This window comes from Chenopodium album, chromosome 1 (genome assembly GCF_948465745.1).
Source record: "Chenopodium album chromosome 1, dcCheAlbu1.1, whole genome shotgun sequence".
NCBI lineage: Eukaryota > Viridiplantae > Streptophyta > Magnoliopsida > Caryophyllales > Amaranthaceae > Chenopodium > Chenopodium album.
The window spans coordinates 17,351,254-17,423,342 of NC_137834.1; the positions used below are offsets into that span (position 1 = coordinate 17,351,254).

General features: G+C 36.1%; 1 protein-coding gene and 1 non-coding gene across 2 annotated transcripts; both read left to right on the top strand.

The window, feature by feature from the left end:
• Positions 1 to 15,518: 15,518 nt before the first annotated feature.
• On the top strand, positions 15,519 to 15,625 carry LOC145564535 (small nucleolar RNA R71). The gene has a single exon (XR_014094852.1). It is a non-coding gene; the product is annotated as a small nucleolar RNA R71 (small nucleolar RNA).
• Positions 15,626 to 29,214: 13,589 nt separating this feature from the next.
• On the top strand, positions 29,215 to 35,534 carry LOC145568717 (uncharacterized). Its single transcript, XM_081628163.1, has 4 exons — positions 29,215 to 29,329; positions 33,669 to 33,968; positions 34,148 to 34,261; positions 34,870 to 35,534. The coding sequence occupies exons 2-3, from the start codon at positions 33,771 to 33,773 to the stop codon at positions 34,253 to 34,255; spliced, it is 306 nt and encodes a 101-aa protein (XP_081484289.1). The 5' UTR covers positions 29,215 to 29,329; positions 33,669 to 33,770; the 3' UTR covers positions 34,256 to 34,261; positions 34,870 to 35,534.
• Positions 35,535 to 72,089: the final 36,555 nt, after the last annotated feature.

Genomic DNA, 72,089 nt, shown 5'->3' on the forward strand with positions numbered 1-72,089 from the left:
AAATTGATTTTCTAGGTTTGTAAAAATCTTTATTAGCTACCTAGTTTCCCCTCTCCTCACTCTCTCTTCTAGGGTTTTCTTTAATTTAATTCAATTTTTTCTTTGTTTTGCCTTTAGTTTAGTTTTGTTTTGCTTTGTTTTCTCCATTTGTGAAAGTCTGTCCTAATTTTATGGATTTTTCTTAATTTATTGGGATTATGATTCTCATTTATGGATGATAATTTTTATAGGGTTCTAATCTGAATTGATAAGGTAATTTGAATTCATACGAGATTAGGGTTTATCATCAAATCTTTGATCAACACTTCTGTGCAGATTGCGAAGGTCAATCATTGCTTGTGTCAAGTTTGAAGTGGTGGCATGTGAGCTATGTCAAAAGTGCAAAACAGTTAAGGTTGTGATTGTAAAAATTTATGTTATTTTCTCTAGATATGTGGTTTACAAAATTTTATTATTATTATTATTATTGCAGATGTCGTATGAATATTCATTCATGCTATTGTTCTTTTCGCAATGAAAATTTAAACAAGCCTATTACTTGATTAATGTCGTCGTAACTTGATGAATACTCCCTTTGTTTTTTAAAATGCTAGACATGAGATTTTGCACTACTTATATGTTACATCATTTGACTTAATTTTTTTTTACTAATATAAAATTTATAAATATGATCATGTAAGTTGGATTAGGACCTGTTCACATTTACTAAACTGAGCTGAACTAACTTAACTGAAATTATTGGAACTGAACTGAACTGAACTGAGATGAAATGAATATTTTATGAGAGAAGGAAATTAAGAGCTGAACTGAACTAAACTGATTAAAGCTGAACTTAACTAAACTAAAATTAAAGGGCGCCCCCAATTTCTCTTTTTGAGAAACAAGTTGCGTTTCTCTAGTGGCAAAGTTGTAATAAAATAGCCTAAGAAAATGTAAACAAATGTTTTATAAGCCTAGATACATGCTGACTGTGACTTCCACTCAAGCAGGTCACGTGGACCTGGGAAGACGGAGTTAGATAGAGAAGTTAACGAAGTTCTTGAACAATTTTCCAAGTTATAGTTGACTCCAAAGTAACTCCAAAAGTTACCACACAATATAAATTTCAAAATCATAGTAACTCCAAAAGCATTTGTCGCTGCGTCACCGGAGCGAATCTTCAATCTTCAAATCTTATCGAAGGAATTTTTTTTTTCCGGTTGTATTGCTGTATGTAGTGTCCAGATCTAAGCCTGTGTTGTACAGATCTGAGCGAGCTGGAGTTGTATCCTTAATCTGAGGTGGGGTTGATTCCAGATCTGAAAGGGGGCTTGTATCCAGATCTGAGGTGGTGAACCGGTACAATGGAAGGTTAGTCTCGCATGATCTAGATTTATGAGAATGCATTGTAGTCTTTAATTGTTATGCTTTGTGATGTATTTATGAATTAGTGTAACTGGATTATAGTAGTTGATTAATTGTTGGTATAAACATGCATAAAAGGTGTGATCAAGCAATAACAATATATATATATATATATATATATATATATATATATATATATATATATCAAGCAACATAATGATCATAATAATAATCATAATCATGTTAAAGCATAATGTATAATAGCAAGATCCTAGGCATGATACTAACAAGATTAATAACAAACCCTAGCATGTCACTAAACAATAAAAATCAAAGCTTTAACCCTAACATGATACTAACATGAATATTAGGAAGAGAATAGGAAGCATCGCAGGAAACACAATTGTCATACTTGATATTAGAAAGTATAGTTGTTACCCTAAACATGATACTAGGAAGATCAAAACGCCCTATCATGACACTAGGAATCATAATAACAACCTGTAGGGAATAATTTCAAGCTTTAATCCCACTAGCTTGAACCTCGCTGTGATCATACACTAAAGTACGGTGGCGTCCAAAAGGGAAGAAGATAGAGCAAAAGAGTCGCCAACAAGTTTTTTAGGAACTTGTAAACCGTTCACGAGGTGAAGGTTACACCCCTTAACGATCCAAGAGATCGTCAACTCCATAAGGTCTAGAACCAAATAAGGGTTCGGGGATGAAGGTACAAATCCAACCTAAAAGAGATTGAACCTGCCCTAATAATAGGCCTCTATTTTATTCTGATCGTATTCATGTGCGCTTCTTGATTAACATGCAATCAATAGGATTAACCCTAAACCTGTTTATCTATGTTGGTTGAATATAAATGCACAAATAAATCTATTATTGGCGATCACTTGAATTATAATCCTAATTAACCCTAACAAGATTATTAATTATCTTATTAAGCGTGATTACAAGTACAAATTCCCTTTAAACATGCATAAAAAGGCGTGATCAAGCAATAAATATAAATATCAAGCAACATAATAATCATAATAATAATCATGTTCATGTTAATATTAAAGCATAATAAAAATAGCAAGATCCTAGGCATGATACTAACAAGATTAATAACAAACCCTAGCATGTCACTAAGTAATAAAAATCAAATCTTTAACTCTAACATGATACTAACAATCATAAATATTTGGAAGAATATAGGAAGCATCGTAACAATCATATTTAATATTAAAATTACCCTAGACTTGATACTAGGAATATCATAATAACAATATAAACATGATTTCTACATCATAACATCAATTAAAACCATTAAAGCACTTACTTTGATGCTTCGTACCTCTTTCTAATAACAAAATACACACGTTAGTAAATTCAAGGAAAATAATAATCAAAACAAGTAAATTAAATAATTGAAAGAGAGATTTGGGACCAAACCCTCATAAATTAAACCTTTCACGTCTAGGGCGAAGGCAACTTCGAATATGGCTAGGTGTATCTAAGTCTTGCGAATGCGGAATTTTGTATTTGAGAAAAGGCTAATTTAAAAAAAGAGAGAGAGAGAGAGAATAATCAAGAAAATCTTGATGAGAGTTGGTGAAAATTGGTGAATGAAAACGGAGTTTTCAATACGTTATTTATAGAGAAAATCAGCCAAAAAGATAAAATATCAAAATAGAGCACTTGGCGCACGTAAAAAAAGTTTGGCGCACCTAAAACAGAGCTGGCGCCAGCACCAGCTTATTGGCGCTAGGCGCCAATGGCTAGCACCAGGCGCCAATGGCTGGCGCCAGGCCTGGTTCCAGGCGCTGATTTCAGAAATTCACACGTTTTTGTTTTTATCATATCTTTTGATTCGGAAGTCCAAATAAGGCATATAATATGTCGTTGGAAAGCTCTTAAAGTCTACTTTCCAACACAATTAGAATCAGATTAAAATATTTTGTAGATAAAAAGATATGGCCAAAATAGTGGAAGGGTGTCAGTTTTGGATAGAGTTTCATGTCTCATTCATATCTTTTTCGTTATAACTTGGATTTAATATTATAATATATCATTGGAAATATAATTTCAAGATCTATCCAACCATATAAAATTTGGATAAATATTATGAGGCACGAAAATAAAATCTGAATATATTCCACTTCGTACAAAACATGGATTCTTAAAAGGAGTAGTTTTATTCAATTTCAAACTCATTAAAACATAATTATCAATCCTAACTCCATTAAGATTTAAAAGAACCTTCTAGAGTATTCTAAAAGACTATAATCAATCCTAATAGCTTTAGGAATGATAATTAATAATAGGCCCTCCTCTAGATCATTTGGCCGCATTTAAAAACCAAATCGGGCCTAGTTTAGTATTTTGGCCATAACTTCCTCGATATTCATCGGAATTGGGCTTATAATATATCGTTGGAAAGGTCTTTTCAAACCCCATTTAACTACACCATTATTGGATCCTTATCATGGACCAACCAAACTGGATTGACTATTTTCTTAAAATAAGTTTTCAAAAACAGAGAGAAGAGAAAAGAATTAAAACTATCCGCAACACTAAACTTTCCACACTTTCACTTCATTCGATTATGATTCGACGTGAAAGGTACTCATCACTAGGTTTGGTTTTGGGGAGACACAAATGGGTGTCTACACAACCTAAACATGATTTCTATATCATAATAACAATGTAAACAATTAAAGCACTTACTTGGATGCCTCATATCTCTTTCTAATAAAAAAATACACACATTAGTAACTTCAAGGAAGATAATAAAAAAGAATTAAATTAAATAATTGAAATAGGGATCTGGGACCAAACCCTCAGAAATTAAAACCTTTCACGTCTAGGGCGAAGACAACTTCGAACTTGGCTAGGTGCTTCTAGGTCTTGTGAATGCGGAATTTTGTAGAGAAAGCTAGAGAGAGAGAAGAATTCTTAAAAGCTAGAGAGAATAAGAAAAATAATGCTTAATTCACTTTGTTTGTCAAATTCCGCCATGATAGACTTCTGCAAGCTAGAGAATCCCATCGAAGATTGCTTCGCTTGAAACGACCTTCTAGCGCTTTGTGATCATCTTCCGCAAGCCAGGGAACACGATCAAAGATAATTTCGCTTGAAATCACCTCCAGGTGTTTGTGAAAACTCTCTGCAAGCTAGGGAACGCTTTCGAAGATATCCTCGCCTAAAGCTATCCTCATTTGTTGCGATAATATTCCGAGGAAAATTATCGAAGACCCACGCTTGTCGATCTTTAAAGCACGCTTGAACTTTGCTTCCGCTATGCCAGTACGTCAGCGCTTTTGCTGCTTTTGAATTGTGAACCAGTATGTCGGTGCCTTCTGAATTGTGAACCAGTATGTCGGTGCTTTTGCTGTATGAACCATTATGTTGGTGCCCTTGCTGCATGAACCATTATGTCGGTGCCTTTGTTATATGAACCATTATGTCGGTGCTTTTTTTATATGAACCATTATGTCGGTGCTTTTTGATGAGCCAATGCTTAGGCGCTTTAAGGTAAGTGAGATGATCATTCATCAGGTCGATCACTTTATGCAATTGTAATCAAGCCGATTACTAAATCATGTCAAATTGCTTAGAGGGGATAACTGGCGTACCAAGGAACCCAAAATGTTGTAAGAGGTCAAAGTAACCGTTCTGAGTGGCTGAGCATTCTGTCGCCGATGAAATTCTACTGGCGCCACAACTTAGCTCTAGCGCCAGACGCTGGAACTAGCGCAAGGCGCTAAACCTTATCGTCTGGCACCAAGTCTTGTCGCTTGGCGCTAGAGTCGGGATTTCCGTATATATCCCTTTCTTCGTCATTTCCGCTGCTGCTGCTCGTTTTTTTGTTTGAAAATCGCCGCTGAGCTCAATTCACTCTTTCTTGCTTGTTTCTCAACCGAATTCGCTCAAGTTTGTTGCAAATCGAAGCTTTTTTCATCTACTTTCCCGATCTATGTAAGTTTTCTCCAAACTCACTCCGGTTTTGATGGATTTTGCACATGTTTGTTCACGAATTTCTTGAAAATTCGAAATTTATAATGCTTAATTCACTTTGTTTGTCAAATTTTATGCCATGAAATTGCTTGATTATGTTTATATATTGCCTTGGGAGTAATTTGAGACTTGTTTGACTCAATTTGGTCAAGAAACGAACAAATCACCAAAATTGAAGAAAGTTGGGATTATTTTTTCTAATTTTTCCAAAAATTAATCAGAAATAAAAATAAAACCGTCTCTCCGGCAACGACGCCAAATTTTGACAGGCTAAAGTCGTATCACCTAATCAAAAGTAATTCCTAAAACCACTAACTAAAATAGATAGGGAAGTAGGGTCGAATCCACAGGGAACGAGTCTTTTTATTCCTAATTAATTAATATAATCTAAATTATAGAGTAACAAATTATTATTATCGAAGGGAAATTAAACTACTAAGAGTAAAAGTGGAAAAGAATAAAAGTAGGAGAAGAAACAATGAATAAAAGACCTAGGGCATAGGTTCACCAATAAATAATATTCCAGGGTAAAACATAATAATCAATCATCAATGCATCAATTAATCAAATCATAAAGGGCTTTCGCTACGTATTACAATCACATAATTAATCTACCGGTATTAAATCTCATCTCTCGAATCTCGACTTAACCATTTATAAATTAACCTGCCTATTGAAACTAGACCTAAACATCAATTCTCATCTCTCGAATCTCGAATCAATATTGTCAAACTCATGCATAAAAGATCAGGCCTAATCTAGTCATAGAGCATTAAATCAATCAATAGGAAATTAATCTAACATTGACAATCAACAACAATAAATTACCTCTTCATATTATTTATGGATCCCCACAACCCTAGAATAAACTACCCGTGCATAATTAAAACTAAACTAAACAAAGCAATTAAAACAAACATACTCAAAACAATAATAATAAAACTAGTATGAAAGAAACAAAAGCAATAATAATTAAGTTTAAATAAAAACATTCAACGAGCAACTTGAAGGAACGTAATAACTAATAAGAACGTAATAATCTTAATTCCCTACACAAAACTTTAGAGCTAATAATCAAAGCTTAAAAATAAGAAAGAAAAAGAAAAGAGAGCTGCGTGAACTTATTCCAAAGTCAACTAATACTCAAGAAAACAATTACAAGTTTTTCTCCTAAAACTATCCTAAAAGCTCCGTAAAAGAAAACAAAGAAAAAATCTAAAAAACTCTCCCTGGTTGTTTCAAACTTCGGTTTATATAGCAAACCGCCAAACCGACTTAATGCAACAAACACTCGCCCGATCGGGCCATTAGTCCATCCGATCGGGCCCGTCAATTTCGCCTAAGTTGGCAGCAACAAGTATGCTTCTTGGGTTATAAATTGGGCTTCATACGAATTGACCCAATATCCTTTGTCTTGATATCCGGTATTGGACTTGTAATAAAGTTAGTACTCTGACGAACTGAGCCCTTAATCCTCGAATCAAATTAGTTAGCTCGACTTTAAGCTTCAAATATACGGTTATAAAATACGATCCGACTCTAATGTCTTCGTAGTGGCTTAATAAGTTCAGGAATTATCATAAATCTGCAAATTCCTGCAAAATAATACCAAATCTACAAAAATACTAGAAAACGTATATTAGTAATAAAAATAGCTCCACAGAGCTAAATTAAGCACAAATATGACCGTGGGACGGGGAATAAAAAAATATATATAATAGACTCATCAAACTCCCCCAAGCCAAACCTTTGCTTGTCCTTAAGAAAAGCAATGAATAAATAAATTAATACTTCACCCCAATTACAGTTAAAATCAATAAATATAATTCAAGGTAAATACGACAAATATGTATCAAAGTCAATCAATAAAATTCATCCAACTACCAATCTTCCCTAACAATTGTCAAATAGAGCAAACCACAAGAGCATATAGAATTCAAGACTAGTGCTCACACACTCGACTCTCATTTATGTGGCGAGTAAAAGATGTACTCGATCGCTCTCCAACCAACCCCTTTAATGTGAACAATGCCCTCCCAAACTCACAACACTCGTGTGTTTAATGAGATAAGCACTCAACCTAAATAGTCGACTCGGAATATGTCAAGTCATAACTTGCATTGATAAACAACACTTTCACATCTACACAACTCTATGCCCAAGGTCGGAAGGTCTTTAAAGCTTGTAATGTAAGGCTAGGGTAGAGGGTAGGATATATTTGGGAATATGTGAGAGAAAAACTATGCTTTAAGGGAGCCAAATCCTAATAAAACCCATGATATGATAAAAAATAAATGATGATCATACATCTCCAACATACCAACTCCAGCAAAAATCCACCAAATACAACTCCAAAAATTATAAACAATCCCAACTCTTACAATTTCACTCATAAAAATATAATAATGTAGAACTAGAGTGAATAAACAAACTCTAAACTATCAAACTTGAAATATTTTCATTGAAACTCAATTTTTTTTCTTTCTTTTCTTTTGATCAACCTTCACTTAGAACACTTGAACATTAAACATTTTTTTTCCTTTTTGCTCTTTCCTTTTTTTTTTTCTTTTGAAGTTCACTTTTTTCATTTTTTTTTCTATTTTTTTTTCGAACTTCTTTTTTTTCATATCATCATACTTTATTTTTTCAAGACAATTCAACTTTCAAACTCATCAAAAATAAAATACGATCAAGAACAAATAACTTCTCGAAACCAACCCAAATTGTGCAAATAATAAGCACACTACAAACTCCCTCACCTCACTCACTAATAGCTCCCCCAAGCCAAGCTTGGGACTAGTAACCAATGGGGCAAAAATGGCTTGTAATGTGGTTAATAAACAATCAAAGGGCACAAGCAACAACATGGGTAGCAAGAGGGGAACAAATGTATCTAAATTATCTGAAGGCTACCTAAAAGAATGAACACCTTCGTCATCCACATGTGCATAATAATGAGCCATGAAACACTACTCATAGTTGCAAACCAATACTCAAATTCATTGACATACCAGGAACTAACACACATTCCTAACCAAATCAAGTAGTCAAGCACTATATTCACAAGCAGTTGGGCAAAATTGACACAAGTTAAGGTTCCAAGGCAATCAAACATCAAATCATGATCAACTAATCCTCAATATTAATCATCAATAACCAAGAATCAAAATAATTTCGAAAATTTTCATCAAGGGGCACAGGGAAGCATGATTCATCATTCATTGGAATGTATTTTTGGTTTTTTTTTTTCAATTTTTTTTTTGTATTTTTGCATTTAGGAAAGCAGTAAAACTATACTAGAAAGAAATAAATCTATAATAAGAAATCATTAAAAACTAAACTAAGCAAACCAAAGAAAAATAAAAAAGAAAAGGAAAAGAAAGAGTACCTATATATACAAGAAATTCCCCCCAAGCTAAATCAGACAATGTCCTCATTGGCTCAAAGGGAAGCTAGTAATCCAAGTGACTACCCCTCATCATCAAACTCGTATCTACCACCTTACCAAACATTGCAATGCATCAACTTGGTACAATTTTGGACAAAACAGAAACAAAGTGTTAGTAAGAGAAGAGGCAAAAATAAGTCAGGTTCATTATTTTGCTCATACCGTTTTTTCTACAAATTATAATGAAGTGATTCTAATTGCATTGGAAAGTAGATTTGAAGATCTTTCCAATGATAGGTCACACGCAAAATTTCGTCAAGAAACGCAAAAGTTATAGCATTTTGAAGTTGGCCAGTTTTGCTGTCGCGGTCTCGCGCCTGATCGGGCGAGCTTAGCCCGATCGGGCCCGACTCCAAGGTACGGTCAGGTGGTTTTTCACCACTTGATGCACGAAATTTCTTCCTAAACTCGATTTTCTTCGTTTTTGCCCTTGATTGAGCAAATATCACTCGATCGAGTGGAACTTTTACCACGGGCTCAAACTCTACAACTTGTTTCTCAATCTCCACTTGTTCATCTTCAAACCCGAGCCCTACACAATTTAGATCTATTTATATAGAATCCACTTCATCTTTCCAAGTACTAGTTTTTCCTGCGGAAGATGCAACACAAAATACCGCCTCCAAGGGATCTCTAACGAGAGCTTGGGGCTTATTAGAAAAATTATTTACATCAACCACACCAACACTACAACACTTTTCCTCTAACATGGGACTTTTATAGATATTATTTAAATTAAAAGTGATATTATCTTTTTTTTTTTTTTTTACAGCCGTGAAACAAGGCGTTTAGGCCCTAGGGAAATTAGATAACATAATACTAAAACAATGAAAACTAGGAAGTAGCTCCTTAAATTTGGAAAACTCTTCTATGCAATGTAAAGCTCCTGTTATATCACCCTGCAGCCAATTGGCAACTCTAGTGCTGGTGGTGCTAATCTGAAGATGCCACACCTTCTGATCCAGAGCAGCTCTAGTGCCTGCAAGGATGGCACCAATACAGCTTCTTGATGTTCCTCCCTGATCCCAGTCCACGCCCTACAAGTTCCTGCCATTAGAGGTTATCAGCTCCCACTTCCAAATTGGCTTGCTCCTGCACTTATCCCTTTTCAACACCATGCTAGCTTGGACACATTCATTGTTTCCTGCAATCAGCTCAATTCTTCCTTTGCCTTGGTCATAATCCCTGACAGTGGCCCTTGCCTCAAACCCAGGTGGGCAATCCTCATCTTGCTCGTTATTGTTTTTACTCCTGTCACAAGAGTTGATGCTGCTGTTGGATCTAACCCTGTACTCCATCTATTTTATTGTACCCCACGCATGTTGTTGTTTGTTTCTGAAAACCACACTATTCCTTGCCTCCCAGATACATTCAAGCCCTGCAAGAAACATAGCATAACTCTCCTGTAAACTCCTAGCCTTGTCACATAAAATTCGTTGCCAATTGTGGATCCAACTTGCGATGGGAATGTTTATTTGGTGGTCAAAATTAATGCCCAAGCTGCAGCCCCTCCAAACATGGCTGGCAAAGGATCAGTCCCTGAAGAGATGCTCTAGCGTTTCCAAGCAACCCTATTCGTTCTCATTCCCCGTAGAACAAAGCAGACATAAGTGAGCTGTTCCTAGACCCCTTTTCCTTCTTTCACTTCCTACTGAAAGGGCACCCTTGAGAATTTTCCAAAGCAGAATTTTCTGTCTTGGACTTCCTTCGAATTTCCAGAAATTCCTCCAGTTTATGTTGCTGGGATTAAGCTGTTGACCGAGCCTATCATTTGCTTGGTGAGACTCGTTAAAGATGAACTTGTAGCCACTTTTAACTGAGTATGTACCTTTCCTATCCCTATCCCAGATTAACAAGTCCTCAAAACCAGCTGCCATAGGAGTGATTTCAGCAACCTTAAGTACAGTGGACTTATAAAAAATCGCATTACAATAATCCATATTCCACCCACCATTTGTAGAGAGCAAAGAGGCTACACTATCATTATTTGGAACAAAAAAACTGTTCCATACTAGCACCTTCCCGATGACCCAGGGGTGGTGAATTTTCGCAGTGCACCCATCCCTTATAGACCACGAGCAGCCCTTCTTAAGAACTTGTAAGCCCCATTCAATCCCTTTCCATCCCCAAGAACCCGAGTTCTTACCCATCCACCTATTACCAAAGAGAGATCCTTTGTTAATACCATACTTATTGCTGAAAACCTTGCTAATAAGGGAATATGTTTCCATGATGATACGCCACCCTTGCTTTGCCAACAACGCTTGGTTGAAGTATCTTGCATCTAGAATGCCAAGGCCCCCATCCTCTTTTGCAGCAGTGAGATGCTTCCAATTCTTCCAGTATACCCCTTTACAGCCTCTCCTACCAATCCACCAAAATTTAGCAATGATGCTATTAATTTTCCTTAAAATTCCAACTGGACATTTAAAGACCGAGAGGACATAGGTTCCCAAGCTAGAGAGGACTCATTTAATAAGAGCAAGTCTACCAGCCGAGTAGAGAAATAAAGAGTTCCAAGCGTTTAACCTTTCTTTCAACCTTTCCACCAAGAAGCCAAAGATTTCTTTTTTGGTAGTACCAAAATCAGTAGGAATGCCTAAGTAAACACCAAAACTGTTGCTCCTGCTAATCCCCAAGATCTCACAAAATTTTTTAACATCCTCCTCCTTTGAACTCGGGCTAGCAAGGAGGACCGACTTGCTTTGGCTAATAATCTGTCCCGAGGCCTTGCAATATGTGTCCAGGGTCTTTTTAAGAGCAACAATATTAACCTCCGAGCCTTGGATAAAAAAAGCAGAGTCGTCCGCAAAAAAGAGGTGGCTAATTTTTGGAGCTTTCTGGGCTACACTAAGACCAACAATCCTCCCTGCTTCTTCTTCTTTACGAATCAACCCAGATAGACCTTCCATACATAGAATAAAAAGGTATGGAGACAAAGGATCCCCTTGTCGAAGTCCACACCTTGGAGCAAAGGCCTTGTGAGTACTGCCATTGATGATCACCGAAAAGGAGACAGATCTTACACAATTCATGATAGTTTTAATCATAAGATCTGGAAACCCAAACTTATGGAGTACACTTTCCAAGAAGTCCCACTTGATCCCGTCGTAAGCTTTGCTCATGTCCGTTTTAATGGAGATTTTACCTCTAACCCCCTTCTTTGACTTCCTGATATTTTCTAAAAGCTCATGAGCAATCAAAATGTTATCAGAGATTACTCTTCCTGGAATAAAGGCATTCTGGAAATCACCAACCAAATCATTGATCACTCTCCTAAGTCTATTGGTTATGCACTTTGAAATAATTTTATAAATAACATTGCATAACCCGATAGGTCGTAATTTATCCATTGAGTCTGGGTTGTCACATTTAGGAATAAGAGCAATGTTGGTAAAATTAAATTCTCTCAGAATATTACCTGAGGAGAGTGCTGATTGAACTGCACCAATGACATCGTCTTGTATCCAATTCCAATTTTTTTGGTAGAACCCGGCCGGAATCCCATCAGGCTCCGGAGCTTTCCAAGGCTTCATAGCGAACAGGGCATTTTTAATTTCCCTTGATGTATACGGTCTGGATAGCCAATCCTTTTTATCCTCCGCAAGAGTGGCTGAGATCCCCCTGATGCCCTGAATAATGTCCAAACCTCTATTAGCAGGGGGAGGAAGATCATCATTGCCGTAGAGCGATTTAAAATAGGAGTCCGCAATATCAGCAATTTTCCCTTTGTCTGTGATCCAGACTCCATCCCCATCCTTGATCGCATCTAGCTTGTTCCTAGCCTTCCGACCTTTGACAAAATTGAAGAAATATTTGGAGCACGTATCCCCTGCATAATTCCAATTTAATTTTGCGCGTTGCCTCCAGTAGAACGCCATATTTTTTGAGTACTCAGATAATTACTTGCTAACACGATTGAAATCATTCGAGTTTCCATCGTTCTTCAAAATTAATTGCGCCTCCAAAAGGTCCTTCTCGAATTTATCCCATTCGCCGTGCCATTCACTACGCTTGTCGAGAGTCCATCGCTTAATCCCCAATTCTGTTTGGTGAATTTTCCTTGCCAATCTAAACATCGGGGATCCCCTCTGATTTTTTTCCCAGGCTTCACGAGCCACATCCAAGCAATCCGCATAGATAAGGCACCAACTCTCCAACTTATACACACTCCTCTTTTTATTTGGTGGTTGATGCGTTTGGAAAATAATAGGAGCGTGATCAGAAATTTGGATAGGTTGATGAGTGATGATGGAGTGGGGAAAAAGGTTTAACCATTTGACATTAGCATATCCTTTGTCAAGTCTTTCAAGAACTAGATCATCTCCCTCCCTCCCATTTGACCACGTGAATCTAGGACCTTGAAAGGTCAAGTCGTGAAAATTGTTATGTTCCTTCCATTCATTAAAAAGACTTGCACCCCTAATGTTAGAATTGATTCCTGTTTTGTCCAAGTGTGAGTCCACTTGATTAAAATCCCCAACTATTGCAATAGGAAGATCAAGGTTGGGGCTAGTCCATTGATTAAGGCAATCCCAAACACTACCTCGTTGGGTCGTACAAGGTTCACCATACACCAAAATCAATCTCCATTTTCCATTAATAACATCGTTGACATTTACTACAAGGAAATTGACACAAGCAAAAACAACTTCAAAAAGGGATTTATTCTTCCATCCCAACCAAAGACCACCACTAAGGCCCCTAGAGTCAATACCTTTGAAAAAGTTAAAACCTAAATTTCTTAAACGGTTAAAAACTAAGTCCGAGCTACTTTTAGTTTCTGCTATGAAAATAAAATCCGGACCAAAAGTCCCAACAAGCCTTCTAAGTCTTGGAATTGTCGGTGTTGTTGGGCTTTTAATACCCCGACAATTCCAAAGGAGCCCAATCACTGAGCTAGAGGTGGTTGAGAAGGGTCAACCACCGCAAGCCCATCACCTGTGTAAGTAATAGAAATGCAAGCTTCAAAATCAAATGAGAGTACAGGCCCAAACCCATTTTTGGAAGAAGACGGCCCATCCTGTGAAAGTCCATCAGATTGAATGCCCTTCCCCTTCTTCTTTTTCCTAGCAAGAGCAGAATCAGCATCATCATCCAATTCTTCTATAAATTGGATAAAAACAAGATCCAAAAGTGATATTATCATCCCCTACACATAATGTAAGTTTACCACTTTTGACATCTATTATTGCTCCTACAGTATGAAGGAATGGTCTACCCAAAATAATCGGAATTTGCAAATATTCCTCCATATCAAGAACAATAAAATCAACAGGTATATAAAATTTACCTACTCTAACAGGAACATCCTCTAAAACACCTAAAGGGTATTTCAGAGAACGATCGGCCATTTGCAGAAAAATATTGGTAGCTTTTAATTTACCCATATTTACTTTAGAGCTCACAGATAATGGCATAACACTTACACTAGCACCCAAATCACATAATGCTTTTTCAATCATCAGATTACCAATATGACATGGAATAGAAAAACTTCCCGGATCTTTTAGTTTAGGTGGAGATTTATTCTGCAGTAAAAGCAACAGTCTCTACCTCACTAATAGATTTTTTTCTAGTCAAAGTTTCTTTCATAAATTTAGAATATGCAGGAACTTGAGTAATTAATTCTGTGAAAGGAATTGTTACCTGCAAATTTTTCACAACCTCCAGAAACTTACCAAATTGCTTATCCAACTTACTCTTTAAATGTCTATTAGGGAATGGAAGTTTTATAGCAAGACCCTGCACATCTCAACTATTATCCTGGGGTTTACCCTGCAAAGAATTATATGAAAAGTTAGTTTTACCCAGTAGCCCTGCAAGGCTAGTAAAAACATTGTTTGGTTTAACAGAATCAAGATTAGCAATTTTTGTTGTAGCAAGTTCATCATTTTTGGGCATAGGAGGCCCATCATAGTGTGAACCACTCCTCAGAGTAATTGCATTTGCGTATTCTATTGTTTGTACTGGCTGTAATGGTAGGGCTCCCTGCTGGCGAGTTTGCAGAGTAGAGGAAATTTGCGCAATATGAGTATCTATTATTTTATTATGTGCTATTAATGAGTCAATTTGCGCAGCTCTACTCTGCATCTGCTTCTGCATATTGGCTAACATCGTTTTGATTTCTGATAGGTCAGAATCAAATGGAGGAGTAACAACCTGTTGTGGTCTCTGATGTGGAGGTTGGTAGTACCTCTGTTGTGGTTGTTGTACCTCTGGTGGAAGGTTAAGCACATTCGTACTATTGTACGACATATTTTGGTTATTTTTCAACCCTGTATTGTAGGTGTTAGAGTATGGACTAATTTGCTTATAGGTTTGAAAAGCATTAATCTTCTCAATTGAACTCCTACAGTCATGTGCCCAATGACCTACAAGACCACAATTTTCACAAAATATTGTAGAGTTAGTACCAATAGCAGAAACATTAGCAACAGAAGATGAACTAGAATTATTAATATTGTCTAGTTTCTGGCTAATAGAAGTCAATTGTGTCTGCAAAAAGAATATAGAATCGACTTGGTGTTTTCTGTTGTTTGCAAACCCTCTGGGATTCCCATATTGGGAATTATGAATAGCCATCTCTTCGACAACATTGCTCTCTATATTCTCATCCAAATTTATAAATCTTCCGTTAGCTGCAGAGTCCAAAATCATTCTTGAATTATATCCAAGCCCATTGTAGAAGGCTTGGATTATCTGCCACTGTGATAGTTTATGATGGGGACATTCTCTCTGCAAATCCTTAAATCTTTCCCAAGCTTCATATAAACTCTCATCAGCTTCTTGGGCAAAATTTTGGATTGCACTCCTTAACAAAGCTGTCCTCTCTGCAGGGTAATATTTATTATAGAAATTCAAAGCAAGAGTTTCCCAGTCAGTAATACCAAGTGTAGTTCTATTCAATCCATTATACCACAATTTAGCTTTACCACATAAAGAAAAGGGAAAAAGAAACTCCCTGATTTGGTCTTGTGTGACCCCAACTTGCCTAATAGTATTGCAATACTGACAGAAATCTTCAATGTGAAGATTAGGGTCTTCACCCTTAACTCCACTAAATTGCTTTCTTTCGATCATTGTGATAAACTGGGGCTTGATCTCGAATTGCACTCCATCGAGATTAGGTGTGGGAGCAAGATGTGGAAAATCTGTCAGGGATGGCTGCGAATAATCACTAAGCTTGTGAACAGGAGGAGGTGGTGGTGGTATAGTCATCTCTGATTCTTGATTGTACTAAACAAATAAATATGAGAAACCGTCCCAAAGAACTTACGTTCTATGAGACGAAAAAATAAAAATAAAAATAATCTAGACTAAAAAATTAAGGAAAAGTTAGAAAAAATAATCCCAACTTTCATCAATTTTTGCACAATAATCCCAACTTTGGATTATTCTGGAATAATCCGAACTTTGGGGGTTATTTACTTTCTTCAATCCCAAACCGGTCAATGAAAGTCAATGACCTATTATATCAGGTCACTTGACACGTGTCAAGTCCTGATTGGTCCAAAAAAAAAATTAAAAAAAAAACAAAAAACCAGCCACTTCCCTCACGGCCCCACCCCTGCTGCCCATCCCTCCACCACTCCTTCGCCGGACCACCGCCCTCACCCCACCCCTAGCGTCGCCAGTTTCCCCTATCCCTGAAACCCCTCTCATTCCCCCACACAACCACCAAGAAAACCCCTCTTCCACTCTCAAAAACCCCAAATCGCCACCCTAGCTAACTCGCAATCGCATCACACAGCAGCACGCCACCGCCAACCAACTCCCAACCGCAAAAATTGCCACCAATTAGTCCTAGGTGGGGGTTAGGGTGGCTTCCCGTTTTCGTTTAGGTGGTTTCAGGGTATGGAAGGCCAAGGGGGCTGCGGTTTCGAAAGATTGGAAGGGGGTTGTGGTTACCGTCGTGGGGAAAAGAGGGGGTGGGGGAAGCGACGCCGTAACGGCCGGCGTCAAGCTTCAGAGATAGGGTGGCCGGCGTCAGTCAAGGTTTGGGTTTGGTTGGTGTGAGAAGGGGAGGGTTTCGGCGGGTGGAGAGTGGTAATCGGGGGGTGGGGCGGTTTTCTGGCTGCGTGGGGGGTGTTTTCGGGTGTGAGCATGTGAAAGGGGTGGGGGAGGGGCTGGTGGAGTGGGTGGTTTGGGTGGGGGGCTGGTGGTTTAAGGGGGAAGGGGCGGTTGGGTTTATGTTTTTTTTTTTTTTTTTTTTTTTAAAAATTTTCAATATTTTTTTTTTATTTTGGATTAATCATGTGCTGACACGTGGCTTTTAAAAATCATAAAAAAAAAAAATTAACCTTCTCAACAGGTAACCGGTCATAAGGACTGAAGAAAAAGAATACCCCCAAAGTTCGGATTATTCCAGAATAATCCAAAGTTGGGATTATTGTACCAAAATTGAAGAAAGTTGGGATTATTTTTTCTAATTTTTCCAAAAATTAATCAGAAATAAAAATAAAACCGTCTCTCCGGCAACGACGCCAAATTTTGACAGGCTAAAGTCGTATCACCTAATCAAAAGTAATTCCTAAAACCACTAACTAAAATAGATAGGGAAGTAGGGTCGAATCCACAGGGAACAAGTCTTTTTATTCCTAATTAATTAATATAATCTAAATTATAGAGTAACAAATTATTATTATCGAAGGGAAATTAAACTACTAAGAGTAAAAGTGGAAAAGAATAAAAGTAGGAGGAGAAACAATGAATAAAAGACCTAGGGCATAGGTTCACCAATAAATAATATTCCAGGGTAAAACATAATAATCAATCATTAATGCATCAATTAATCAAATCATAAAGGGCTTTCGCTACGTATTACAATCACATAATTAATCTACCGGTATTAAATCTCATCTCTCGAATCTCGACTTAACCATTTATAAATTAACCTGCCTATTGAAACTAGACCTAAATATCAATTCTCATCTCTCGAATCTCGAATCAATATTGTCAAACTCATGCATAAAAGATCAGGCCTAATCTAGTCACAGAGCATTAAATCAATCAATAGGAAATTAATCTAACATTGACAATCAACAACAATAAATTACCTCTTCATATTATTTATGGATCCCCACAACCCTAGAATAAACTACTCGTGCATAATTAAAACTAAACTAAACAAAGCAATTAAAAAAAACATACTCAAAACAATAATAATAAAACTAGTATGAAAGAAACAAAAGCAATAATAATTAAGTTTAAATAAAAACATTCAACGAGCAACTTGAAGGAACGTAATAACTAATAAGAACGTAATAATCTTAATTCCCTACACAAAACTTTAGAGCTAATAATCAAAGCTTAAAAATAAGAAGAAAAAAAAAAAGAAAGCTGCGTGAACTAATCCTAAAGTCAACTAATACTCAAGAAAACAATTAAAAGTTTTTCTCCTAAAACTATCCTAAAAGCTCCGTAAAAGAAAACAAAGAAAAAATCTAAAAAACTCTCCCTGGTTGTTTCGAACTTCGACTTATATAGCAAACCGCCAAACCGACTTAATGCAACAAACACTCGCCCGATCGGGCCATTAGTCCATCCGATCGGGCCCGTCAATTTCGCCTAAGTTGGCAGCAACAAGTATGCTTCTTGGGTTATAAATTGGGCTTCATACGAATTGACCCAATATCCTTTGTCTTGATATCCGGTATTGGACTTGTAATTAAATTAGTACTCTGATGAACTGAGCCCTTAATCCTCGAATCAAATTAGTTAGATCTTAGAGGTGGTGGGATGTACGAGGTCGGCTCGTCATCGCAACAGACTCCGCAGCCTCAGCCTCAGGGTGATCTTGGGTGGACGGGTCCTGAGCTGTGTTTTCAACCTTCCGAGGAGACTGGAGGTGGAGCTTGAGGAGAGGTTACTCCTCGTACTAAGCAGTTTTACAATATGATGGGCGTCTCTCATCATCTGCGTCCTCCGGCGCCGTAGTTTATGTCTGAGTTTATTTTTTAATTTTTGACTTGTATAGAACTTTGCCTTTACTAGACTGATTTATTAGACATATTTGTTTATACATACCACTATGAGTTTATTTATTTATTATTTTTTCATTTTTATGTGTATATTTATGTGTGCAAAGAATTACGATAATTAATAATTTTGCGCAAAAATTCCGTCATTTTTATTATTGATGGAGCCGACTTTCTCCCCCAAAAAAAGAAAATGAAAAATAAAAATATTGGATTTACAAAAAAAACTTAAAAATTAAGTCTAAATAAAATCCAAAAAATAAAATTAATATAAAAAAGGATAAAGAAAATCGTAAAGTCATTGTTCAGACTCGAATCAGCCAGAAAAACGCGATTTTTTAAAAAGCTCGTATGATAAGAAACGTCAGCGCCACCTGGCGCCACGCGTTTTGCGTTAGCGCCAGATGCTAATTCTTGGCGCTTGGTGCCAGGCTCTGGCGGCGCCAGAGTCTGGCGTCTGGCGCTGATGAGCAATGACTCCGAATTCTTTCCGGATTGAAACTGTGCCGATGTTGTGTATAAATAGCCCCCTGATCAGTCGATTTTTTTCCTAATTTCAACAGATTAAATATAGTCTTAGCTTTTGGAAAAAAAATAAATAATCATGTCTTTAATCACTAAGAGTTTTACCAACTTCACTCATGAATGGTGTCGGTCTTTAACTACCAAGGAGAGAAAAGAATTAGACTTTTTTCATATGGGGGGTATTTATGGTGTCAAGGGGGTAGATCTGGATATAAACTTCATTCATACCGCCTTAGAATATTGGGATGTGGATACTCATTGTTTTAGGCTAGGGTGTGATGAAATTAGCCATTTGCCGGAAGAATTCGGTGCTATCTTAGGCTTCCCTGCATTAGATCTTGTAGTCATCCCTAGAATAAATGAATATTATTATAAGCATTTTGAGCGTTCTTTAATTTAAGAAGATCAAACAAATATAGTAGATGGTAGCATAGTTAATTTGAAAGAATTTGCTCGCCATTATTTTGATAGACCTTATTCTGAGTCTTTTCATGTTTATAGAAGAAGGGCTTTTCTCTTTTGCATGCTTAACCAATATCTTCTCACTAGTGGTAGAACTAATGAGGGTCAAGCAATTATATTAACTATTTTGGAGCAAATTGAATCTGGGAGAAATCCAATGCCACTAATTGTTGGAGAGACTATGCTTAGTCTTGATGAATTGAAGAGAAATCCAAAAGCACCTTTTCGGGGCTCTCCAATTTTATTACAGGTAGAAAAATAATATTTTTAATTACATAAATCAAAAACATATTTTTGTATAGTAATATTAATTTATTTGCATTGATTTTTTTTAACAGATGTGGCTAATGAAGGGACTAGAATAAATTAGTCCACCCGACAATGTTGAAAAATACACTCCAAATTTCTTTGTGAGAAGAAAGAAACGCTTCTCTAAGATGGGGCGCCATGAGTGGAAGAAGGTCTTTGCCTCTTGCAACTTTGCCATTAAGTGGATCATCCCTTGTTGGAAAATAGAGATGATGGTTGGTGTCAACAAGCAACCCTTCTGTCGTCTTCCAAGCTTAACCAAGATGACTTTTTATTATCCCTGCAGGGTAAAAAGACAGTACGACCTACTTCAAACAATTCCTTCTGGGGATCTTCGTCGTCCCTATGAATTCCCTGTTTCTCAAGAAGTAGAAAAATTTGATGCTTACTGGAGCGCTAGACCTTTATGGGAAGTGATTACCCAAAAGGTTCCTCCTTCCTTGCCCAATGATGTGAAAAGGTGGCTTCTCAAGAAACCTTCAAAGGATATGAAGAAAAATCAGAGTAAAACTGATGTGAAGAGTCGTCTAGGTGACAAAGTGATTCCCGTTAAGGAACGCTTGGGTGAAAAGGTTGAATTCAAAACACCTACGATGCCTAAGAAGAAGAGCTCTACAAAGGATAAAGGGAAAAGAAAAGCTGATACTACAGAGAAGAAGGGTTGGGTAGAGAAGAAACATGGAGTCCTAGTTAAGGGAGAAACTATTTACTCCAAAATTGAATATAGGTCCTCTAAAGGATGCCTACTAGCTAAAGTCATGGATGATGAAGAGGATGCAGACAAAAATTGGAAGAGAGAAAAGAAAGAGAAGAAAGATTAAAGCATTGCTTAACTTTCAATTATTAGACTTAGTTTTAAATTTAAAGTTAATTTGTTTTATTTAAATTCCATCAATAATGTAATTTGTTAGTTTATTTTATTAATGAAATTTCAGCTTTTTAATTAAATAATTTCCTTTAAATTTAATTTATTAAAGCAACGAAAATTTAATTTTCCAGAAGCATTTTCGAGTACGAAAGTCGAAAATTTTCCAAAAATCACCGAAATATTCCCAATTGCTCCCCAGAAAAATGGCGCCGCTTCTTCACGACTAGCGCCTGCTGCAACAGTCTGGCGGTAAACGATAAACACCGTCGTCTAGCGCTAAGGTTAATCGGTTGGCGACGAAACTTTTTCTGTGACGCCGGTGCTTCGTCGAATTTCTGTCGAATTTTTTTTAAAATCTGGGATGCGAGGTTTGCAAAAAAGTAAAGTGGCCGCACCCGTAGAGGGTTGCCTACGTATCCTTTCTTAAGGAATCAGGAGAAACGTAGCTCTCTTGAGTATCCTACTCAAGTAATTATGGGTAGTATTTTTTTAAGTTAGTCAAGATTTGTCATGTTCCAGAACTCATTGCCATCCATATCAGTTAATTTTGCTGCACCTCCTGATAGGATTGTTTTGACAATATAGGGTCCAGACCAATTAGGCCTAAATTTACCCCTTGGATCTAAAACATTCTTCCTTAATGCTTTTAACACCAAGTCTCCTACTTTGATGTTTCTTGTCTTGACCTTCTTATTAAAATGCCAAGCCATACGAGCTTGATAGCATTGAGTATGATGTAGAGCTTCTAGTCGTTTTTCATCAAGTAGAATTAGCTCCTCATATCTCGCCCTAGTCCATTCAACTTCATCGAGTTTGCTTTCTAATGCAATGCGTAGATATGGTATCTCTAGATCTACAGGTTGTACGATATCCATTCCATAAACCAAGGAGAATGGCGTATTTCCTGTTGATGTGCGAATTGACGTGCGATAACCCCACGGTGCGAAATGGAGTTTGTCAAGCCAATCCTTGTAATTTTCTGTCTTTTTCTCGATGATAGTCTTTAGATTTTTATTAGCCGCTTCAACTGCTCCGTTTTCTTGAGGTCAATAAGGAGAAGAATGATGGTGTTGAATGCCATATTTTTGTAACAATTCTTCACACTCAGCTTGAAAGTGAGTTCCATTGTCACTTATCATTTCATGTGGGACTCCATATCGGCAAATAATATTTCTTTCGATAAAGAGTGCTAAATGTTTTGCAGTGAGTTTAGCATATGATTGTGCTTCGACCCACTTTGTGAAGTAATCAATTGCTACTAGGATGTATTCATGACCTCCTGTTCCTGGGGGAGTGATTTTACCAATAATGTCGAATCCCCATGTAAAGAATGGCCATGGTGAAGTGTAGGTGTAGAGTAGAGATGGAGGAACATGTTGTAAATTGGCGTAAATTTGGCACTTAGGGCATCTTTTTACATATTGATGACAATCCCGATTCATGGTAGTCCAATAATATCCTTCTCGCATTATCTTTTGAACTAGCATTTTGCCATTTACTACGTGAGTTCCACAAATGCCTTCGTGGACTATCCTCATTGCTCTTTGAGCGTCCTTTTTCCCTATACATAAAAGAGCATGACCGTTAGGTACCCTTTTATGTCACTCGTTGTCTATGAGTATGTATTAGGAAGCCAAAAGTCTTAATGCTCGTTTTGCTCTTTTATCAGCATGAGGCGGGTATTCTCTTTTGGTGACATAATTAAGTATATACGTGTACCACGGTTCTTCTTCTTCTTCTTCTTCTTCTTCTTCATCTTGGATCACTTCAAGATCTTCTATAGCTTGAATATAAGCCGGTTTATGCCTTTTTTCTACAGTTAGAGGCATTTGCTCGATTTCCGTAGGAATCCTAACCATCGAGGCTAGTCTTGCCAAGGCATCAACAAATTGATTTTCCTCTCTAGGTAGATACGTGTATTCTACCTTTTCTAACTAATTAGTGAGAGTTTCCAGATAAGTTTGGTAAGGGGCTAGACTTTCGCTCCTTACTTTCCATCTTTTAGAAATCTGGTTGATGATCAATGAAGAGTCTTCGAATATTCGTAATTTCTTCACTCCCAATGCCAAAGATGTTTCAAGGCCTACCACGCATGCTTCGTATTCAGCAGCGTTGTTGGTAACGTCGAAATCTAGCTTTATGGAAATTGGAACATGCTCTTATTTAGGTGATACTAGTAATACTCCAACGCCATATCCCTTTTGGTTTGAGGCTCCATCAAAGTATAAGGTCCAAGTATCATCTTCTGTGACCATCTAGTCTTCGTCTGGAAATTCATTGTCGTGTATTGGCATTGAATCTTCTATTGGAAAGTCCACTAGAAAATTTGAAACCACATATCCTTTGAAAGCTTTTTGAGGCATGAATCTTGCTTCGAACTGGGCTAAGTTGACTATCCATCTTGATATGCGTCCATTGAGTGTAGACTTCTCGAATAAATACTCGAGTGGATCCATTCGGGAAACTACAAGGACTGTATGCACGAGCATGGAATGTCTTAACTTGGTTGTGGCCCACACTAATGCGAGGCACAATTTCTCAAGTGGTGTATAGCGTACTTCATACCCGAGCATCTTTCTACTTAGATAGTAGATTGCATTTTCTTTATCTTCTACTTATTGTGCAAGCATGGCTCCCATTGTTTCTTTGGTGACTGTTAAGTACAACCTAAGAGGTATTCCTGGAAGTGTTGGTGCTAATATGGGAGGATTTGCGAGATAGGCTTTGATCTTTTCAAAGGCTTTTTGACACTCATCATCCCATATTACTGGTACATTCTTTTTAAGCTTCTTGAATATTGGTTCACAGATTGTTGTCAATTTTGATATGAACCTGCTTATGTATTGCAACCGGCCAATAAATCCTTGAATTTGCTTCTCGGTTTTGGGCGGTGGCATTGACATGATTGCCTTGATCTTGCTTGGGTATATCTCTATTCCTCTAGAAATTATGACATAACCCAAAAGATTGCCTGAGGTGACTCCAAAAGCACACTTAGATGGATTCAACCTCATGTTGTGTTTTCTTAGCCTTTCAAAGAATTTTCTCAAGGCTACTTGATGGCCTGGGCGATCTTTGATTTCACAATCATATCGTCCACATATACTTCAACTTCTTTGTGCATCATGTCATAGAGCAAGGCAGTCGCTGCTCGTTGGTAAGTAGCACCCGCGTTTTTCAACCCGAATGGCATTACCGTGTAGCAGTAAGTACCCCATGGTGTTATGAAGGTTGTTTTCTCCATGTCTTCTTCTACCATGAGAATTTGATTGTATCCAGCGTATCCCTCCATGAACGAGAGAAGTGCATGATTCGATGTATTATCTACCAAAATATCGATGTGTGGTAAAGGGAAGTCATCCTATGGACTTGCCTAATTTAGATCTCGATAGTCGACACACATTCTTACCCTTCCATCCTTTTTCGGGACTAGGACGACGTTGGCCACCCATTTGGGGTATTTGGATACCCTGATGAAACCTGCAGTTAATTTTTTTGAACTTCTTCTTTTATTTTAAGAGCTACGTTGGGTTTCATTCGACACAACTTTTGTTTTACAGGTTTCATTCCTGGAATTAGCGGTATAGTGTGTTGAGCTATTTCTCTATTAATACCTTGAATATCTTCATATGACCAAGCAAATACATCGATAAATTCTTTAAGTAGATTGATTAAATCGGTTCTTTCTTGTTCATTAAGTGTTGACCCGATTTTAACTTCTCTTTTAATGGTTGAATCATTTGAGATATCAACCGTCTCAGTTTCCTCGATTATCGATATTTTCTTTTCAAGTGTTTCCATTGCTTTAATAATTTCTTTGTCATTTTCATTGTTAGTTAAGCAATGCTCGTCATCTTGGGTTATAGAAAAGCACGAAGAGTAAGAGGAAGAAGACATATTATTAAACTCAGAAATCATTACATAAAAAAGAGATATGTCCTCAGGGACTTGATTGCTAACTATCCTAGGGGAAGAGATAGAAGAAGGGGGTGCTACAACTAAGGATTTAGATGACTCTACAGGAAAAGACTCCGATTCTGATTTGACTCAGACGACTCTTCGAACATCGGTCCTTGCCCTGCGTTATGGAGATTCTCCTTCCGCTTGGAGTAGTCACCTTGACTGTCTTGCGCCATCCTTGTAGTGATCCTTCTGCTGGAGTGATGAGATTTGAGGGGTCAAAGCTTTCTCTTTGTAAGACCGTTTGGATGAGCGAGGAGTTATCCTCTATGTACTTCGTCTCATCTTTTTCTCGCCCAAATAGTAATTCCATGACATTAAAGTCAAAGCATGGGGGTGCTTTCTCCTTGTGGATAGGAGTTAGGATTTCATCTAGAAAATAAAAATCTAGGAAAATTTCGAATCCCGGTTGCCTTATGCCATTTACAACAAAAGGCTCGGGAAATTCGTAGCATGGATAGTCCTCTCCTTCTTTTATGAATTGTCCATTGAGAGTAAGAGGATACTGATCCATTGAGATTGCTTTCTTTTGGATGCAAGCGTTCATTCGTGCCTTAGAATTTTCCTGGGCTCGCTTGAGATATTCCCGAGTCAGTTTGAAACCAAGTCCAAAAGTGTCTAACTTAGGGAGGCTAGGCAATTCCGGTGGTTTTGCTATTCCTTTCTTCTTTCCTAGTGTCATTCCAGGAAAATGCCCTTGTTTCTTCAAGATAGCGTTTATTGTCATATTGGAGTGGGGGTCGTGGCAGAGAGGGGTCCTTTCATCTTCCTCGATTAAAGAGACCTCTTCATTAAAGCCCCACAAATCTTCATCGTCTTCATCGTGCTCCACATTAATGATTGGATTTTCTATAGCTTTAATCCTCATGGGTGAAGCGTCGATTGTAATAGGAATTCCTCCAACTATGGCCTTTACCTGTTGGTGGAGAGATGAAGGGACGACCTTTAGGTCATGAAGCCAAGGGCGTCCAAACAATAAATTGAATGAAGCTTTGATATCTACTACTTGAAATGTAGTAGCATGTTCTATCGCTCCCGCCGTTATATTCATGGTAATCTTGCCAAGAGCTTGACGACGAGTGTTGTCATAAGCTCTTATTCCTTGCGTTGACGGGGATAAGTCTTCATCCCTTATGCCTAGCATCCTCGCAGTTCTAAGTGGACAGACATTATATGCCGATCCATTGTCTACAAGAGTCATAGGGACGTTCATCCTCTTGCAAACTACTGTGAGATTGAGTGCCTTATAATGCTTGTCACCTTCTAGAGGTAAATCTTTGTCGGAAAAGGTGATCAAGTTGATAGGACTAGGGAGATCACTCGTAAGGAAGTTAGCCAACCCCTCAGGAGTGGTGTCAGAATCTATCCCTATCTTATCCAAAGCATTCATCACTGCCAACCTATGCTCTCGAGATGTTGCTAGAAGCTTCCATACGTTCATCTCAACCTTGGTTTTCTTGAACTGTTTGACAATATCATTGTCTTCTATGATAGGTATGGAAACTTGCTGCATAGTCGGTATAGGCTGTGTTGAGATGGGAGGTTGCATTCTCCCTGACCTTGTGACGACATCTATAGATGAATCTTCTTCATCCCAAAAATCGCTTATTGGGTATATGACTGAAAGTGGAGGTTCTTCCATATCTTTAAGATAGACGTCTTCATCATCGCTGTCCTAAACCCCATTGATGCTAATATCTTCCTCCTGTGGGATTTGGACTAGCTTTTTATCATCAATCATTTTCTGAATTAAATCTTTAAATTTAAAACAGTTTTCAATAGTGTGACCTCCTGATTGATGGTATTGATAGTAGAACATATCTGTCCTTTTTAGCGATTCGAATGGTCTCAGTTCGAGAGGTTTGATCTTGCCACTCTCGGAGAGAATTTTGAACATTTTAGCGTAAGGAATCCCAATTGGAGTATGGAGTCTATTACTCTTCTTGGGTCTGTCAATTACTTGTAGAGAGAAGGGTTTCTTCTTCGTGGGTGGAACCTTGTCACACTTTTTCTGAAGCTCCTCTAATTGTTTCTTCGCGACTTCGAGAGCTTCACGTAGAAAGATTGATCCCTCCCACATGGACAATGTAAGCAACCGTACATCCTCTTTACTTGCTAGTTCGGGAAAGTCATCCATGGCATCAAAAAAGATCTCCTCCTCTTCTTCGATAGCATGGATTTCTTTAATAGGCTTGATGAGAGATGAGGGATCAACCTCATTTTCTTCATCAAAGATGGCCAAGGAATGAGCGAGAGGTGCATTGTCAATGCTCGGCTTCTTACTGGCAGGAGGCAATGACAATTTGTTGTTATTATTAAATCTTGGATAGCTTCCTTAAGCTTCCAACAATTTTAAGTAAGATGACCCCTACCATGGTGATATTTGCAATGTGCATTGGGGTTCTAGTTAGTTGTCCTCTTCTCAACCGGTGGGTCTTCAAATGGTCCAATAGGAGTTATAAGACCTTTTGCATTTAGTCGGTCAAATGCGGTGTCATAACTCATACCTATAGGAGTAAAGTTCCTCCTAAATGGTTTCTTTTGTCCTTGATTATTCATAGCAAGGACTTCACTTAAATTAAAGGTGCTAACATTGTTTGAGTGGGTGGTTTTGGAAGAATAAGGATTGTCGTTCTTCTTGCCTTTCCAGTCACTGTTGGAGTTACTGTTAGCCGCTTTCAGCTTAGCCAGGTCGTTTTCAATATTAATTCCGATGTCATAGACGGCCTTGAAGGTATGGAGATTATTCTGGTATTTAAGATGCTTGGAGTACTTCTCTTGAAGGTTCTTGATGAACAACCTCACAAATTCTTTCTCACTTGGTACTTCAATCATCTTAGCAGAGGTTTCTCTCCATTTGTTGAAGAAAGAAGTGAAACCTTCATTCTCCTTCTGCTTGAGAATTTCAAGTTCCCTATAGTCAGTTTCAACTTGAATGTTGCACTTGTACCTATCAATGAAAGCGTTTACTATGGACTCCCAAGTAGAGGTTCTTTCTTTCTCAAGAGAGAAGAACTATTTTTGGAAAACGGTTTCAAGAGATAAAGAAAACAAAGAGGGAAACACCTTCTTGTCAATACCCTTAATGCTCATTATTGTTTCGAAAGCTCTTAGGTAAAAGTAAGGGTTGTTAGTCGCTTTGAATTTCGGGATGTCGTTGTCATTGAACTTCTGCGGAAGAAGATCCTTGTCCACCAAGACCCCTTGTGAGCTAATTCCTTGAAACTTGTAGTCACTAGACAACTTGCTCAAACTTTCTTGCATGAGGTCCATTTGTTGTTGCTTTACAGGATCATCGATTTTGAGGGTTAAAACCTTTAACGCCTCAGTCATAGTAATCAATTGGTTCCAGAGCTCATTAACTTCCTCTTGAGTTGCCATTATCTTCTTAGCTTTCCTTTTTCGAGCGATTGGTTTGTCGAAAAGCTGAACTTGAATAAAAAGATTGTCTTTGATCAAATGCCCTTCCTTTTTTGACCACGCGCTGTAAATTAAACCATTTTTGTTTTAATGACTTGACTCAAATTGACTTTGACTTTACGAGTTTTGAAAAAGAAAAAAGCAAAAATAGGGTGCATATTAGGGTGCATAAGGTGTATATTTTTGGGAATCAAGTATAGGGTTCAATCAAGTGGTTTAAATTGGAGGATTAATACCCGACTTACTCCCCTTAAAAAAATGACGGAAAATACGCGCATACAAGGCTCTCTTAGACATGGTCAAAGTGTGCATTACACTACAAGAAAAAGGTGAATTAGCAACGGAATTTTGCGACTACCATAATAATTAGTTGCAAAAATAATTTTAGCGACTGAAAAAGACGAGTAGTCGCAAATTTTGCAACCGAATTTGCAGTAGTTGCTATGCGGTCGTTAATTAGCGACTGATTTTTGCGACTACTATAATAATCAGTTGCAAAAATTATTTTTGCGACAGAAAAAGACGAGTAGTCACAAAATTTGCAACCGAATTTATAATAGTTGCTATGCGGTCGCTAATCTACGACGCTCTTGTAATAATTTGCAACTAACACGGTAGTCGCTACTATTATTTTTAATATTTATTAAAAAGAAATAAAAAAAAAACCCTTAGTATAATAAAAAAAATAAAAAAACCCCTTATTCCTAAAAAAACGAAAAAAAAGGTTATTGCCGCCAAAAACACAAGAATTATCAATCAGTCTTATACTCTTATTCACCGTAAAAAACAAGAACTATCATACTCTTCCTAAAAAATATAAAAAAATAATTAAAAAAAAAATCCTTAATCATTTAAATTGTGAAACACAACAAAAAAAAGAAAAAAAAAAGAATTAATCACTCGATACTCGCAGAAGGGTTAATTTTAGAGAATCAACCCTCAGCCCCTCACCGTCGTTCTTCATCTTCCTTAGCTCCGCTGCGCCACCACGTCTCTTCCCAGGTAAGTTTAAATGCCTTCCACCCTTTCGCTTATTGTAATTTGTCGACTATGAATTTTAGGGTTATCATTGATTTTTTTGGTCCAATTATTGATTTTAATTTGGTTTCCATAGTCTAATTGAAGTCAATTAATTAAAAATCAATCAAAATTGATTGAGTATGCAAAAATACCTAATGATTTTCAATGTAAAAATCCCATTTCTAGTTATTTCGACCCCTTTTTTTAACTATTATTTGTAAAATATATACAAGTATCACTAGTAGAAAAAATGTTATTTGTAACTGGCGTATGTTATGCTAGTTACGAAAGCATCAATAGTAACCGACTAAGATAATGTCAGTTACAAATTTCATGACATTAGTAACTAGCGTAGTAAATGTCAGTTACTAATATGTGGTTTATCATTGTTTGAAGTTTTATGAGTAACTAACTAAATAAATGTTACTTACAAATATTTAGTCAAATAAACTTTGACTAAAAAGTTTGTAACTAGCTTACCAACGCCAGTTACAAATATTAAGTCAAAGAAACTTTGACCAAAGCGTTTGCAACTAGCTTACAAACGTTAGTTACAAAAAGCTCTTTGTTCAGAGACGCGTGAACATACCCAAAAATTCTCTATTGTTCAGAGACAAGTGAACATCACAACAGCAAGATGGCGTTCCCTAACTTGTGGAAAGTTATCACAATCGCAAATTCAACACAAATCGGTTACCTCTAGAGTTTTTTTTAGATATTAGTATTACTTTAACCTCAAATTAATCTATTCATAAAGAGAAATATATCCCACGCTTCTTTCAATATATATATATATATATATATATATATATATATATATATATATATATATATATTCACTTTCCCCTCATTTACTCTGAAAGAACCGTCAATCTTTGCACCGCCGAAACCACCACCGCGCCCACTGACGTACGCCGAAACCATCGGCACACCAGCACACCGCCGCACCAACCGGAGCACCACTGCACTACTGTACCGTTGCGCCACCACTGACTAACTAGGTGAGTTTTGAATTATTCCTTTTTTCTAGGAATTTGATATCGAGTTTGTTAATATAATTGCAGTATATATTTATTATTCGAATTAAACAAAAAATTGTAGTTATAATTCAATCATATATTCATCGAATTTCAGTATTTTGATTCGAAATTAGGTAGATTAAAAGAAACTTCAAAGTTATAATTTTAGGGCAAATTATTCAATCGATTTTTTTAGGCTATTAACTCTATCGAATTTCAGCAATTGAATCAAATTACACTTGATTTATTTGAATTACATTTATTTTATTATCAATCAAAATGATTTTCACCAAATTAATCTTATTGTGTTATTGGATGTTTTTGGTATAAGCCTGGAGGCTGCTACTGGAGGCTGCTAATGTATTGAGTATCATTCTGTTTTTGGTGTCTCTAAGTATTGAAATATGACTGTATTTTAATTACATGTCTTCTTTCTCGTTTCGCAAAAATTTTCTATGTTCCTCATATGGACAATCTTGTAAACATATACAAATATATGGACCCTCGAGCAAAGATGCAGGTAGCGAAGCATCAGGGGTTGTATGAGGGTTCTTTTTTCATATTATTGTATCGTTGATGTGTGATTATTTTTTTGGTTGACGATATATGCTCATAAAATTGTTCTTAAAATGAAATAGTTTGGAGTTTATTTTATTTTGGACGCTTGCCATTTTGGCATATACAATGTAGGACAAAAAACTAAGACTGCCTGGTGAGGAGCATTAGAATTAAGGTTTACTAGATTTATTGTTTAGTCATATGTTTGGAATCTTTGGTTGAATACTTGGTGGCAACTTCCCCAATTTATAAGATTTTTGCCGAAAAGAAAAGAATTTACTGGGAATCTTTATCCTACCTTCTTCTATTGTCTTTACTTTTATGTATCCTTTTGTATGAACTGAGTTTTACCTTATTTAAGTCACGTTTCTCTTGTTCAGAACTACTCTTTTGTTTAATTAGTTCTTTTTTTTACTTTCATGGCTTAATTGAATTATTGGTCCCTTAATTGAGCTGCTCATAAACTTTGTGCGAGTGGCATCATTATCCGATGGTTGTTGTGTCATATAAAGTTATATTTTTTTCTCGTAGTAGTGTTAAATTGATGATATGATGTAGAATTTAAGGCATGAATTGAATAAGTAGTCACTTGATTCTAAATTGACTCCCTGACTTAATTACTTGCCTTATTGAGTAACTTTCTGTTATGCTCTTGTTTTTTTTTTATCACTTGTTTAACTGTTTTGCTAGTTAATAAGCCCATGATTTTATCATTAGTATAAATAAATTTCTAATTTCATTCAAGGGCTAGAGAATTGATACAATAATAAAATAAAAAAATTGTTAGTGAATTATATTCAAGTGTTTGGAGTTGGCATTCAAACCTTTAATGTTTTATTCAAGATTGAATTAGGATAATTTCTGGATTGCTTAGATTAGAAGTAATGTGTGGAACTTAAAATCCAGATCCAATCACATCATCAAGTGTGAGAGTTTGATTAATTTTCTATCAGGAGTGATATCATAATGCTAGTCATCGTATGGTAGTCTTTTGGGAGTATTATATCTATCTTTTGAATGTCGTTCTTTCAATTATTTCATTACTATAATTTGTAAATTCTCATTTTCAGGATGTGAAATGTCAAATTGATCTCAAGAGGCTAATTGATCTTGATCGAGCTGGTGCATGACTTCTAGTAAGTTTCTGATTAGCTCTGATTTTTCGTGTACTTGAAAATAAATTAATTTTCTTTTGTGTATGTTATTTGGTCGGTTAGTGATTAAATAATTGTTGATATTTATCAAGTTTATGTTGATTTATTATTTTGTTTATATGCGTTATTTTCTATGTTTGTAACTTGCATTATTGTTGAATGATTTTTTATATTATTGGGATTGATATAGACCCACTTGAACTTGCAATTTGCGGCCACAATTTCTAGTTATTGTGTTGGTTGATTTCCTTATAGTTTATCATGGCCTGAGTATTAGATTCTTATAATCAAATTGTTTAGGTATTTGTATTCTTAGCTTTAGTTCATGATTTAACAGTCATTACATACAAAAGTTTACTAATGATATGGCAATCAAGAAGTTGGTCATAAAACTTTTATGTTCAGGGTATTCTTTTAATTGTTTTTAGTAAGTACTAATGAAATAAATAGGCAAATAATTTATAAGCCCTTTTGAAAAATTATCCATCTTGTATCATGAAATAAAATCTGCTTTGATACATATTATAGATAGAATCGTTGAGTAATATAAAGTTTATAAACCTTTTCCCCGTCAAGTCAAAGCTCTATGAGGGTTTAAAGCAGCACATAGGGATTTAAATATTAAAGAGAAGGATTCATGAGATGATACAGTATAAACCTTCAAAAGTTTTAACCTTGTAAATTACCATGAAATTCAAATCTTATATCCTTGGAAATGCTTTAAGAGTCGTAAAATCTGAGTTGACAATAGTTGAAATCTCCCATAAAACTATAGAAGCACAAATACAAAACCTCACTATGCACTCAACCAAAGGAAGATGTAATTACAACACAATGCAGTCAACAAAAAGATGAATATTGGTTCCTAATAGCTCAAAAGTATTTATTAATCTCAATGAAATTCCCCCTAAGGATTGCAAATCAAAAAAGGTGAGTGAATAACATGAAAGTGGAAATTTTTTTAGCCTAATAGCAAACTAGGTAGCAAATTGTGAGCACATACCCAATCTCATATTAATGAATAAGGTTACAAGGTTAGTACTGTAATTGGAGCCAAGAGGCAGAAGGTTTTGTCCTTGGGTTACTCAATTTGTTAGGACTTTTATTTGAATCTGACATCAACCATAAGAATAATAAAAGATAGTTAACAATTTGGTAATAATTCGGACATCAAATTAAAATTTGCAAAACGGAATGTAGGTGAAGAGCTTTACCAGCAAATTTAACCGACACATGACCAGAATCTCCAACTGCCTGAAAATAACAAATATGATACAAAATCAACAACAATCTAAGAAGAAAATGTGACATTGAAGGAATTCGTAATATTATGTCAAAAGTAAAGGAATTGATCACTTGAAAGAGAAAGAAATTTAACTGGAACAGATCCGAAGACAGATCCTCCTCCGGAGACGTTTTAATTGTCAATGGTAGTGTAATTGCCGGACATCATGCCTAGATAAAACAGTCTGAAGTTAGAGACAACAATCTGAAGTTGGGCTGCTTTATGTTAAATAAATCAGAAATAAAATTATTAATGTATAATATGCTATTTTGAGTTAAAATAATTTACTTGTTAATTATGTGCAGCGTACATATACTTGGAGACCTGAGTTCGATGCTAAGGCTAGGAGAGAATTTGACAAAAAAGCTGGGGACCGACTTAGGGGTACATTGAACCAAGTTTTCAAAATGGCTCTCCATAAGCAAGTTAGTTTCATGACAGACACTGTTCGAGCTGAATTCATAAATAAGAGTAAGCATCCTGATTTTGTGAAACGTTCTAACCAAGCAAGAGATAATCGGTTATCTGGCCAAACATTAGAGGAGAAGTTTGACCCTGGCCATCGCCAAGGTAGCGTATCTACTCCTCAAGTGGTTAAAAAAATGGTAAGTGTATGATTTTAGCAGCAAACTTATGATTTTTAATATAAGATTGAAGCAAGTAGAAACTTTTTAGCCACTAATATAGATGACTATAACTGGTCTTTATTACAATTGCTATGCAGTCTATGTCCCCCTATTTTTTGTTGTTTTATTTAAGTGCTAACAACTTCTTCTAATACAAGGCAAAGAAAAAGGATGAAATTTTACCAACTGCTGAAGTCTATGAGAGCACTCATTCTGTTTGTGTGGGCAATGATGAAGTTGAATTGATGGGTGACAAGTCTCAATAAGTCATGGTATGAGTATACTTCTATATTTTTCTAAGATTACAAAAAGATATATGGTAGTTAATGTTTGGAGATATAATGGATTGTTTATTTGTTTGTGTGATTGAGTTGGAGGATGAGAATGATTTGCCGGCATTAATCATATGATTAATGTGGTATGGCATAATGTGAATTGAAACAGGTTTATTTTGAAGCCATACCCTATAGGAAGGAATTCTTCAATTTACAAAGGAGACTCTGTCGAAATTTTTACTAATAACTACTTACATAAATTATTTTACTAATAACTGCTTGGACCCTCACTGCCATCAATACCATTTGCTTAGACCATCACCTAACTTTTCACTTTGTAACCAAACTCAGATGGTATCTAAATAAATCAGATGGTATCTAAAGGCAAGTTTTTACTGCTATGTACTGATCTGATGTCCAAAATGAAAGACTATAAGATAACAATTAAATTAAATTGTGTTTTAGAAGTCCAAACAAGTTTTTATCCCGGACGATGTCCCGAGTCATTGCTTGTATTTTTATTATAGTTGTTTTTTTTAAATGTATTTAGTTTATTTAAGTTTTAACATTTGAGATCATAGTTACTAATACATATCTTAATGCAGGGAGAATATATGGAAAAACTTGAGGAATATAAGAACAAAGGAATTGAGATAAACCCTGACAAAGTCTACTTGGAGGTTGTAGGTGGGCAAAAGAAAGGAAAAGTCTACGGTTTAGGGAGTGCTTCACATATGTATTTCAAGAGTGATCCTACTTCTCAATCTACTGCATCATCTTCCACACCTTCCATGATTTCTCAATTAAGTTCTCAAGTTGAATAACTAAAGAAGAAGGCGGAAGAAAACCATAACAAGGTAGAAGAAAGCCAAAAAATAGCGGCAGAGAGCTTAAAATGTGCTAAGGAATTCGTCGAAAATCATGAGATCGAAAAAGCTACATGGAAGAAGGAAAAATTAGCTATGCAAAAAATATTGCAGGAAATGGCATCACTTGTAAAACAAGTTTACCGTCCTTATAAGCCTCCTACGCCTGCAGTCACCCGCTCTCGTGATACAACTAAGTGATTTTTATTTTCTTGGTGGTAATTTTATGAACAACTAGTCTTTTACATTCTCATTAATTCTTGTTTGAAGTAGCTTTTTTTTATATGGGAGGTGACTTTTGGAACAATTAGTCATATGAGTTAAATATTGTTTTTTAATACATTGATACAAAATTGATTGATATTTTGGATATTTGAATAAAATTAACATTTTGGTTATTTGAATTTATGTGTGGGTACCTTTTTTGTTTTGTGATTAACATTGGTCGTCGCTTAATTATGGTCTAAAATATTGATAGTTAGTCGCAAATATTTAGCGACTGCAAATTTGGTTTAGAGACTAATTGGTTAGTTGCAAAATCATTAGTCTCAGTAGTCGCTAATCTGTCACAAATAATTAGTTTTGTAGTCGCAAAAATTTGGTCTCGTATGTAGTTGCTAATCCGTCGCAAAAAACATTAGTCTCAATAGTCGCAAATCCGTCACAATAAAACTAGTCTTCGTAGTCGCAAAAGTTTAGTCTCGTAGTCGCAAAAATTTGGTCTTGCAGTCGCTAATTCGTCGCAAAAGTAGTCTGAAAACATTGATCTCTGTAGTTGCTAATCCGTCGCAAATATATTACGACGGACAATAATTTAGTTGCTAAAATTTGAAAGTTAGTCGCTAAATTGTAGTTGCAAAGGCGTTGCAAATCTGTCGCTAAATTTGCGACTGTTAAAAAATTAGTCGCAAAAATGGATTTGCGACGAGGTCTTTGGAAACGAACCAAAGTAGTTGCAAATCCGTCGCAAATCCATTTTTGCAACGGATTTGCGACTACTTTGGCCGTCGCTAATTACCCTTTTTCTTGTAGTGTTAGTGGGTGCTTTATATGGTGAGTGCGAGTGACATGCTGTGACTTTTGTGTAAGACCATGGGACTTAGTGCCTAGAATCGATTAAGGACTTGACACGGTATTACTACCAGTAAAAATTAACCAAATTCATTAGCAAACTGTTCAAATAGACACAAGGTGATGACTCGAGCAATAAACCGAACTGTCGCCAAAACGACAGGATTGGCGCCTCTCTTTGTAGTGTAGCGCCAGACGACACGGCTGTCGCCAGGCGCTACGCTCCACGGAGTGGCACTGCAGTTTAAATCTCGGCGCCATTACTGGAACATCAATTTGGAACTGCTTTCGGTATTATTACTCTATAGGGTATGCCTAAAGTCGTACTAAGTCAAATCTGATTAAATTATTAAACTTTAATTACTTAAATTAATTAATTAATTAGGCAAAGTTCTTTTAGTCATTAATCAGCTTATTTAGTCTTAACACAAGTCAAACAAATGGTTAGGAAAAACACATAGAATATGCACAACCAATAATGCACAAGTAGTCAAGTAGGCACGATATGATGCAATGAGTTTGCAACCTAACCATGGCTCTAGTTCTCTAAATTTCGGGATATGGGTTAGTCAAAGAGGGTCCATGGTTAATTGTCCAGATGCACCGCGCGGAAGCCTAACTATAAAGGGTTGGCGCGAGTAGATGGGACACCGCGAATTAAGAAAAACTCGCTTCCATGGTTTGGTGAATTCAACATTCTCGGATGTACCGTTTGTTGCACAGAGTGTTCAATCAGGTAAATGGAGTATGAATTCCCAGAGGGTTATGTACATATGTAGAACACATATGGGTTTCAGAAAAGTGAGAAAAACTCAATCAGGAAGTAGGATCGAGCAAATAGTGCTAAAAACTGGTAAAAATTAGAATGCATATCTCTGGCTCGGTATTGGAAGAACTTGGCGCCAGCAAACAAAGGCCAGCGCCACAATTTGGACTTGGCGCCTGACGACAGAGACTGTCGCCTGGAGTCAGAGTCAAATAAGTGGCGCTAGACTTTGTTTTCTGACGCTAGTTCCTACATGCCTCAGCAGCTTTCTGTGCTCGATAAAATTTTCCAGTTTCTCGCTGCATTATTTCGACTCTAGTTGTGAAAGATATTCCTCAAATTTCCTACGTGTAAAAATCCTATGTTTTAACTCATTACGGATGGTCTTTCCAATGAGATCTATTTTATGCATATGACAATAATTTTAATCAAAATTACGCACATGAAATACTTAGAACTTTTAGAGTCTCATACACTCATTGTAAATCATTGCCGAAATAAATTTCAGGAATTAAAATATAAATCCTCCCCAGTTGAGTCGCCAAAAATTGTAGGGAATATTTCAAGCATTACCCCTAGCTTGAACCCCACTGTGATCATACACTAAAGTATGGTGGCGTCCAAAGGGAAAGAAGATAGAGCAAAAGAGTCGCCAACAAGTTTTAGGAACTTGTAAACCGTTAACGAGGTGAAGGTTACACCCCTTAACGATCCAAGAGATCGTAAACTCCAATAGGTTTGGAACCATGACTGGTAGTTCGGGGATGAAGGTACAAATTTAACCTAAAAGAGATTGAACCTGCCCTAATAATAGGCCTCTACTTTATTCTGATCGTATTCATGTGCGCTTTCTGACTAACATACAATCACTAGGTTTACCCTAAACCTGTTTATCTATGTTGGTTGAATATTAATGCACAAATAAGTCTATTATTGGCGATCACTTGAATTATAATCAAACTAACCCTAAACAAGATTATTAATTATCTTATTAAGCGTCATTACAAGTACCAATTCCCTTTAATCATGCATAAAAGGTGTGATCAAGCAATAACAATATATATATCAAGCAACATAATGATCATAATAATAATCATAATCATGTTAAAGCATAATAATAGCAAGATCCTAGGCATGATACTAACAAGATTAATAACAAACCCTAGCATGTCACTAAACAATAAAAATCAAAGCTTTAACCCTAACATGATACTAACATGAATATTAGGAAGAGAATAGGAAGCATCGCAGGAAACACAATTGTCATATTTAATATTAGAAAGTATAGTTGTTACTATAAACATGATACTAGGAAGATTAAAACGCCCTAAGATGACACTAGGAATCATAATAACAAACTAAACATGATTTCTATATCATAATAACAATGTAAACCATTAAAGCACTTACTTGGATGCCTCATATCTCTTTCTAATAACAAAATACACACATTAGTAACTTCAAGGAAGTTAATAAAAAAATAAATTAAATTAAATAATTGAAATAGGGATTTGGGACCAAACCCTCAGAAATTAAAACCTTTCACGTCTAGGGCGAAGATAACTTCGAACTTGGCTAGGTGCTTCTAGGTCTTGTGAATGCGGAATTTTGTAGAGAAAGCTAGAGAGAGAGAAGAATTCTTAAAAGCTAGAGAGAATAAGAAAAATAATTGTTGTTAATGAGAATTGATGATTGAAAACGGAGGTTTTAGGAAGTTATTTATAGAGAAAATTAGCCAGATGGATAGAAAAGCAAATCAGAGTTTCGACGAGAAAAAAACAGGTTAGCGCCAGACGGTTGACATTAGCGCCAGGCGCTAATCCCTGTCGTCAGGCGCTAATCATTAATTTCACTCGTTTTCTTAATTTTGATAAAATTTAGCCGTACAGAGGGGCAAAATCGTATTTTCCTTAAAAACACTCTTTTATTCTGATTAAAACTCTAAAAAGTCAACCAAAGTCAATTTATCATTGCTAATTGAATTAGGAATGAAAAGAACCTTCTAGAAGAATCTAGGAGACTAAAATAAATTCTAACTGCATTAGGAATGATAAATCCAAATTAGGCCCTCCTCTAGATCATTGGGCCGCACATAAACATCAAACCGGGCCCAGTTTAGTAATTTGGTCATAACTTCCTCATTATTCATCGGAATTGGGCTTATAATATATCGTTGGAAAGCTCTTTTCAAACCCGACCCAAGCAAACTATTATTGGACCCTTTCCATGGACCAAACCAAACTGGATTGACTGTTTTCTTAAAAGAGGTTTTCAAAAACAGAGAGAAAGAAAAGAATTAAAACTATCCGCAACACTAGACTTTCCACACTTTCACCTCATTCGATTATGATACGACGTGAAAGGTACTCATCACTGGGTTTGGTTTTGGGGAGACACAAATGGGTGTCTACAATGGCTTTCATGTGTTTAGGCAAAGCAGAAACATAAATGCAATGCTTTGCTTGATAATGCTGTTTGGATATTTGATATTTTAGCCACATTCTAGTGCAACGACCACTCAAGACAGATGATGCAGAAAACTTTTGGAGGCAGCAACAAATGGAATCACAAACTGCCATGATAATTCAGTTTAGGGCCTACACCTATGTTAGAAGATCACCTTAAAATCAAAGTTATGTAATACTGACTTTTGTAGTTCCTGTGTTTTTTTTTGTGACATGAAGTTACACTACTTCTTTATTGGCCTCTTTATTTTGCTAATAGTGACTGACTCGTGTATATTGTGGCCTCTTGGTTTGAATGATTAATTGTTGTCAGTAACTTTGTGTAAATATTGGTCTATGAATCCGTTTGCTTGTGTGATATTAGCCTCTTAAGCGCATGCGCTACTGGTGGGTGTGAATCCATTTGCTTGTGCCTTATATGTTTTTATAAGGTTATGTTTGCATTTTTTTTTATTAGATCTTGAATTTCAGTAAGGCTTTAGTTGGTCGTTCATATTAGACCGACCCATTATAATCCTTCCAAAATACCCCAATCTTGTTTTACTAACATTCATATCATTATTTATGTTTAACTCATGGATATTATTTTGTGTCATATTTCCTATACTTGAGCATTTATGTTTTACTTTTGGATTTCTATATAAATTAATTTTATTTTTTCAAAGCTACAGTTTTCCTATAGGGTTTGGCACTTAAATATTTCCGTGTTATTTTGTGATTTGTTGTGTAAATGTAATTCATTTTTTAAAGCTACCATTTTCCTATAGGTTTTGGCACTTATATATTTTTGTGTTACTTTTTTATTTGTTGGGTCAATGTATTTCATTTTGTAAAGCTACCGTTTTCCTGTAGTTTGGCACCTAAATATTTGCGTATTACTTTTTGATATGTTGTGTAATATTTATTTTTATTCTAATCTACCGTTTACATATAGTTAGACACATGAATATTTAATTTACGTTTGACTTATGGATTTGTTACGTTATATTATTTTTGTTTTTTTTAACACTACCGTTTTAATATCGTTAAGCACTTAAATGATTGTGTACCTGTTTACCAAGACTATGTGGTTATTACAATATGGACTATAAAGGAATTTAGCCACATCTATCCATATTATACTTCTACAAACATAAAATAAAACATTCATTACTTCATAGTTATATTACATAACGCCTACTATGGCTCTCACTATGCCATTCACTATTTAATCCTTACAATTCATAAAGCCTACTATGGCTTACTGACATTAATTAGTTGGACAACATACTTATATTACACCATAATAAGAGTCTTACTAGACCAAAGAAAGATTAACTAGGCTACAATAAATCCTACAAAAGGTAGTTGAAGTACAATTAGCCAAAGGATCTTCAAACTTAAATTTACTTAATGAACTACAACACATGATTAAAGAGAAAAACCATCCACCTTGTCACTGAATTTACGAGACCATAACACTTCTAATGACTATAACAAGGAAAAAAACAAAACCCATGATGCCGCACTAATAGTTAGTCAAAACGAACACCTCCTCATCGTTCTTACAATGTTGATAACATTAGGATAGTCGGGTGTGGTTATTAGCTGGAATGCATCAGCGTATGAGGCGATATGCATGTGGAGAAGCCACATATCTAGTTTAAATGGTTCGACTTCCTCTATGTGAAATATCGGTGTAGGATCTATTACCGCCATTGCTGGAAATAGTTCTCTATGCTTAGCCGGGCCACTAAATGGATACGCTCCTAAGGCCCACCTGAAAAATTGTTTGAACTCTGTCCTAAACGGATACCATTCATTTATACTCGGTAGGTAGGCTGGTAAAAGGTTACCATCACTACTAATCTTGAGCATTTAAAAATTATGGTGGTTCAAGTTTGTTGTGCTTGGATCAAGTGATCAAGTATGAGATTACCAAGCATCTCAACAGATACATCGGTGAGGACAACATGACCACCAACCTTGCTCTGATAGAAAAAATCAAACGAGGTAAACTAACACCCACACACTAAACCTTTGGGATGGGCAACAAACATCAGAATTGGACTTCCATCCGATCTATGCGCACGTCTCACCATAAGGATATGGATTTAATTAAGTTATGGATTTTGAAAATTTAAGTTGAATGTGTATGTTTGTTCATGAAGGGGGTCATTTCTTTTACTTGGACAATTGCTTTATGTAGCAATATTATTAGATAAACGGACAGAAGACAGCAGCTGGTATGCATTCGAATACGTATACATATAGTACATGTAGGCGTATACAATTTATGAAATAAAAAGGGATGCATAAAGTATAAGGTAAAGGAAAATATGACATTTTTCTAATCGGGCTACTATGTGGCCATAATTTTAGTACAGTAAATAAAAGCAACTACTCTAATAGCTTGAAGGAGTAGGTGGGCCATTACCTACAACATAGCTAATAGCTATTGTCAAAAATCAATCGTAAAAAATATTCGTATCCATCTTCGTCAGTGTCTAAGCCTTCAAGAAAATATCTGCCATCGGATATGGGCAAACCTATTCCACCCTCAATGGAATACCGTGGCTGGAGTATGATATTAATTAAATGGTAATGTTAATCACAATAATAATAAAATTCTTCACCAAGGGAATTAAAATAAAAGGAAAAATAAAATAACCCATGCCAAGATGTACAAGTATGGACACTAAAATAATTTTTTTTTTAAAAAATTAAAAAACATCTACACACTTCCATTTTATAATCCGTATTTTAATCACAATCATATGATTTAACAACTTTTTTGTAAATGAGTATGTCAAAATACCTACATAAATATTAAATAAGTGTGGTAAGTGTGCGGTTAATGGGGCGTAATAGGTGCGATGATAATGCTAATTAAGGAAAACATAAATGATCACAAATATTGGTTGACAAGTAATTATAATTTTGCTCACAATGGGTTACTTACGCTAATGCTAATTGAGACTAGATTATCGGATAATGTATCCTGACTCTTGGTGAAGTATGGTTGGACAATGGTATCCCAAGACAAAAGCACACCATCGAGGCTAGTTTTGGCACCCACATATTTGACCCCGTACACCTTACCCAATTCCTTCCGAACGTAGCACAATATTGCCTTACTAACTCTGGCCTCGGTCATTAGCACAACCGTGGGGCTATACCGTTCATAAATTTGTTTGAAATTTTCACGAAATGAGGTGTGGGACTTTAGACACTATAAGAAAAATTGCATGAATCACATTCATAAGCATCTAAATATCAAGATCAATGCATAACACACAAAGAACGATTAATAATAACTTTGAAGCGTGAATCCACTAGCAATCGAGCAAGAACAAACGGGAGACAAAGAACCCCAAACGTGAGTCCTTTACTTGGTCCACGGGCACATATTAAACCTTCACTAATGCTAGTTAGTTGCAATTGAACCCTTCAATTGACCTTCTACGGAGAAGAGAGGACAACGAACTAACCACGAACCACCAAACGCGCCACCTAGGTTGGCCGACCGTACGGACGAAGGGAGGAGAGAGAGAGAGAGTTGTGAGTGATAGAGAGAATTAGGGTTTTTGGGACTTGGTTGCTTGAGTTACAATTAACTGACTTGTAAATTATGACTTAATCAACTTGTTGTCATGGAATTTATTTATAGATCATATCTAAAATAAGAGTCCCTATCAAGCCCAAAATCCTAACTCTAATCTAACTACTATAGCCCAACTCCAATCATGATTGTTATATCCTTATAAAGCCCATTAATGGGCCTCTAACTTGTTTAACCCAATACCCTTTTTATGTTACCTCATAGGATCCATTCTATTGGGCTTTGGACTATTTTACTAGCCGAAAGATCATTTATCATATCTAGCAACAGACAATGACGACCTAAAAGAATGAACTTATTATCTCCATAATAGTGATCCTTAATATATCTAGTAATTGCACTTACCGAAGACATAATTCCTTCAATCTCCCACTTTTTTGAGACAAGTGCGCAATATTCAAATTCCTTAAGTCAATGTGCGTCGATTTGATGATATGATTGCATATCATATTAATCTACAAATCTTTTCTTGAAATTTGAGTTATAATTACAAAACAAATGATTACAATATAATCCATTTTAGCATGGCCATGGATTTTCTGAATTCTCCCTCTTTAAAGGGCCAAGTCACATTCCTATTAAATATGTAGACTCAATCCAATCTTGTGAATCAAAAGCTCCCTCTCAAATTTTGAAGTAACTAGGAAATACCCTTTATAATATCTAGTTACGAGTAAACGTTTGAATGTACCACAGTTAAATCAATCATTGAATGGAATCCATGTTTTACTCGTGTAAAAGGAATCCACTAATATAATCGGAAGCTCTATACTTGAACTTAAAAGTAGGTCTATAGTTCGATCATGCATCATTCATGCATATCCATGTGATTGACCGAGCATCATCACTATGCCCCTATAGCCCATGAAACTGTGTTATCCAATCAATCTTACATGCTAGTCCTTGTATTGGAATCATTTATGTCCAATTTAATGATTTCGAACTAGGAACTTATATAATATATGGATTTTGTTCACCTATGGGGTTTCATTAACCAAGCCCATCAATCCACATTTATTTTGGACATTTTATTTAACATTAAAACCATAGTTAAATAAGAGAAATAATAAATTTTTGATTAAACATAATTTTGCAAATGAATGTATTACTTATGTAATAAAGTTTTCTAAAAATAAATACAACTTAAATTACATCATCAACCTCAATCAAGTTGCACTAGCATGAGTCTCATGCTTAGGCAATGGAAAGGGTTTAGTAAGTGGATCAATGATTTTCTCATCCGTATGAACTTTGCACATCATGACATCTCCTCTTCCAACAATCTCTCAAATGAGGTGATTATTCCTCTCTACATGTTTGGATTTGAAGTGTGACAGTAGACACCTAAAAATGTCTCCCCAAAACCAAATCCTATGATGAAGAACCTTTCACCGCCATTATTGGTCGGGTTGAGTATATAATCTTTGGAGTGATAAAATCCATATTCAATCCCAATACATTTCATAAACAACCCAATTACTAGCCCATTTCCCTAAACCATAACTTATTTTCCTCTTTTTGAGCCTTTAAACCCAAAATAATTCATTTTGTGTCCTTTAAAATCATTCATTTCGTGTCCTTTTTATAAAAACGTTTATTCCAGTTTATTTTGGTCCATAATCTGGTTCCAATGATTGAATAGTTTGTTGGGGCTTGAAAAGAGATTTACAACAATATATTATAAGCCAAAATCTGAGTTATACCGAATAAGTTATGGCCCAAATATAAAACTGAGCCTAAACCAAACATAAGCCCACCTTACCTACGACCCAATGATCATGTGGAGGGTCCAAAAGATTTAATCTCATTCCTAAACCAATACAGATTAATTTTAAGCTTATATAAGTTTCTAAAATATCTTAATTATCCTTTTTGAAAAGATAAGATTAAAGAGTTTGAAATTGAATATAACTTTTCTTTTTAAAAGTCGTAATTCTATTCAAATTGAAAGACGTTCAAAGCTAGTGAGATATTATTTTCGCGCCTCCTACTTTCTATCAAAATATTATACTATTGGATAGAACGTGAAATTATCTTTCCAATGATATATTATAATATCAATCCGGAGCTATAACGAAAAAGATATGAATGAAATACCAAACTCTTTCCAATACTGACATCGTCCAACTATTTCGGCCATATCTTTTATTTTACAAAAATTTTTGATCTAATTTCAATTGGGTTAAAAATTATACTTTAACAACTTTCTAACAACATATTATTTATCGTATTCCAGTTATTGGATAAAAAGATATGATAAAAACAAAAACCGCAAAAACTGTTGTCTATCGCAAGAGTTTTATTAGATTCAAATTCTTATCTTTCCTTAATTCTTCGACCCTTATTTTTACATTATAAATAGAGGTAATATCACCGCTTTTTCAATCATCAACAAGCTTGATCACAAAATAATTCTCTTCTCCCTCTTTAGCCTAAATACTAGCCACCCTATTCTCTCAAAATACTTTCCCTAAGCACTCCAAGGAGTCCATACAATACCCGAAGTTCTATACTTAAACCAAGGCGTGAAAGGTATAATTAATTTAGGGTTTGGACCAAATCATATCTACTCTTTATTTAATTTAATTTAATTTCAATTTGATTTATATTTTAATTGAAGTTACTAACAATTTATTCATGATGTAGCAATTCAAGGAAACGCAGAAAGTGATTAATTAATCACTTAATTACTCATATTTTTATTCTTATTGCTAGTATCATGATTAGGTTAATTTATATTTTATTTGAATAACAATTTATTGTTTAATTGCTTCCAATATTAATGTTAATTCTATTATTGTTATTATGATCACTATATTGCATTTTAAAGGAAATATGTAATTGAAAATCACGCCTAATAAGATAATTTGGACAACCGGTTTAGGTTCCTTTTTTAATCTTTTTGTTTAATCAAGTGATCACAAATATTTTAGAATAATTTATTGAATTAATATTAAACCAATTTAGCATAAAAATAGTTTGGATCAAATTAAGTCTTTGTTTTCATGCCTTTGAGATCGCAGGAATCACTTTTCACTACAAGAATCGAGTAGAGGCCAATACGGGCGAATGTGACTCCATGACTCACTTTGTACCATCATCGCTGATCCTCCTTTCGTGGTTCCGAACCATATGGAGTTAGTAATCTTGTGGATTATGAATGGGGTGTAACCTTCACGGTGAAAGGCATGGTGTCCTTCGAACAAGTGTACTATTTTGTTAGTGGGTTTAGAATTATTAGAAAGCTAATATATTCAGTAAGGTCAAGTGATCGGAATGCCTGGGTGGAGGCCACTTCCGATCAGTAATATTAATGCATAATTAATATTACAGCTTAATCTTGACTGAACCCTTTGGGTAACACCCAAGCAACTAACGAACTAAAGCGACTAATTAATTATGAATTAATTAATAAGTCAACCGATTAATTAATATTTAGACGTCGGGAATTCAAGCTTTGATCGTCGAAACTGAACGTCGGAAGTCGAGTCGAAAAATAGGAAAAGATGAGACATGAAAATAATAATAAATCAACAAAGACCAAAATACCCCTAGCATCGGAATGCCCCGAGCAAACCGAGTGCTAGGGGCATATGGTCTAGCATGTGCACCAAGCCGAGCCTAGGCTGGCTGGTGCGTACTAGCGCACCAATGCTAGCATCACAAGGCTAGCCGCGCCTATGCTGGGCCAAGGCGCGCGAGGAGCAATAGCCCGCATCTTTGGTGCGTGGCTCGCTGGCTGAGAGCACGAGGAGCCTGCACAAGCTGCTGGGCTTGCTGGCTAGCAACGCTAGCACGCTTGTGCTGGGTCTGCTGGGCAGCCGCGCAAGGCAGCCCACCTTGGGTGCCTTGGTGCCCAAGTGTGGGTGCTATGTGGCGCGATTTTAGTGGAGGTTGGAAGTGTGTGTTGGCCGGTTTTTGGAGAGGGAGTGGAGAGCAAGTTTGGTCCCCCCTCCTCCAAATGGTCCTCACCTAACCTCTCTCATGAGCTTGCCACTTGTTGATAGTTTGATTATTAATTTTATTTTAGCTTTAAAATAAAATGGAAAAATCAAATTCTCCCACATTTATGGGAGAGCTTTTCACTCTCTTACTTTCCCTATAAATACCCAAGTTGGGGTATTGGGAAAATCACTTGAGTGAGAGTTGAAAAAGGCATCACCATTGTGAAAACCTTTGAACTCATTAATCACTCGGGTTTTTGGTCGGGCCTTGCTAACTCCAAGGCATTGGACCATTTTCGGTGCTTAGGTTGCGGGTGAACTTTCGTTGGAGGCTCTCGTGTTAGCGGAGCTAAAGCTTTCAAGTAAGAGCCCGTTCCGTTTGGGCGAAGCACGCTTCTAAGGTAATTATCTTGTCTTAATCTTGTGATTAATTGATTTATGCTTTATGGTTTTATTAATTGCGAGTGGTTCTTTGGGTTGGGGCCGTTTCTGCGGTAAGTTGAACTTACCAAACCCCAACACACGGGTCAATAGTTGTTGCCTATCATTATCCCTTAATCGTGGTTGCCTTTTATAATCTGTGAACGGTTCACAAGTTCCTTAAAAACTTGTTGGCGGCTCCCTAATTTATTTGTCCCTAATTGCATATGTCTATTCCCACTTCTCATGAGTGCCAAGCATATTCACACATGCTTTAACGTAGGCACACATCGAACGGCGCCTTCAATTTGGCAACTCCACTAGGGACGATTCTTGGTTATTTATTAATTTGAGTGATCAATATTTAATTGAGATGAGTGGATGAGACTTGAAAGATTCTTGAATTGTAATCCTGCGATTTAATTGGCATTGTCACATATGCATATGCATTTTAGTTTTCCTTTTTTGCCACAATAGTACGTGTTCTATGTATGTGGCTAGCCTGAAGGATTTAAGCCTTGTCAACCCGAAAATGCTCATGGCAATAAGGGTTCATCCGAGGTTTTAAATCTACCCAAACCATGGAGTCGAGTTCGATTTCATCACAAACTCGCGGAGCCGCCCTTTGGCATACACCCTCAAGGGAGGCTGCCTTGCTAACGCGTCCAAACTCTTAACCATGGTACCCTTTGACACCCAAATAAGCTTAACCATAGTCGAACATAGAACTTTACTTTAGGTTGCAAACTTAATTGCATCATGCGTGAAAATTTGCTTATATGTGCATTTTTTTATTGAATTTTTATATTTATTTTTTCTCTTGTCAAAACCTTTTTTTTTTTTTTATTAATTTATGAGTCAACTCGGATTTTTATTCCCTTATTCTTCACAAGAGTCAACTTATTTTGGTCATATTTGGAGTTCTAGAAAGAGTTATGTGTCGTGCCACCTTTGGATCTGTATCCCCGAGTTTTATCTTTCATTTGGCGTTAGTTTCGTCCCAATCAGAGTCACAGATCAAAAGTTATAATTGATATACTACAGCCTGTCCAGTTTAGGTGTCTTTTTAGCGTCAACAATTTTTTTTTAATATCTTTTCTTGTCAAGCTAGTCTTAGCCAAGGCCTTTAATCCGTGTCAACTCGTATAACATTGGATTATATATTTTTATTTTTATTTATATGTTTATATCATGAGTACTAACTCTTCTACAATTCTACTTCTCTTCCTAGTTTCTTGTGATCGATTTTTGTGCTAGCCTTAACATGTGTTCTTTGTCTTTGATTGTGGCTGATCTTATTTATGACTAACGATTACCAATGTACCGTTTTCACCTATTAAATAGCATAAACATTAAAATTGGACAAAATTAATCAAGTTAGTTTTCTTTTAGTCTTCCGTGCTATTTGGTCATTGGGTCCTTTTTTTTTCACAACGTCCTCATGTCTAGCCATGCGATCATACCACGAGTCTTAATAAAATCACCTAATCACACATGTTGAGTCATTTCACACACTTTGTCTTCAAGTAATGCACTAAATTGTTTATGATCATATACTAGGACCATGCATTCATCATTTTCCGTCGTAATAGGAATGAGTGGAGTATTTCCCAGTAGTTTTCAAAATTGTTTCATACACACTTCCTTTCCAATCTGAGTATTGAGTGAAAGCATTAATTAAGTTCATCCTTACACAGTACTTGAGTCTAAAATCACTAGGCAATAGTTGGAAGAATAAGGGGAACGTCACTCTTTCCTTCTTTCCTTCCAATCAAAGCATCAACAACAACAAACTTTTTTCCTCACCAGGCGGCAATAAGTAACTCATAAACAGTCATGAAGACAAAGCACGATGCAAGCTTCTCACCATGATTTCATGTTTCTTCTCCTTTTGTTTCAAACCTGATGAGTGTCATTTATGGCACTCATTTTATTCTCTTTAGGGTGGAATTCATGCTATTTTATAGCTCTTTTCTTTAGTTCTTCCTTACTTTTACTCTTTATTTCCTTAGTTTGCATTTTCTTAGTTGAATTTCTATTTTTATGCATTTCTTAGTTTATTTTGTTATTTTCTCTTTTATTTGTTAGTTTTCGTTCATTTTTCAGGTTAAGATCATAATCCGAGGATTCCTGAGTTTCCTTCCCAAGTTTTACATTGTTTGAGATGCCTCTTGCCTACCATTTAAAGTTCAAGTTCGAAGGAGTGTATAGTTCAAGTCTTCTAGCTCGTGCATGCAAGCGGTGGCTACACCATTCTTGGTGTAGAATCCACCGTGTAGGCTATTTGAAGACTGCCTCCTTCCGTGTTCATCAACCTCATCAAGTGGAGCGCACGAAGAAGAGCTCAGTTGAAGGTGAAGGAGGCTTCCATATTCTTTGTGGGGGCTTCTGTAGACACCTAAAAATATCTCCCCAAAACCAAACCCGATGATGAACAACCTTTCATCACCATTATTGGTCGGGTTGAGTATATAATCTTTGGAGTGCTTAAATCCATATTCAATCCCAATACATTTCATAAACAACCCAGTTCCTAGCCCATTTCCCCAAACCATAATTTATTTTCCTCTTTTCGTGCCTTTAAACCTAACATAATTCATTTTGTGACCTTTAAAATCATTAATTTGGTTTCCTTTTTATAAAAACATTTATTCTTGTTATTTTGGTCCATAATCTGGGTCCAATGACTGAATAGTTTGTTGGCTCTTGAAAAAAGCTTCCAACGATATATTATAAGCCAAAATCTGAGTTATAACGAATAAGTTATGGCCAAAATATTAAAATGAGCCTAAACCGAACATAAGCCCACCTTACCTACGACCCAAAGATCATGTGGAGGGTCCAAAAGATTTAATCCCATTCCTAAACCAATTAGGATTAATTTGAAGCTTTTATAAATTTCTAAAATATCTTAAATATCCTTTTTGAAAAGATATGATTAATGAGTTTGAAATTAAGTAAAACTTTTCTTTTTGAAAGTCCTAATTCTATTCGAATTGAATGACGTTCAAAGATAGTCAGATATTATTTTTGTGACTCATATTTTTTATCCAAATCTTATATGAGTGGATAGACCGTGAAATTATCTTTCAATGATATATTATAATATCAATTCCGAGCTATAACGAAAAAGATGAATGAAATACCAAACTTTATCTAAAACTGACACCATCCAACTATTTCGGCCATATCACTTATTCTACGATATATTTTGACTTGATTTTAATTGGGTTAAAAATTAGACTTTAACAGCTTTCCAACGACATATTATTTATTTTATTTCAACTTTTGGATCAAAAGATATGATAAAAACAAAAATTGCAAAAACTATTGTCTATCGCAAGAGTTTTATTAGATTCGAATTCTTATCTTTTCTTAATTCTCCGACCCTTATTTTTTCATTATATATAGAGGTAATATCACCCCTTTTTCAATCATCAACAAGCTTGATCTTAAAATAATTCTCTTCTCCCTCTTTAGCCTAAATACTAGCCACCCTATTCTCTCACAATACTTTCCCTAAGCACTCCAAGGAGTCCATACAATACCCGAATTTCTATATTTAAACCAAGGCGTGAAAGTAGGGGTGTTCAAATCCAGGTACCCGAAAATGCGGGTACCCGGATTATCTGTTAGTTTCACAGCCGACCCATGTCCCGACCCGAGAAGCTCGGGTACCCGGGTGTCGCGTACCCGAATTTCTCGTGTCGGGTCATAGGGTACCCGCTTTCTTAAATTCTTGATTAAGAAAAATTAGAACAAATTACTCAATCTTTGAAGATGAAGATTAATTAAGCTGTAAAACAATTAAAGTAATAAAAAAAAAAGTGCTATAAATTCTAATTATTAGATCTATTACTCAATCATCAAACAAAAATTGAGTTTGACTACTACTTTTAAAATAAAAAATTCATAACACATTCAATCAAGTAAACAACAACAATATTCCCCCCCCCCCCAAAAAAAATCAAATAAATTCTACTACGTAAAATTTAGGAACCAAAAATCCCAAAGTTGCTTTACACATTGAACTACAAACCCACAATTATAATTATACACATATTAAATTTTTTAAAAAAAGCTAATAAACCAAAGATCTAAAAACATCGTCGAACTCGAAAGCACGTCCACCGCACGCCGCACTTGGAAGCACCACATGTCAATTCTGATAACAATCTCGTTACTGGAGTTTTTTGTTGATGCTTGATGGAAATGGGCCTCAACCACTTTAAAAAATGGAGTATATTTGGGAAATAAAAGGAGAAATTGGAGAGTTATAAGATAATAACTCTTCAATCTAGAAATAAGATGGGGGAGAGATTGTAAAGTTGTGAGAAACTAAGAATTGAAGAGCATGGAGAATAGGAGATAGCGGCTATAGCAGGAGAGAGAATAGAAGTGAAAATTAAAAAACATTTGACCTATGCTAAAAAAACTCTAACCGAGTAATCGGATACCCGCCTCCTTCACAAAGCGACCCATGACCGACCCGAAGACTGCTGAATTTCCCGGGTCGGGTACCCGTCCCGTTAATTTTTTAAAAAAAATAAAAAATACCCGGTTAAATTTAGTTGAATCATCGGGTCAACGGGTCGGGTCAGTCAGGTCGGATTCTTTTGAACACCCCTATGTGAAAGGTATAATTAATTGAGGGTTTGGACCAAATCATATCTACTTTTTATTTAATTTAATATAATTTCAACTTGATTTATATTTTAATTGAAGTTACTAATAATTTATTCATGATGTAGCAATTCAAGGAAACGCAGAAAGTGAGTAATTAATCATTTAATTACTCTAATTGAAGTTAAATCAATCATTGAATGGAATCCATGTTTTACTCGTGTAAAAGGAATCCACTAATATAATCGGAAGCTCTATACTTGAACTTAAAAGTAGGTCTATAGTTCGATCATGCATCATTCATGCATATCCATGTGATTGACCGAGCATCATCACTATGCCCCTATAGCCCATGAAACTGTGTTATCCAATCAATCTTACATGCTAGTCCTTGTATTGGAATCATTTATGTCCAATTTAATGATTTCGAACTAGGAACTTATATAATATATGGATTTTGTTCACCTATGGGGTTTCATTAACCAAGCCCATCAATCCACATTTATTTTGGACATTTTATTTAACATTAAAACCATAGTTAAATAAGAGAAATAATAAATTTTTTATTAAACATAATTTTGCAAATGAATGTATTACTTATGTAATAAAGTTTTCTAAAAATAAATACAACTTAAATTACATCATCAACCTCAATCAAGTTGCACTAGCATGAGTCTCATGCTTAGGCAATGGAAAGGGTTTAGTAAGTGGATCAACGATTTTCTCATCCGTATGAACTTTGCACATCATGACATCTCCTCTGCCAACAATCTCTCAAATGAGGTGATTATTCCTCTCTACATGTTTGGATTTGAAGTGTGACAGTAGACACCTAAAAATGTCTCCCCAAAACCAAATCCTATGATGAACAACCTTTCACCGCCATTATTGGTCGGGTTGAGTATATAATCTTTGGAGTGATAAAATCCATATTCAATCCCAATACATTTCATAAACAACCCAATTACTAGCCCATTTCCCTAAACCATAACTTATTTTCCTCTTTTTGAGCCTTTAAACCCAAAATAATTCATTTTGTGTCCTTTAAAATCATTCATTTCGTGTCCTTTTTATAAAAACGTTTATTCCAGTTTATTTTGGTCCATAATCTGGTTCCAATGATTGAATAGTTTGTTGGGGCTTGAAAAGAGATTTCCAACAATATATTATAAGCCAAAATCTGAGTTATACCGAATAAGTTATGGCCCAAATATAAAACTGAGCCTAAACCAAACATAAGCCCACCTTACCTACGACCCAATGATCATGTGGAGGGTCCAAAAGATTTAATCTCATTCCTAAACCAATACAGATTAATTTTAAGCTTATATAAGTTTCTAAAATATCTTAATTATCCTTTTTGAAAAGATAAGATTAAAGAGTTTGAAATTGAATATAACTTTTCTTTTTAAAAGTCGTAATTCTATTCAAATTGAAAGACGTTCAAAGCTAGTGAGATATTATTTTCGCGCCTCCTACTTTCTATCCAAATATTACACTATTGGATAGAACGTGAAATTATCTTTCCAATGATATATTATAATATCAATCCGGAGCTATAACGAAAAAGATATGAATGAAATACCAAACTCTTTCCAATACTGACATCGTCCAACTATTTCGGCCATATCTTTTATTTTACAAAAATTTTTGATCTAATTTCAATTGGGTTAAAAATTATACTTTAACAACTTTCTAACAACATATTATTTATCGTATTCCAGTTATTGGATAAAAAGATATGATAAAAACAAAAACCGCAAAAACTGTTGTCTATCGCAAGAGTTTTATTAGATTCAAATTCTTATCTTTCCTTAATTCTTCGACCCTTATTTTGACATTATAAATAGAGGTAATATCACCGCTTTTTCAATCATCAACAAGCTTGATCACAAAATAATTCTCTTCTCCCTCTTTAGCCTAAATACTAGCCACCCTATTCTCTCAAAATACTTTCCCTAAGCACTCCAAGCAGTCCATACAATACCCGAAGTTCTATACTTAAACCAAGGCGTGAAAGGTATAATTAATTTAGGGTTTGGACCAAATCATATCTACTCTTTATTTAATTTAATTTAATTTCAATTTGATTTATATTTTAGTTGAAGTTACTAACAATTTATTCATGATGTAGCAATTCAAGGAAACGCAGAAAGTGATTAATTAATCACTTAATTACTCATATTTTTATTCTTATTGCTAGTATCATGATTAGGTTAATTTATATTTTATTTGAATAACAATTTATTGTTAAATTGATTCCAATATTAATGTTAATTCTATTATTGTTATTATGATAACTATATTGCATTTTAAAGGGAATATGTAATTGAAAATCACGCCTAATAAGATAATTAGGACGACCGGTTTAGGTTCCTTTTTTAATCTTATTGTTAAATCAAGTGATCACAAATATTTTAGAATAATGTGTTGCATTAGTATTAAACCAATTCAGCATAAAAATAGTTTAGAGTAAATTGAATCTTTGTTTGCATGCCTTTGAGGTCGCAAGAATCACTTTTCACTATAAGAATCGAGTAGAGGCCAATACGGGCGAATGCGACTCCATGACTCACTTCGTACCATCATCCCAGATCTTCTATTCGTGGTTCCGAACCATATGGAGTTAGTAATCTCATGGATTATGAATGGGGTGTAACCTTCACGGGTCAATCAGTGTTGCCTATCGTTGTCCCTTAATCGTGGTTTCCTTTTATGATCCGTGAACGGTTTACAAGTTCCTTAAAAACTTGTTGGCGTCTCCCTACTTTATTTGTCCCTAATTGTATATGTCAATTCCCAATTCGTATGAGTGCCAAGCATATTCACACATGCTTTAACGTAGGCGCACATCGAACGACGCCTACAGTGACCTTGGCTTCTTTGATTGAGCAATGGTGCCATTGTTTTCACAGTACAACTCAATTCCTTTCTAAGAACTTGGTACAATGTCCAACCCTGTGAGGAATTTCTTAATCCAAACTGGCTCCTTAGCTGCTTCAACAACAGCCAAATACTCTAACTATGTCGTAAAGTCTGCGATAGTGATTTGCTTTGAACTCTTCCAGCTCACTGCTCCTCCATTCAGACAGAAAATGTACCCTGACTGGAATTTGAAGTAATCTCTAGTTTTTTTTGGAAACTTGCATCGGTATAGACCTTGAAAACCAACTCATCTTCGCTGCCATAAAGTAGAAACATTCCTTTAGTCCTTCTCAAGTACTTAAGGATGCTCTTAGCAGCTATCCAATATGCTTCACCTGGATTTGCCTGAAATATGCTACACATGCTAAGATCATATGAAACATCAGGCCTTGTACAAATCATGGAATACATAATAGACCTTACTGCAGAAGCATAAGGTATACTAGTCATACGTCTCATCTCATCTGGCGTTTGAGGGAACTGCGATTTACTAAGCGTAATGCCATGGGACATGGGAAGAAATCCTCTCTTGGAGTCTTTCATCTCGAACCTTTCAAGAACCTTATCTATATAAGTCTGTTGAGTTAGTCCAATCATCCTTCGAGATCTATCTCGATGAATCTTGATTCCCAAAATGTACTCGGCGTCACCCAAGTCTTTCACGGAGAAACAACTCTTCAACCATTCCTTCACTGACTCAAGCATTGGTATGTCATTTCCCATGAGTAGTATTTCATCTACATACAAGACTAAGAAAACTATGCTGGTCCCACTAGATTTATTGTATACACAAGGTTCCTCTTCGCTCTTGAGGAAATCAAATAGTTTGATTACCTCATCAGAACAAAGATTCCAACTCCTTGGTGCTTGCTTCAATCCATAGATGGAATTCTAAAGCTTGCATACTTTTCTAAGATTTTCGTGATCTTCAAAACCCTCAGGTTATGTCATATACACTTCCTCTATCAAGAACCCATTCAAGAAGGTTGTTTTGACATCGCCAGATTTCATAGTTGAAAAACGTAGCAATTGCTAGAAGATTCCGAATGGACTTAAGCATAGCTACTGGGGAAAAAGTTTCATCATAGTAAATACCATGAATATGTCTTTACCCTTTTGCAACCAGTCTTGCTGTGTGGATGTAGGCATTTCAATCATTGTCAGTTTTAATCTTGTAGACCCACTTATAACCAATAGGTTTTACCACATCACGCAAGTCTACCAGGGTCCACACAGCTTTTTCAGACATCGATTCCATTTCGGACTTCATGGCTTCAAGCCATTTATCTAAGTTGGGGCTCGCCAAAGCATGCTTATGGGTTAAAGGTTCTCCATTCTATAATAAGAAGATTTCAGAATCCTCGGTTAATAGTTTCTCAACAAACTATTTGTTTCTGATTCTAGTAGACCTACGTAGGGTAGGAGCACAACATAAATATTATCTTCAACTCTTTGAAGATTTTTGCAAGAATTAGATTCAAGTGGGATAATAGGAGTCTTGCTAGCCTAATTAGCTTGCTCCAGCACATGATTTTTCGAATTATCCGACTCATGCGCCCTCGCCTCTGATGTGGTGTTATCCACATACATTTGTTGCTCGTCTCGAATTTCTTTGAGAACTAATTTACTCCCACTTGACTTTGTAGAAAGAAATTATCTTTCAAAAAAGACACCATCGCGAGCAACAAACACTTTGTTATCTGCGCGATTTTAGAAGTAATACCCTCTTGTTTCTTTGGGATAACCCACGAAGAAACATTTGTCTGATTTAGGGCCTAGTTTATCGCCTTATAAGCGTTTTACATAGACTTCACATCCCCAAATCTTGAGATAAGACAACTTTACAACTTTTCCAGTCTATAACTCATATGATGTCTTCTTAACTAATTTGGACGGGCTTCTGTTCACTATGTTCGCAGCTTTTTCTAATTCATATCCCCATAACAATATGTGTAAATCAGTAAAGCTCATCATGGACCGAACCATGTCTAGCAAAGTTTGATTCCTCCTTTCTAACACACTAGTTAGCTGTGGTGTTCCCGGAGGAGTTAATTGTGTAAGTATTCCACAATTAATCAGATGTTCATCAAATTCTTGGGTCAAATATTCACCACCACAATCAGATCACAGTGCTTTAATTGTCTTCCTAAGCTAGTTTTGTACCTCATTATGGAATTCCTTGAACTTTTCAAAGGATTCTGACTTATGCTTCATGTAATAGATATATCCGTACCTAATTAAATCATTAGTAAAAGTAATGAAGTAGTCAAAACTAACTTTAGCTTTTGAACTCATTGGTCCACACACATCCGTATGTATAAGGCCCAAAAGATCACTAGCTCTTTCACCCTTTCTAGTAAAAGGTGACCTGGTCATTTTACCTAACAAGCACGGCTCACAGTTTTCAAAAGATTCATAATCAAATGAATTTAAGAGTCCATCCTTTTGTAATTTTTGGATGCGCAATTGGTTTATATGACCTAACCTACAATGCCATAAATAGGTTTCATTTGATTCATCTGTTTTGCGCTTTTTTTGATCGATGTTGTAAACATGGGTAGTATAATCTAAGACATACAAACCATTAATCAATTTGCGTTAGCATATAACATATTTTCTTTAGAAATAAAACAACTCTTGTCTCTTATCTCAAAAACTACTAGAAAATGCGTCCTTTTTGGACGCTTTTTAAGCCTTTTTTTACGCTTGGAAATTTATTTCTCGACGCTATAAAAAACATCGAGAAAAAGCGAGTCGAGAAAATTAGGTGTCATAAAAAAGCGTCACAAATCTCAACACTATATTTCGTCCAAATTTTATACGAAGGGTCGAAATTGCAGTAGTTGGCGCACTTTCTCAAATTTAGTGACGTTTTTTTATGTCTAGAATCTTATAATTAGAGACGCTTTTTTGTGCCCACAGTTTCGTATAACTGATGTTTAGTAATTTGGTGACGCTTTTTCTGTCTATATTTTCTTTGTTGGAGACGTTCTTTACTTTTCCATATTATTTATAGGAAAAATTGATGGGAAGAATCCCACTATTTGAGCGCCGGAGATTAATAATCCCACCTTTGGGATTATTTTTAATTATCCCACCTTTGATATCAATCCGCTCAAAATGGTCCCGGGTGCCTAGTAACCGGTTGAAGAGGTAATTTTTTTATTAAGTTGATTTTACACGTGTCATAATTTGATTTGTCCAAACTAGGGGTGTAAGTTCGGTTTGAGGTTTGTATTATAGATAAAATCGAATCCAATCCGAATTAATTCGGTTTCAAAAATTTCAATCCAAATCCAAACCGAATTAAGATTCGATCCAATCTAATCCAAACCGAATTAATTCGGTTTTTCAAATTAGACTCCAATCCAAACTGAAATTTGTTCCCTTCTTTTGCAACATTCAAATCCGAAACTCGAACTTCACCTTGAAATTTCCTACAACCGTTTCTTGTTAACTACATTCTTTGTGAGAGAGTAAGATATTGAGAAAGGAGAATTGAGAATTAGTTTTTTTTTTAAAGTTTATATATGAAAAGGGAAAGTGGTTGGATACTTTGAAAAACAAAATGGGCCTTTGGGTCGAAATTCGGTTTTTGGTTTCTTTAAACCCCAAACCGAATCCAATCCGTAATCCATATTTTTTAATTTTTCCAATACGATCCAATCCGAATTCAAAAAAATCCAAATCGAAGTACTAATTCGGTTTGGTTTTCGGTTTGGTTCGGTTTTAATTCGAATTACTAGTAAAAAAAAAAAAGAAAAACAACAGCACCTAAGCTACACTCCAACCTCCCCCAACCAAACCCAGACATAAGAACCACCACCCCACCAACTAGACCCAAAACCACCGCACCACTAGCCGCACTTGAAACCACCGTACCACAATCCACCCCAGCCAACTCTTCTCCAAATCCACCTTCAAAAAATAAAAAACCCACCAAACCCAAAACCACCTTCAATAATCGAAAACCCACCAATCGGACTGAATCAAAGCTAGGGAAAAGGGAGGGAGGCCGAGATCGGGACGGAGGAAAGGGAGACTACCCAAACCCACCGGAACCACCACTCCATTTAGCCCCGAAACCACTGTCACCATGAAACCACCACGCCGACGACAACTAGCCCAACCCCAATGGTGGGATTTCAAAATATCAAAACCCACCAAACCAGACCTAGAAGAAGAAGGCCGGAATTGAGACGGGGAAGGGGCAAGGTGAAGAGGAGGGAGGCGTGGTGGTGGTTTGGCGGCCGGAATCACGACGGTGAGGAAGGGGGGTTTAAACGTGCCTGGGTTTCGAGGAATCGTGGGTGAGGGAGAGTGTTGGTGATTCAGGTGGTTTAGGGGAGGGGGGGTCTGGCGCTGTCACCAGCGTTGTCATCAATGTCGTGTTTGAGGGCTGGGTGGTCGGAGACGCGGGGTAGGGGAACGGATTCAAGGGCGGGGATGGTGGCTGGAATTGGTGAGTTTAGTTTTTTAATTATTAATTTTTATTTCTTTTAAAAAATCTAATTTTTTAAAAAATTTATTTTATTATATTTTATTTTTTACCAATCACAGACCCCCACGTGCAAGTTACATGACAGGTTAGGACTAGTTTTAGCGAATTAAGCATAAAGGTGGGATTATTAAAAAGAATCTCAAAGGTGAGATTATTAATCTCCGACGCTTAAAAGGTAGGATTATTCCGATCAATTTTTTTTCTTTATAAAGTTTTCTTAGAATATATCAACCAATAAATATATTTCACACTGAAACTAGTAGTACAATATATACACAGCAAAGGTAGGCCATTATTTATATTCCATATAAAAATATTATAGTATAATATCTCTCAAAGTAATGAGTTCTCTATTACAAAAAAGATTTGATTCCAACTTTATACACTTCACTCGTGACAAGTTGTTATATAATAGAACATACTAGTTGTAACACAAAGTATAATAGAACAAATCTACTCATTTCTTCAAGGGGGCATTAAGAAAAGGTATATAAATAATGGGGGCATTACTCTGCTTACTCTGCTTGCAAGGGGGCATTAAGAAAAGTTATATTGTGACCAATTATTGGCCTTGAATTCACAACACATCCTTTGATGTTTCTAGATCATTGGACAAGAGCAACAATAGCAAGGTGGAGCGATATCAGATGTAGTGAAATTAAAATATGGTTGTGGTATTCCTCTAGTTCACAATCTGCAAGAAAATCAACATCATTGATAGGTTAATTATGCAGAAGCATATAAACATATTGAAGAAATCAGAATCACAATACATGGAAACTGCAACTAACCAGCAAATGCAAACAAAATATTTCCTTTTAATGGAGAGAGGGATGCTAGGGGATAACAGAGGGAAAGTAGTAGTTTCACACCTGAAACTTCAATAGGGCCATTCACTCATATCCATATCTAAGCTAACAAAGTTATTGATAAACCTATATAAAGAAGACGAAAAACCTCACATCTCAATAGGAAATAGTAGCTAAAATATAAAAGATAGCACTAGCTTCATAGAAACCATAGGGACATTTTGCACTTAAAACCCTCTTACACAGAAAATCAATTCAAGGCATATTATTTTTGTTGAAGCATAAAGGTTTTGATGATGAGGAACTTAAACTAAAGCAAACTCAACTAATAAAGGTTTTCAAGTGTGTGATTAGTTTAGGTGAAGTTAATCTTGGTGATGGAAGAAGTAACTGGAACTAAGAAGACATGAAGGGATCTTTATTGAAGGAGTTAAACAAATCAGAAGAAGAGTTCTCTAACAAGAACTAAGTTCCCTAACATGAACGTTCCCTAACAGAAACTTGAAGACAACAAGCTTAAGTTCTTTGGTGGAACTTAATAAGCTTGGAGCCCAAGTAATCTACCTGAACAAAAGCGCGGCGCAGCAATAATATTTAGTTAAGGTTTTTATCTTCTAAATTATTCTTAATATGTTAAGTAGGTTAATGAACGAAATTTATTAGAAGCGTGACAAGTTTTCTTGGTAAATAAATAATATGAAAAATTATAAAAGATAGATTTTAAAAAAAGATTTTCTAAAAAGATAATTTTTTTTAAATCAGTTTGTTAAAAAGATAAATCTTTTTTAACATATATCTTTTTAATCTTATTTTCCGGAAAAGATTTTATTCCACTTGATTTACATAAAACCGTGTTTAAGGATAAGTTAAGTTAACTTATTTATCTTATAGAAAACCTACTTTCTATACGAGTAATACTTGTATAAATAGTAGAGAGCAAAATGGTTTTAGGTTTTTGTGATCAGTTTATGCGTGGAGAAATCACAGTGCTATAATTGAGTAAGTTTACCAAGCTTCTAACTTGTCATATTAGTTTCGGATTTCGTGCATTGCTTACCTATCATACTAGGTGTTATACATTTGTATTGGTTGGGTTATTAGAGTGAGTTTATAGTTTGCTTTACATACAGTTTGTGTAAGCTTCTAGGTGAAGCTGTGAGTTTTGTACTTAGGTGGTACAAGTATTTTGTACTTTGGCAGTACGTGTAGTACTTTGGTGGTACGAGTGAATCTAAGTGTGGTTCTTAGATTGGGTAGGATAGGGTCCTATCAAGTAGCAAGTCCAGTGAGGAACTTGTGAAATAAAGGTCCGTGTCTAGTAGGTTGTAACTTGGTGTTTTCCCTATTATAGTGAAGTTTGTGTGTTTGAAATCTCTAAGGTAGGGTCGAGGTTTTACTTCCAGTTGGGCCTTGGAAGGTTTCCTTGTAAAATCTGTGTGTTCTTGCAAATTCCTATATGCATTGTTTTATTATTCCGCAAAAGTAGTCAATAGGAACTCAATAAAATTCACCCCCCTTCTTGTATTAATCATCTAAACTAACAATTGGTATCAGAGCAAGGTTCTCACGTGTAAGCAGATAACTTTGCTAAGTAAGTTCCTGGAGAGATGAATTACAAGGAGAAACTTGAAGAAGGGTATTCCACCCAACGTCCACCCATGTTCAATGGTAAGTTTTACACCTGTTGGAAGAACAAGATGGAGATCTTTATTAAGGCTGAAAATTACTAGGTTTGGCGTGTTATTGAAATTGGTGATTTTGAAATAACTGCAACCAATGACAAGAAAGAGGTAGTTCCTAAACCTATTTCTTATTATGATAAAGAAGATTATCAGAAACTTGAATGAAATGCTTTAGCTATACAGTATTTGCACTGTGGACTTGGACCTCATGAACATAATCGTATCATGGGATGCAAGTCTGCTAAACAAATTTGGGATCTACTAGAGTTAACTCATGAAGGTACTAATGAGGTAAAACGTTCTAAGATTGATCTATTGATGTCTAGATATGAAAGGTTTGAAATGCAATCAAAGGAATCTATAGAGGAAATGTTTACTAGGTTCAATGATATTATCAATGAATTGAATTCCCTTGGTAGACACATTCTTATTGATGAACAGGCTAGAAAGATCTTAAGGAGTCTACCACAAGATGAACGATGGAGATCCAAGGTTACTGCCATGCAAGAAGCCAAGGACTTCACGAAGTTTAACATGGAACAACTAGCTGGATCATTGATGACTCATGAACTACAACTGAGTTCCAACTCTGAAAGTTCCAAGAACAAGAGTCTTGCTCTTAAGGCTCAAGACCCAAAGGAATCGGAAGCTGATGAGGAAGAAATGGCAATTCTAGTTAGAAAGTTCAAAAGGATGATGAACTGCAAGAAGTTTCATTGGAACAAGAAGTATGCAAGTTCCAGAAACACAACTTGTTTCAAGTGTGGGTCTAAAGATCTCTTCATTAAAGATTGTCCATTACCAGATGGTGAGAAAGGAAAGACAAAGGGCAAGGAGCAATCCAAAGAGTCAAGAGTCTATAAACCTTACTTCACCAAGGACAATGTGAAGAAAGCCATGCTGGCTGCTTGGGGAGATTCAAATTCAGAGGAAGAGGAAGATAAACCATCAGAGGAAACTGCCCATCTATGCTTGATGGAGAAAATTGATGAAAAGGAAAAACTGAAGGAGCTAGAATCTAAGGTATGGTTTTCTATAAAAGAACTTAGACATTTCTCTAAAGCTAAACAGCAAAGTGATGAAGCTTTGGTTGCTTTTAAAGAAAACAGTGAGTGGGTTGATAATATGAAATTTGATATTCAATATAGATTCTTTAGTCTGTTTGATGATAATGATTATTTGAAAGAAACTATAGACAGGTTGAAACATGATAACATAATGTTGAATGTGGAACTATCCTTGATGAAACTCTATCTTGATGCTCCTGATTCTGAAGTTCCTCCGCTTGCTCAATATCCAAATTTTGAAAAACTAAAATCTGATTTGGAAGATATAAAAGCGGATAAGGCAAGACTTGAGGGGGAACTTGAGAAATCCAAGAAAGGCAAACAATTTGTAGAATACAAATTCCATATTGGATCACCAAAGCTCAAACCAAAAGAACAGAAGGTTTGGGTTTCAAAAAGAAGTTCCAAAAGGAAAAGAAGTATGTTGACCTGCCTAGTAGTATTGTTTGTTATTTATGTGGAAATACTAGACACAAACAAGTTAAGTGTCCTAAGAAAGAAAAGAGTACACAGAAAAATGAAAAACATGTAGAACAAATTTGGATAAAGAAGAATGAACCTGCTGTTGTTACACAAACCTGGGTTCCTTAGACTAATGTTTGATTTCTCATGCAGGTTCTAGTGAGGGGGAACAACACTTGGTACCTCGACAGTGGTTGTTCTAAGCACATGACTGGAGATAAATCAAGATTTCTCTCACTTGATGCCTACTATGGGGGAACTGTGACCTTTGGTGATAACATGACAGGAGGTATAGTTGCTATTGGCAAAGTAGGAAGGTCAAGTTCCCATGATATTGATAATGTATTTTTGGTCGAGAGCCTTAAACACAACTTGTTAAGTATTTCACAATTTTGTGACAAAGGTAACTCTATAAGCTTCACTTCCAATAAGTGCAGAATCATTCACAATGACATTGGGAACATTATTTTAGAAGGAACTCGTAAAAGGAACACATATGTTGTTGATCTTAACGAAGTTCCTAATAGCAGTTTAACATGTCTTAGTGTCATTGAGAATGATCCTCTATTATGGCACAAGAGATTTAAGCATGCAAGTTTTACTTTACTTGATAAATTGAGATCTAAGGAACTAGTGGAAGGACTTCCTTGCATTAAGTTCCTGTATGAAAAAATGTGTGATGCTTGTGTTAGAGGAAAACAGACTCGAGTTTCTTTTTAGTCTAAGAAAATGGTAAGCACCAAAGACCTTTGGAACTTGTTCATATGGATCTATGTGGTCCTATGAGAATCCAAAGCAGAAGTGGTAAGAGATATGTTATGGTTATTGTTGATGACTTTTCAAGGTTTACTTGGGTTTTCTTTCTTGTTAGTAAAAGATGAAACGTTTGATGAATTTGTAGCTTTTGTAAAGAAAGAACATAGAAGAACAGGTAATCCACTGATTCACCTCAGATCAAATCATGGAATTGAATTTGAAAATTAAAAATTTGATGAATTCTGCACTGAACAAGGAATGGATCACAACTTCTTTGCCCCAAGGACACCACAACAAAATGGAGTGGTGGAACGCAAGAACAGAAGCCTTGAAGACATGGCTAGAACAATGTTGATCTCAAGTGGTTCGCCTAGAAACTTCTGGGCAGAAGCAGTGAATACAGCATGCTATATTCTTAACAGAGTATCAGTTAGAGCCATCACCAACAAAACTCCTTATGAGCTAATCAAAGGGAGAAAGCCTAATATTTCTTACTTTAGATCTTTTGGTTGTAAATGCTTTGTTCAAAACAATGGTAAAAGGAACTTGGGAAAGTTTGATGAATGTAGTGATGAGGAAGTATTCTTAGGATATGCCTCTGATAGTAAAGAATATAGAGTTTATAATAAAAGGACAATGTGTGTTGAGGAATCTGTACATATTATATTTGATGAAACTGAACAATTAAATGATGTACAGGATTGTGATGATGATTTTGAAATTGGACTTGTACGCAAGACATATCCAAATGAAAAATCAACATCATTGCAAAAGCAGCAAGTTGAAATTGCTGAGCAAACGAATCCAGAAGCAAATGAAGAACCTAATCAAGATTAGAATGAGGAAAATCCTGTTGAAGTTCCAACTAAGACTCAAGAACAAGCTCCTACAGAAGAACCAGTCAACAATGATCAGGAAAGATCGCATCCAGTCAAGGACTTTACACCTAAGCGATGGAAACATCAGAAGTCACATCCTGTATATGCAATCATGAGTGATATTACAAAAGAAACTCAGACCAGATCTGAGCTTAGAAACTTCTGTGCATTCCATGCATTCCTTTCTTCTATGGAACATAAGAACTATGTTGAAGCTTTAACTAACGAAGACTGGATTAATGCTATGCAAGCTGAACTAAATGAGTTTGAAAGAAATAAAGTCTGGCATCTGGAACCTAGACGCAAGGATAAGAAGACAATAGGTTTGAAGTGGGTGTTTAGGAACAAGTTGGATGAGCATGGTATTTTTGTCAGGAATAAAGCAAGACTTGTTGTACAAGGTTTCAATCAACAAGAAGGGATAGACTATGAAGAAACATTTGCTCCAGTAGCCAGGTTAGAGGCTATTCGTTTACTTATCGCTTTTGCTGCTTATATGGGATTCACGTTGTTCCAGATGGATGTTAAATGTGCATTTCTAAATGGATTTCTAAATGAAGAGGTCTATGTGGAACAACCTCCTGGATTTGAAAGTCAGGAGTTCCCAAACCATGTCTGTAAGATTGACAAAGCTCTTTATAGGTTGAAGCAAGCTCCTAGAGCATGGTATGAAAGGTTATCAAAGTTCCTTTTGAAAAATGATTTTCAACGAGGCAAAATTGATAAAACTTTGTTTTTGAAGTCAAATGGAACTGATATCCCGGTTGTATAAATTTATGTTGATGATATTTTATTTGGTGCAACTAACGAATCTTTGTGCAAGTGTTTTGCTGATCTTATGAGTGGAGAGTTTGAAATGAGTATGATGGGAGAATTAAATTTCTTCCTCGGATTGCAAATCAAGCAATCTGAAAAAAGAATCATGATCCATCAACAAATGTATATCAAGGAACTGATCAAGAAATACAAGCTTGAAAATGCTAAGACCAATGATACTCCAATAGGTATAGCAACCAGATTAGATGAAGATCTAACTGGAACTTGTGTTGATCAACCTATGTATCGAGGTATGATAGGATCTTTACTTTACCTAACAACTAGTAGACCTGACATATCTTTCAGTGTAGGTTTTTGCGCCAGGTTCCAAGCAAACCCAAAGGAGTCTCACCTGAAAGCAGTAAAGAGAATCCTTATATACTTGAAAGGAACTGATGACTTGTGTCTCTTCTATCCTAGAAGTGACTCATTTGATTTAAATGGCTTTACTAATGCTGAATATGCAGGTGATTTGGTTAATAGAAAAAGCACTTCAGGTATGGTATAGTTTTTAGGACCTTATTTAGTTTCTTGGGGTTCCAAGAAGCAAAACACATTTGCATTATCTACAGCTGAAGCTGAGTACGTGGCAGCAGCATGTTGTTCATAGGTACTCTAGATAAAGCAATAGGTTAGAGATTTTGTTCTTATTTTTGAATGTGTGCCTATTTACTGTGATAACACAAGTGCTATATGTATTTCTAAGGATCCTATTCAGCACTCTAAGGTAAAACACATCCACATTAGGCATCACTTTCTAAAAGATAATGTGGAGCAAGGGAATATTAAATTGGAATTTTGTAATACGGAATATCATCTTGTAGATATTTTGACCAAACCCTTGAACAGAGAAAGATTTGAGAAATTGAGACTGGAACTTGGGATGATCAAGCTGAATTGATTGTTTCTGAAGTTCCAAGATAGGGAAAATTCGAAAATAATGGAAATAGAGCAAAAAGAGCATTTAGCACAATCTTGGTGTGCTAAACATAGCTGAAGTGGCACCGTTGTTAATTACAAAAGGTAAGTTCATTAAATTGCTTAATTGTGTAAGTTATTAAGTATGTACATTGCACATGTGTAGAAAGCGTGTTCCAAGTGTGTATTTATAGTTTCAGAAAGTTTCTTGTAAATTAAATGAATTTGGAAAGAAAAGTACTTTGGCAAATTCATCCTGTGAATTTAAAATTGGAAAAATTAATTGAATTTATTCAATTAATGACTGAATAGTGAAATCTCTTAAAATCAATCACACCGCTTCATTAATTATAAAAGCTGATTTCACCTACCTCTTTCAGTTCACTGTCAAATCAATTAACCCCTTTCTAGTAAAAAACCCTCTTGAAATATGAAACCATCTCTAGAACAACAATGGTCATCATTGCTGAAATCGTCTCATCAGAAAACTCTCAAAGCTTCGAAAACACCATTTAAGAGGAAACATCTCCATTAGCCATGGTGAACTACAAACCTTCTTCAACTTCAATCAAAACCCCTGAAAATCCTAAAACCTCATCATCTAAACCTAAAGAAGTGGAAAGTAAGAGTGATCAAGAAGAGTCATCTGTTTTAAGTTTCCTTCAAAGGTTGAAAGAGTGGAAAGAGAAGAAACAAAAAGAAAAGTCTCTTGAGGAGCAAATAGAAGAAGTTGACGAGTTTGCTCAAAAGAAACATTCAGAAGAGACCGAAGAGGATAATGAAGAAGGAGGAGAGATGAATGAGGGAGAGGAAGACAAAGAAGATCACAACACTTCAGAAAAGGAAGAATCAGAAAAGGAAGCACTAGTAGAAAAAAAGCATTAGGCACCCCCCATATGGCACCGGTTCAGGCTAAACCGGTGCCCAAAACCGGTCCAGAAATGGGCGGGATTTTAGAAGAAGAGAAAAGGCACCGGTTTGGCCTGAACCGGTGCCTAAAATTTAAAAGGCACCGGTTTGAACCGGTGCCAATTGAACCGGACCCAATTCAAAAAAAAAAAACTCGGACTACCTTCTTCTCTTTCCTCTCTTTCTCTTTCTCTTTCATTCCTTCTTCATTCCTTACTGTTTCATTAGAGCTGGGTTTCGAAAAACGGCGGCCTTCAATCCTTCCTCTCTCTCCCTCCACCACAACCGTCACCTTCACCAGCGCCCACCAGGGGTTTCGAAAACCGGCCGCCTTCAATCCTTCTCCAGCCACCAACATTCTCCCCCTGCCCTTAATTCTCGAATTGAAACACCGCCGTTGTACGAGTTGAAACACCACCAGCACTGTACAAATTGAAACACCGCCGTTGTACGAGTTGTCGAAAACCAGCGTTGTTCGAAAACCAGCGTTGTTCGAAAACCAGCACCTTAATTCTCCCCTGCCCTTGTCTTTTCCCTTCCCTGCCCTTCTCTGTCTTTCACCGCCCTCCAGCCACCAGCATTGTTCGAATTGAGCAGCAGCGCACCGCCTCCACTTCCGCGTTGTTCCCTCCACCAGCGCGCACCGCCTCCACCTCCGCGCTACCTCCACTAGTCGCACCACCGCTGCTACCTCCACCACCGCCTAAGGTATATATATAATTTTTTTTATTTTTGCATTGGTTGTTTATTTAGAAATTTTGAATACATATTATACATTAGAGTAATTTTGTATGTTTAGAGTAATTTTGAATACATATTATAGATTAGAGTAATTTTGCATTACCTTGTTCCTTAGTTGAAAAATTTATAAGTTTTAATGGGTTATTTTGAGGTTGATTTAATGAGTAATTATGAATATAATAGAGATTAGTAAGAATGTTACTTAAATAGTTGAGTTTTTGTATGTTTTAATGTGTAATTTTAGGTTGTTTTAATGGGTAATTGTGAATATATTAAAGAATTAGTGACCTTGCTACTAATTAGTTGTGAATAAATTAGAAAATTGTGAATAAATTAGAGAATTGTGATTACGTTAGAGATTTGTGAATAATTTAGAGAATTGTGATTAAATTAGAGAATTGTGCATAAATTAGAGAAATAAATAGTGATATTGCCACCTAATTAGTTGTGAATAAATTAGAGAATTGTGAATACATTAGAGAATTGTGAATATATTAATTAGATAATTAATGACGTTGCTAATTTTTGTTTTTTTAATATATAGATTCATATGTGAATTGAAGCACGAGTTTAATTAGCTTGAGGACTACATATTGAGCTCAAGTGGGTAGTTGCATTGCTATATTGGTATGACTTATAAACTTTACTTAGCTATATTTCTTTCTATTTATCCATTTAATAAAAGTTTATTCATGAAATTGCAACTTGTGTATTGTTTAATTGCAAATAAATACAACAATATGTAGAATACTTGCATCATCATATGCTTAGATACCCGTTCAAGGCTTTCTCATTAGGAGAAAGTCTTGAATAGTCCCTTGTTGGGACTGTTCTTGAATGTGTACTCTCACTTAGGTGGTGAATGTATGTTTTCTTTTCGATTTTAAGGAACATCTCGGCTTACCATTTCCTCACTATGTTCTCTGGGTACATATGTGGGTAATTAATTATCTACATCGTGTACTTGGAGAACTAGGGGGAAATGCTGCGCCGGATTTTCCTTAAAATTGGAAAGTTGACATACATTCACTAGTGAGAGTAGACATTCAAGGATGGGTTAGGTTGGAGTGATAAGGACCCTTTGGAAACATGCATTTTTTCACTATATGAATGGTATATTCACGTTTTGTACTTGAATTTGATTTACATAAAATATGTAGCACTTACACATTATAATTATATGGTGCTATATATATGTTTAGAGACAATTTACTAAATGGAGAAGGATCGTGGTTGGATGTATGGTAGACGCGATACATTGGAATTTTGGAATGGGGTTCAAGAGTTTTGCGAGAGGGCTTTAGCTTATCAACGCACACTGGGAGGCAAAGACCTTTATTGTCCTTGTGTTGATTGTAATTGTGTGAATGTGGTCGATAGTGTTGAAATCATTAGAGATCATGTATTATGTCGTGGGTTTAGGCAATTTTACCATGTGTGGATTTGGCACGGAGAAAGTGGAGAGTACAGTGGGGATCTTGATCGGAATGATGTGCGTGTTAGAAGCACTGAGATTCATGTGGACGAGGAATACGAGAATGATGAGTATATTGTTGATAATGGTGAGGATGGATCCGATGAAGATCAGGCGGATGAGGTCGAGGATGAACAAGTGGATGAGATGTTGCAAGGTGTTGAAGGTGAAGTGTTTGAATTATTATCGGAGGCTTCCAAAAAGCCTTTGTATCCCGGGTGCAAAAAATACTCCAAACTATCGGCCGTGCTAACACTTTTCAACATTAAGTCGAAGCATGGGTGGACGGACATCAGTTTTACTTCTTTGTTGACCGCATTAAGTGATATGTTGCCTGATGGGAATGAAATTCCTAAGTCTTATTATTACGCAAAGAAGCTCATGTGTCCCTTTGGTTTGGAGTATAAGAAGATACATGCATGTCCTAATGACTGTATTTTGTATCGAAATTAGTATGAAAAACTGCAGGAGTGTCCACGATGCAAGCGGTCGCGGTACAAGCGCATGAGTTGCAATCCTGGCACGGAGAGACCTCCTGCTAAGGTGTTGTGGTATCTTCCCATTATTCCAAGGTTTAAGCGTCTGTTCTCAATACCAAAAGACGCTAAAAACTTGAGGTGGCATGCAGAGGGAAGAAAGAAAAACAGAATGCTGAAGCATCCAGCTGACTCTCCACAGTGGAAGAACATTGATTTGAAGTTTGAGGAATTTGGTAATGAAGTCAGAAATTTAAGGCTTGGGTTGTGCACGGACGGGATGAATCCATTTGGCACTCTTAGTACCCAACACAGCACATGGCCGGTACTTTTAGTGATTTATAATTTGCCTCCTTGGCTGTGCATGAAACGTAAGTATGTAATGCTTTCATTGCTAATAACTGGTCCTAAGCAACCTGGAAACGACATAGATGTTTACCTTGCGCCGCTTATTGACGACTTGAGAAAGATGTGGGACGAAGGGGTTTCCGTTTTCGATGCTCATCAGAATGAGATGTTCACATTGCGTGCAGCCCTTATGTGGACCATGAATGACTTCCCTGCATATGGCAACTTGTGTGGGTACAAGGTCAAAGGGAAAAAAGCATGCCCCATATGTATTGATGACACATCAAGCGTATACCTGACTCATTCTCACAAAGATGTGTACCTACGGACTCGAAGGTTCCTTAGGCGTGATCACCCGTACCGTAGGCAGAAAAAGGCTTTCGATGGAACCGTGGAAGAGGATACTGCGCCTAGACCATTGACTGGTGCTGAGATTAGTGCTCGGGTGAAAGGGATACAAACGGTGTTTGGAAAATCAGAAAAAACTATGGTCTCAGCTGCTCTGTTTAAGAAAGAATCAATCTTTTGGAAGCTGTCGTACTGGAGAGAACATGACGTTAGGCATTGTCTTGATGTGATGCATATAGAGAAGAATGTGTGTGATGCTCTTTTGGGGACGCTTATGAATATCCCAGGCAAAACAAAGGACGGAAAGGGTGCACGGTTAGATTTGCAAGAGATGGGGATTCGTCCAGAATTGTGGTCTCAAGAAAAGGTCAGAAAGGGAAAGGAGCCGAGAATAGAAGATGAAAGTGTTTCGAAAAAAGGGAAGGAGAAGAGCAAGGGAAAGGGAAAGGCCAAAGATGCGTCAAAGAAGAAAGTTAAGGGTAAAGGGAAGGATGAAAAGAATTATTTACCCCCGGCTTGCTATACATTGTCAAGGGTAGAGAAGCGTATGTTTTGTGCATGTTTGTACGACATTAAGGTTCCATCAGGGTACTCATCTAACATGAAAAGATTTGTAACCTTAAATGGAGAATTGAAGCTGACAAGTATGAAATCCCATGATTGTCACATTATGATGCAAGTATTCCTACCGATTGCAATCCGTGGTATTCTACCGAAACATGTGAGGGAAACGATTACAAGCCTTTGTTCGTTTTTCAATACAATTTGTAGCAAAGTTCTTGATCCTTGTACACTAAATGCTTTGCAAGTTGATGTGGTTGTGACTTTGTGCAAATTTGAGATGTATTTCCCACCCTCATTTTTTGACATAATGGTTCATCTAGTTCTTCATTTGGTGCGTGAGATTAAGTTGTGCGGTCCAGTGTTCATGAGGTGGTGCTACCCTTTTGAAAGACACA

Coding starts and splice junctions, on each gene's coding strand:
- LOC145568717 (XM_081628163.1), top strand. CDS start 33,771: ATGGCTCTCCATAAGCAAGTTAGTTTCATGACAGACACTGTTCGAGCT. Junction 33,969..34,147: donor CTCAAGTGGTTAAAAAAATG/GTAAGTGTATGA, acceptor TTCTAATACAAG/GCAAAGAAAAAGGATGAAAT.